Source organism: Podarcis melisellensis, assembly GCF_964234715.1.
Source record: "Podarcis melisellensis genome assembly, chromosome: 13".
NCBI lineage: Eukaryota > Metazoa > Chordata > Lepidosauria > Squamata > Lacertidae > Podarcis > Podarcis melisellensis.
The window spans coordinates 15,575,518-15,636,465 of record NC_138545.1 but is presented as its reverse complement, the minus strand read 5'-3'; the positions used below and the strand labels follow the sequence as shown (position 1 = coordinate 15,636,465).

At 47.1% G+C, this 60,948-nt stretch overlaps 1 protein-coding gene and 1 long non-coding RNA gene across 2 annotated transcripts; one reads left to right on the top strand and one right to left on the bottom strand.

Annotated features, from left to right (window-relative positions):
- Positions 1–543: 543 nt before the first annotated feature.
- HSD3B7 (hydroxy-delta-5-steroid dehydrogenase, 3 beta- and steroid delta-isomerase 7) lies at positions 544–50,497 on the bottom strand. Its single transcript, XM_081883661.1, has 7 exons — positions 50,341–50,497; positions 20,224–20,388; positions 10,733–10,876; positions 5,578–5,686; positions 3,391–3,490; positions 1,913–2,075; positions 544–1,186 (listed from the first exon to the last, which is right to left on the bottom strand). Exons 2-7 carry the CDS (start codon positions 20,381–20,383, stop codon positions 762–764), a joined length of 1,101 nt encoding a protein of 366 aa, XP_081739787.1. The 5' UTR covers positions 20,384–20,388; positions 50,341–50,497; the 3' UTR covers positions 544–761.
- Positions 14,309–15,038, top strand: LOC309354031. Its single transcript, XR_014162158.1, has 2 exons — positions 14,309–14,378; positions 14,623–15,038. It is a non-coding gene; the product is annotated as an uncharacterized lncRNA (long non-coding RNA).
- Positions 50,498–60,948: the final 10,451 nt, after the last annotated feature.

Here is a 60,948-nt window from a genome sequence, read left to right as displayed (position 1 = left end):
GAATGTGCAACGCAGCCCAAGCAAGATCTGGATCGTAGAAGTCATTCTAAGACTGAGATTGGAGGCTCTGCTGCAAGAGAACACCAGGGAGGCAGGTTCATTAGGGCAAAAGGGAAGCCCTGCCCCACCAACTTGCCTTCTTTTAACCAGCCCAGAAGGTGGCACTGAGCTGGCAGCGTCCTCTTTCTCCTTAGTCTCAGGGCTGCCCTTGTAAAATTCACCAGGTAGGAAGATAAGGACCAATCTAGCATTCCTTAGCTCTGCCTGCCATTGCCTCTGGCGCCCTCTAATGTTAGCCTCCTGCTTAACCCCCTACCGGCCTTGACGGATGACAGCCACTAGTGGAGCACACAGCTCTCACTGGAGACCCTGAAGTAAAACTATATGCTTAACCAACATTCAAAACAGATTTTGGTAGAATTGGCACACTGAAAGTGGTTGCTGCCAAATCCTGGAGTAGGTTCCCCACAGATCAGTTCCTCTTTCTACCCTCTCCCGGTCATCCTTTTAAGTGCTTTGCGAGTGACGAATAAATAATAGTAATTACAAGGATTAAACCAATAGTGTAATCCAGAGTCTACCGAGATGAAATTACTCTTGACGGGTATCATAAACACAGCTTCGGCAAGAGTGTGAGAAAATGTACTCGGATACTCCAGTGGAAGCAAAACCCAGGGCTAGGCTGCTTTTGGGGAGCAAGGGGGGAGTCCCTCTCTATCCTGGCCCCCCTGTCCCTCTCCCCCGCACACACGACCCGTGTCTCATTTCCCAGCATCCCTCTGGGCATCGATCTCCTGGAGCCATTTCACAGTGCGGGCCCGGCTCTCCTCCCAGCTGTAGAGGGGCTGGTAGCCAAAGTGCTCCTTGGCCTTGCTGGTCTGCACTGTGAAGGTGGTCCTTACGACAGTCAGAGTGTAGGGGTTGAGGATGGGCGCATAGTTGCACAGGGGCTTCAGCAGCCACTGCAGGAAGGCGTTGAACAGCGCCATGAACCGCAGGAGGAAGGAAGGCAGCAGCGGCCGGGAGCCCAGCATGCGGAAGCCGCAGGAGCCCAGAAACTCCATGTTGAAGTCCTCGTAGCTCTTGTAAGGCGAGTCGTCGTAGCAGAAATAAACCTGGCCTGAAACGGTCGAGGGAGACTCCTGGATCTTCCGGGCCACCAGCAGATGCATCCAAGACACGTTGCCTGCAAAAGGGTTGGCAGGGGGAGGAAGAGAGGAGAATCACTTGGGAAAGAGAAATAGGATCGCTAAAGCAGCCTATGCAATGGGCGAGAGAGAGAGATCCTACAGATAGGAATATAAACAATAAGAGAGGTGAATGTCATCAGGTCACTGACTCAGAGTGCTTTGGTCTGACTGAGCGTCCAGTCCGTAAGCACGCATGTCTTTGCTTGTGCATTTGCTAAGGGCTTAGCTCAGCCTTCCTTGTAAGGAGGAAATAAAAATAAATTCATAATTTAAGTTACAGGAGATCAAAGGGATCTTCTTCCAAGAAAACCACTTTTTTAAACACATTTTCTCCTTGTGAGCCAATCGCCCTCTAGCAGAGGTTAGCAAACTAATAAAAAGCAGGCCCAGGAATGGCCACGTTGCTCTCCAAATGCTTACACAAATTAATTTACAAATCCCCATTGTGGTTTATCTGTTGCTCTTGGAAAAAGAATTCAAGCGGTCCGACTGCTAAACGTTAATACACAGGCTCTGGTGTTCTTGCTTTGCTTTAGTCATGGGTAAAGAAGCAAAGCATTCCAGGAGGGAAAAATGATTTGTTTTGATAAAAAGCAGCAACACCATCTTGCTTCTCTGGGGCTTTGGCTATAAAGGACCAGAGGGAGTGCGTGCAAAGGCATCTGAAGTTCGTGGTGACATTGCAGTTCAAGAATGGCACACAGCGTGCATGCGAGACTTACCGACATAGACCCTGCCGTGCTCAGTGGAGGCTGGGACGGCTCGGATAAGACACTTTTTGGTGCTCAGCCCTTTCTCGTAAAACTGTTTCATCAGTGGGTGGTGCTCCCCATAGATGCCAGTCGGCCGGAGAGCGCAAGTGACCAGCTGCTTCCCTCCTTCCATCTGGCGGCACAGAAGAGGAGGTGGAGAAAACCTGTTAGCTTCCCCTGCCACCAAGGACCTGGCTCCCTTCCCACTCCCTCACTGTGACGCATGTGGGGTAGAGGAGCCTCTGGGTGGTCAAGCATTTTGCTAGAGGGATTCAAGTTGAGGTATGGGGATCAAAGGGCTCTGTCTCCCCTAGCTGCAACAAACCCACTCTGGGAAAAAGAAACTTGACTTTTTAAGCAGTTTGGAAGGTGCAGAGTGAGCAAATGACTAGGTAAAGGGACCCCTGACCATTAGGTCCAGTCATGACCGACTCTGGGGTTGCGGCGCTCATCTCGCTTTATTGGCCGAGGGAGCCGGTGTACAGCTTCCGGGTCATGTGGCCAGCATGACTAAGCCGCTTCTGGCAAATCAGAGCAGCACACAGAAATGCCGTTTACCTTCCTGACGGAGCGGTGCCTATTTATCTACTTGCACTTTCACGTGCTCTCAAACTGCTAGGTTGGCAGGAGCAGGGACCAAGCAACAGGAGCTCACCCCGTCGCGGGGATTCGAACCGCTGACCTTCTGATCGGCAAGTCCTAGGCTCAGTGGTTTAACTCACAGTGCCACCCACGTCCCAAGCAAATGACTAACAAGAAGTAAACACCCTGCAAGTGAACCAGGGTGAATGCAGCAGGAATGGTCACCGTCGTATACAAATCAAAACGAGAATGACTAAATAACGCTACCACAGAGGATTATCAGAAAGATAAGGAAATGCTATGTGCACTCAAGCTCATTAGAGGGTAGAGAGAAAGGGTGGGTTTTAAGAGTGTCGTAAATACACTGCAGAGGGGACATCTTGCTGCACTTTTAAGAGGCCACAAAACTCTTGTAAGAGACTAATTGAGTTATTGGGGCACATAAACTTCCATTGACAGCAGCCTACATCATTACAGTGGTACCTCGGTTTACGAACAGTCCTGTTTATGAACTCCACAAAACCGGAAGTAGTGTTCCAGTTTGTGAACTTTACCTTGGTCTACGAACGGAAGCCAAACAGTGGAAGGGCACCGGCAGTGGGAGGCCTCATTAGGGAAAGCACGCCTCGGTTTAAGTATGGATTTGGTTTAAGAACGGACTTCAGGAACGGATTAAGTACGTAAACTGAGGTACTACTGTATATGCATAAATTGTTCTTAGTTGGCCAACAGAGGCGAAGGGTTCATGCCACGGATCTGGGGAAGTCGGTTTTGACTCTTGAACATTTATGTCCTAAAAAATCTGTTAGTCCTTTTAAGGTTCTTTGTTCCATTTGAAACCTGGACTGAAGCGGAGCCTGACTCACTGCTCGTCCATTGGCTTCGATGACCAACCGCTCAGCCTTGGCTTTGCTAACCGGGTAAGGCTCGGTGTGAAGAACCTCATATTTGGTGTCTTCGTTTCCCCTGCAAAGAAGAGGAACATGCCACAGGGAATCAGAACCCAATACTTCAACATAGATAAAGAGAGCCCAGAAGCCCCACCTGCCAGACTCATCCTTTTCTGTCTCTGCTACAAAATAATGTACCTCAATATACTTCAGTTTTGTTCAATTAACTCCAATGCACTGTGCTATGATGGTACAGAGGCCACTGTCAAGTGCAGGGCAAGGTGCCTGCATCTTAAAAGAGACAGGTAGAAGGAAGAGTATTGTTTCTCCCAGCATTGCAAAAGCACAGTGGGAAACGCTGCAACTTTAATGTGCATTTATTTATACCTTTTAATAAATGTGCATTAAAGCTGCAGCATTTCCCAGTTCCTATTGCAAGCTGAAACTTATTACTTGATTATTCCCTCACTTCCTCAACAACAGCAAAATCCCACCCCTTACAAAGACCACCCACCCCAGAATTCCATCATATCATTCCAGGGAAGCATCTTTTTATTGCAGCGCATGGACATCACAAGCTTCCTTTTGACTGGCAGGGGTGGGAGAATCCAAGGGAGGGGCTACTGTGTAACCTGGGGGTCCCCCAAATTGGTCCCTCTGCTCTGCAGGGGGTTGAACTCATCTAGTTCTCTATGGTCCCTTCCAACTCTATGATTCCTCCCTAGTTAATGTTGTTTTTTAAAACAAGTTTGGCTTTTAGGAATTGCTCAGTTGCAGGCGTTTCCTGCTTTTCTGTCTGTGTGTGTTGTGTTTTGGTGGGTGGGTGTGTTTTCTCTGTTTGTTTTGTAGGGGCAGGGGCAGTTTCAGGCATTGCCAGTTTTTCCTCTGTAAAGCCAGCATTCTCTGGTGCCTACAGATACATTTTAAGATTTGCAAACGGGCCTCTAAAGGTTGGGATCTTGGAATCCATGTATGTTTTCAGCACTCTTCGAGAAGGATGGATTATGGGTGCTTAATGTCCCATTCCTTACACACACACACATACCAGACAGCTGTCTGAGTTTCTCCATTTTCTTTCCTTGCCCCGGGCCAAAATATTCAGCACCGAGACGTTTTGTGTTTACAGACAAAGGAGGCGATTTAATGTTTGCAGACAAGAAACTGCCAATCTCCTGCTTTAGTGGAAGTGGCAATTTAGGCTGCATCCATACACCGTACATTTAAAGCACATTCAAGGAACTGCGCAAGGCTTAAGAATGGAAGGACAGCCCTGCTGGGTCACTCCAGCATCCTCCTCCCACCATGGCCAGCCTATGGGAAGCCCGAAAGCAGCACCCAAGCACAACACCACGCTCTCCCCCTCTTGCGAGTCCCTGAAACTAGCATTCGGAGGCGAACTTCCTCCAGCAGTGGAGGCAGGACATAGCCATTGAGAGCCACTGAGTCTGATCCTCTCTTAAAGCCATCCAAGCTTCTTTCAAAGAATCCTGGGAACTGTGGTTTTCCCTTCACAGAGCTACAATCCCCTGCACCATTAACAGACTACAGTTCCCAGGATCCTTCGGCAGGGGAAGTTTTTTTAAATGCATGGTGCATGCACAGTGTTAGAAACAGGAACAGAATATTGCCATGGAGGGAGCGCTGTTATATATAATACATCTCCATTGCCCATCTCCAGGGTTACCGTTGCTGTGTACATGTGTTGTTGTGATGTTGCTAGAGAGGGCACGGGGGAAGCCCTTGCACTGGGGGGGGAACCACTGCTGGCCTGGACCGGAGCCAGAGGGAACTCCCTGCTGTGGATATCAGGGCTCTGGGTGTGTATGTGTGTGAGAGAGAACACAAGCGCTTTAGGCACATCGCTTTTTCGAAAGTGCCTCCCAGCGATAGGATGGCTGCAGTTCCCACTGGCTCAGCCTAGCCTACCTCACAGGGGTGTTGCAAGGTTAAAAAGGGGCAGGGGGAGAGAACCACCTATAGTTCTGAAAGATGGGTGGGCTTTCTAAAGGCAAAATGAAGTTAGAGGAAGAACTCGCCTGCCCTTAATCACAGACTGAGAAGGAGACAGGTCTGTGCTGTGGAAGGGGAAGGAAGCCCAGCAATACACGCTGGAGCACAGGCAGCCGGGGCAGAGATGCCGGAAGCCCCAGGTGAGGCACGTACCTGAAGAAGGGGTCGCCCCTCGCGTTGGGCCCCACCACTTCCATGCTGCTGGTGTAAATCAGGTACTGAGTTCCTTGTGTCACACATGCTTCAATGACGTTCTGAGTTCCTGTGCCAAAATGATAGAAAACAGAAGGGGAGAAAGGAGAAGGAGAGAGAGAGAGAGAGAGAGAAGACACATAAGCCACACCTCTCGGCCAGCCCAAGAACCCCATGGTGCCCACATAACCGAGGGGCAGAGATCATGGTCCCTTCCAGTTCCCATCTTCCCTGACCACTAGAACATGGGTAGGCAACCTAAGGCCCGGGGGCTGGATCCGGCCCAATCACCTTCTAAATCCAGCCCATGGACGTTCCGGGAATCAGCGTGTTTTTACATGAGTAGAATGTGTCCTTTTATTTAAAATGCATCTCTGGGTTATTTGTGGGGCATAGGAATTCGTTCATTTTTTATTTTATTTTTCAAAATATAGTCCGGCCCCCCCACAAGGTCTGAGGGACAGTGGACCAGCCCCTTGCAGAAAAGGTTTGCTGATCCCTGCTCTAGACCATGCTGGAAACCCTGACAACCGAAAGCACGCCTTGGTTTAAGAACGGACTTCCGGAGCGGATTAAGTTCGTAAACCAAGGCACCACTGTACTAGAAACTTGTTTTTAAAAATAAAAAAGCAAGCTAAGGTTTTCAACTTTTATCGATTCCATGCCTGTACGATGTCAACTACAGATGTACGGAGTGGGTTTATCAGTGGCAGCAGTATACTTCTGAGTACAAAATGCTGGACAACGGCAAGGGGAGAGGACCCTTGCCTTCCTGTCCCAAGGTGGGGGGGGGGCTTCCTGGAAGCATCCGACTGGCCACTGTGGGAGATGGTACTCTGCAGCTCTTTAGAGAGATCTGGCAAGGCTCTTCCAATGTCCTAACTGCATCCCCTGAGACAGCGACTGACTGCAGACAGCAAGGGGAGGGCATTTTGGTCGCTCCTGCTGGAAGGCAATCAGAGAGTAGGGGGACTGTGGGTGGAAATATCAGAGGGCTTTTGGAACCAGGATTCAGTGGCTTGGGGCAGGTTGGGAGTTGGGGGTCCTGGGGGAAGAGAGAGACACAATGGTGTGTCCCAGGTCCCTATAACTCAACCACTGTCCTAGGAAGGACTGTTGGTGCATCAGACGGTTGGTGCAACTAGTTCAGGAATGCCCACAATGACTGGCAGTGGCTTCCCAGGGTTTTCAGAGACTGCCACAACCACAGAGCTTCTCAGTGAGGTCCCTTGAGAGCTGGTGTTGGGAGGGGAAGGGATGCTGGGATGTGGAACTCTGGGCCCTCTTCTGTTAAGAGCCAACATGGTGTCACGGTGAGAAGGTCAGGCTAGAACAAGGTCAGGCTAGAAAACCCAGCTGTGAAACCCCATTAGCCGGTCTCGAGCCAGTCAGCGACTTGGTAAACCAGGAGCAAACCTTGGTGACAAGCTTGTGGTTTGATGGTAGCAAGACAAACCACAACCCTGTCTTTCCACAGAACATGGTGCCAAACCGTGGCTCGGCTCCGGGTAGCACACAGGACGCAGAACCAGGGGAGGAGCAAAGCAGCTGCGGTTTTCTTTTCAAGCACAGTGGTACCTCGGTTTACGAACTTAATCCGTTCCGGAGGTCTGTTCTTAAACCGAAACCATTCTTAAATCCAGGCGAGTGTTTGTAGACTGAGGTAAAGTTTGCAAACCAGAACGCTACTTCCGGTTTTGCGGAGTTCGTAAACTGAATACAGTGGTATCTCTGGTTATGTACTTAATTCGTTCTGGAGGTCCGTTCTTAACCTGAAACTGTTCTTAACCTGAAGCACCACTTTAGCTAATGGGGCCTCCCGCTGCTGCCACACCGCCGGAGCACGATTTCTGTTCTCATCCTGAAGCAAAGTTCTTAACCCGAGTCTGTAACCTGAAGCGTATGTAACCCGAGGTACCACTGTAGTTTGTAAACAGGACTGTTCGTAAACCGAGGTAGCACTGTACCTTAACACTAGCTTATTCTCGGTAAGCCACAGTTTGGCTTGGCCTTCTGTGTGGAATGAAGCTAGCCTGTCTCAGTCCGACTTACCTCAGAGGGTTATTGTGCAGATAAAAGAAGGCGGCGGGGGAGAGAAATACAACAAATCATGTGGAAAACAAGACCAACCCTGCCCCAACCCTGGTTCTCAACCCATCCTCTTCCAGAATTCCTGACAGTTGTGTAAGGGGATCAACCCACTTTCTGTTGTGCAATAAAAAGCACCTGTTTTAGCCTGTGTGAGAAAATGTTGAAATATATAGAGACTTGGCCTTTGCATCTCATGTAGTGGCAGGAATTTCATCCCAAACTTCACAGGCCCTCCCTGCCGGCCTCTTTACTCCCTGGCAAATGCGGCGGACGTTCATAAATTAAAAGGAATGCCCACACATGGACGTTATTATCCTTGCTCCTGACTCATCTCTGCCTTGGTTGGTTTTACATCCGTAACCGACAGAGGGTTTTTCCCAAAAACCTCAAAGCCCTTTCCCAAAGAAAAACAAACAAACAAACACTCCACCCCAAATGGAGCCACTTTTGGGCCATGGAGTCAGAACCGGCTATTAAAGTTTGGTGGAATAGGAAGGTCTGACAGGACAGGACACAGCTTTTCCTCTTAGGCTGCCAGAAGGAAAGGATGAGTGATAGTGCTTAAAAAACGTGGCAATCCATTCCTGTTGTTTCCTTTCCAGATGCCCTCAGCCAGGAGCATCTGATATAAAGCCAAAGGGAGGGGAGGGAATCGAAGGAGCATCTCAGCTCAGGGGCTGACTTGCTCATGTACCACCCAGTTGCCGCAGAGATGAGAGAGAAGGACATTGGATTCTGCCTTATATCAAGTCAGGCCAAGCTGGGGTGGTGGTGGAGGGGAACCTTGGTTTTAGCAGGGATTTCCATGTGAACCCCTTCCTCAATCCAGGATTTAACGCCTGCTGAGGAGCTGATGGGTGAGGATTAAATCTTGCTCCCAGAAGGATTTAACCCCCCTGACAAGCAGGGAGTATAATCCTGCTGCCTTGGCTATGTGCCCATGTTCTCTGTTGGAAATGGGTGTGCATAGTCAACACAGGATTTAAACCCACCCCCCTCTCCATGACCTCCTGAGTGGGGGAAATGGGCTGGAGGTTCCCCACTCCTGCACAGGCTGGCAGGAGCTCTCCAATATTTCAGGTAAGAGTAAAAGTCTCTCCCAGCACCTCCTAGAAATGCTATGAATCAGACTGAGACCTCCCGCATGCAACCTGTGTAGTCCGCACTACTGAGCTGTGGCCTCACAGGCCGTGCTTCCCAACTAGGCTTGATCCCCTGCCTGTGGCGCCAGGGCTCAGCCTCTGAAAAAAAGATGAAGCTACAATAATGGTAAGAGGGTATCTGAGCATACACAGAGGGAAAGTGCCTCTCCCCTTAAGTAACCAGAGTCTGTTCTTCAGCCTCCGGGATGTGGGGCAGGAGACCCACATGAGATAGTGGCTTCCTGAACCTGGAAACACTCTTCTTTGACCACTGGTCCTGCTAGCTAGGGATGATGGGAGTTGTAGTCCAACAATAGCCGAAGAACCACATTTGGGAAACCCTGCTTTAGGGCAAGGCTGGGGAACCTGCAAGCCTGGCATGTGTTGCTGGACTACAACTACCAGCATCCCTGTCCACTGGCCAGGCTAGCTGAGGCTGATGGGAGTTGGAGTCCAGCGACTGCTGGAGAGCCACAGGGTCTCCCAAGCCTACTTTAGAGGAATTAGCCAGCTAGTTCTTGGAAAGGCTTAACAGCACTGTTTCAGAGAAATCCTTCTGTTTTCCTTCTGTATACAGCAAGGCTAATTTCCCAGTTGTAATATTTTCCTTTCCATTGCAATTTTATTTAGCAATTCTTATTACGTTTTTCACAGAACAGTCTTCAACCACCCCCGCCAGCCTCCTGAAAAACAGATTCATTAACTTGGCAAAAGCTGGCGTTGCTCTCTTCAAAATATTTGGCTATCAACTTCTAGAAAGACAGGCTGAAATATTAGCACTTCCCATCAAGCGATTCTTTAAAATCCAGACCTTTCCTTGGTAACGTAAGAGGGTAAGAAGAGCCCTGCCGTGTCAGGGCAAGGTTGGATGACAATACATTGTGGTATGCTTGGCCCCAGAACCTCTTGGTTTGGAGATGAAGGCCTTCCTCTGGAACGTGACCTGGTTGCTGGACCACACGGAGCACTTGCCGGATCCAGCAGGGCTTCTCTTGTGTTTTTGTGTTCTTTTAAACAAATGTCCAGATGGCTGGACATCAATGCGTCCGGCCATTTGACAGTTTGTTGTCCCCCACCCTACAGCTCAGACGCCATCAGCCTGGACACCTTCCCGAACTTTGGGGAAAGGGCAGAGGGTAATGAGGTCAGCGGACAGCCGCACTTCTTCCCAAAATCCCAGGAGGAGCCGGCGCCATTTGGTGACATTTGTGCAGCAAATTGAAATTTCAGGTTTCTCCGAGTGCATTTGTAATCAGCAGCTGCATCCCTTCTGGCATCCAGGGGTAACTTATCACCCAGACAGCAGCAATCTGGGCTTTCACAACCATATTGAATTTCTGTGCCGCGTTCTTGAAGGTTATATATTAATTCCTGATCAATACCAAAAGTCGCAGCCTTCCCGCCCCCCCCCCCGCTCCCCAGCCAAGTAGCTTTGCCCATCTTGCTTGCCTCATAACACTAAATCGTGGTTTATGAGACTGTTTATTACAGCATGGCTTATATTATGTGCAAACCCTGCCAGAAGCTTACCTATGGTTTCCTTGCTGCCAACAAACCACAATCTGAAACCATGGCTTGTTTTGCTATAACTACAGCCTAGCGTTATATGGAAACCCAGCACCATTCCCTTAGCCATGGTTTGTTGAAGTCACCCTGGACACTCACTAAACTCCACAAGACAAGAACAAAACAAATGTTGGAGAAACAAGCCATGGTTTGTTTGACAAACTCGCGGTTAACTCATGGTTTGTGAAACAAACCATGGCTTAGCATTATGTGTGAACCAGGCCGTTGTGGTGCTCTCCTTGGTCCTGTAATGGGCAGGGTGACTTCCTCTGGACCATGGGGGAAAGAGGCTGACTGGGTAGTCTTTCAATTCCTACCTTGAACATTGACCGCAGTGATCTTTTCAGGTGAGACTCTGCCCCAAACATCCACCAGGCTGGCAGTGTGGATGACCAGGTGGGCTCCTTTCACGGCTGCCTTCACATCCTCCAGGTTGCTGATGTCACCCTGGATCAGAGTCACTTCGATTTTGAGAAGGAGGAGGAGAGAGAGAGAGAGAGAGAGAGAGAGAGAGAGAGAGAGAGAGAGAGAGAGAGGGATGAGTTGGGACTTTCGGTTGCTACCTGGGTCAGAGAGAAAAAGCGGTAGCAGGGAACCGGGAACAAATCCATCAACCCAAAAAACCCATGTAATCAAGTCTACCTTGGTTTCTTAATTAGAAATAACACACTAAACACAAACAGGTCCATGTCTCTCCCCTTCTCAGCATCCTCCCTGCCCCCAACAGAGGAAGGAGAAGCAAGGTGGCATCAGGGACCCTGCAGGACATTGTGCTCCTAGCCCTGCCCATATGAACGATTGGAAAATCATTGAGAGCCGCAGCTGTCCTTATGCACGCCCTAGATAGAAACATCGGGGGCTGCCTGGAGGCTACAGGGACCAAACCTGGATCTTCTACACATGCAAAGCATATCGTTGGATGCAAAACCGGAGCTTGGAAACAGTGATGTGTTTCAGCAATTTGCCTCTGGGCAAATTTCTATTTTGATTTGCATCATTGAATTTAGGAGGGGATTCAGTTGTGTGCTGAAAGCAAACCTTCCCACTTCTGCCCTGTGGCAATACAGAGGCATTCCTGCATACTGAATGAGTGAGACAGCTTAGGAGAATCCTCCTTATGAGTGATAAGCACCGCAAGTGGCAGGCTGTTGAGAAAGAATAAAGCCAAATACCTGGTTATGTAATTAAATGCCTCATCCCAGAAAGAGGGTTGGGCTGATGAGTTAATTTCTGTTTCTCTTTCTCATTTTCCACATCTTGGTGCTTAGCTCTCCACATTCCCACATTGGTTTGTGGACATGTTTATTATTTAAGTCCTCATGAAAACTAAACAGTTTTTTTATTGCTATCTTCTCAGTTCCCAAGACACACTCCTCCACTGTCTCCCAAGACAGACAACTAAAGCCTCCTAATATACCCCTTTGATATGGAATAATATACACATCTTTATAAAGCAACTTCCCCTAACATAATGCATTTTGCATGTCATTCTGATTAATATATGTGTACCTTAACATCTACATATTTGTACACATTACTTGGCTGGAAAACTGCACTGCAAAATTTGGAGATGTGTGAATTTCAAGCGGTGGCTGTGCTTCGGTTTGCCCATTGTTTTAGAAAGTGTGAATTAAGCAGTTTTGCCTTTAAATGCAAACTGAATCTAATTTCTCCCCACCCCTTCCTAGAAATAGCACTGTCTTTTGTCCAGGCAAAGCTGGGGGGGGGGGGGAGGTAGAAACCACACCGTCACCACTGTCACCACTTGGCACCATTCTCTGCTGCCCCACGTTTCCTAGAGAGAATAACACGGAGAAGAGAAAATGCAAGAAATTGCAGACCCACTCTCAGCTGAAAAGGTCTTCTCTTCACTTGGACACCCAGAAGGATAAACTTCCTAGAAACAACACTCCCCACAAGGCCCATATTTAGCTGCCCCATAATATGGGACGTACTCCTTTACTTACTGTGCCCACCTATTGAGTGAAGAACATATTCAACATTTCAGCAGGAAGTCAAAGTCAGGCATGGCATAAGATTGACTTCTTGCTGGCTTTACAATTTGCATCAAAGTCATGCCTTCTTAAGGAGCCAAAAGTTAAGTTAGCCACCAAACTAACTTCCTTGCACACCTCAGGCATTCTTTACTTTTGCTTTCACACACAAAAAGTATCACATAATATGTGCAGCCTGTCCCGCCTTATACATTTAAAATAAAAAGAAGGGAGGTTTTAAATATATATATATAGGGGGAGGAGAGGTGTTCTTGATGTCACAGGTGTTAGCCAATCGGCCCCACAATTGGATTAGCACTAAGATAATAAGGTATTGTTCGAAACACTTCTGTCTCTCCCTTTGTTTCAGCACAGCAAGGTCATCGTATAAGCAAACGTGACAAAAGATTACAAAAACATCCTGGGCTTAATGTTGTTTTGTCAAGTTTTCCTTGGAACAAGAAACTGTGTTGTTTGAGCCATCGGCCCCTCTCACAACCGCTTTTGTTTTGTTTAGTTTGAGGAGCAGTTTTTAAAAATGCCACAAGGACAGTCTTGGTCACACTGAAGGGACATGTGGACGGGGCTTGTCACAGAAAGCTTAGAGGACATACCAGACAAGAATTCTATTTGGAAAATTGACAGACCACCAAACATTAGCAAATATCCTAGCGGTGTAGAACAATTTAAAAAATAAATGAATATAAGAAGACAGATGAGAACAGTTTCACAAAGAAATCTGATGCTGTACATGAGCCAACTCATCCTTCTGGAAAAGCTGTTTCCAGTTAGAGGGCAGCCACCGTTCTCTTGCAAGAAAAAAATGGGATGTCCTGGTTTTGCCAAGACACTTGTGGTGTATGCCATGTGCGGTGACATTATATCTTAAATGCAACAGCTATTATGGCTATTGTCACCTTCAAGACCCACTTGCTTCTCAGGCTAACCACCACGGGATGGAAAGCGAACTTTGGTGTTCTTTCCTGGGCAGCTGGTTTTATCTGTGGTAATTTTTGAAGCCTCACAACAGGTCTGAGAGACGTGGCAGGCAGGGAGAACAGGAAGGAACGGGATCTAATGGGTTACACCAAGTTCACCAAGTGCCTCCCTCTCTTTCTCTCCTGCATTTCATAGGCAGGAAACCCTCTCAGGAAATCCTGCCATGATGGCATCTGCTGCGAAACACCTGCCAGGAATGAACGGCCAGGGCACCCGTCGCCCTTCCTGCCCCCATCAACCTGCTTGCCCACTCACCCAGGGACCTTGGGGCCTTGCAGTTCACTCCTGTCTGCCTCCTTTTACGTCACGCGAGGCCTTGACAGGAGGCAGTTCCCCTCTTTTCCGCTTCTTCCTGCCCAGATGCTTTCTGGCCGCCTGTCACTTAGCTGGCTGTCAAAATCATTTTCCCTTCTAAATGTGGTGCTGGAAATTCAATTCTCTGGAACTTGAAAGAGCCATTACCAAGGAGAGGTCACCAGGAGGCATCCGGGAAGGGACCAGAGTCATATTCTCACCCTTCCCAGTTATTTATTTATACCCAACTCTTTTTATTCTTATTTTATTTTTATTTTTAGGAGGAGAAAGCACTCCGAGTGGCTTCAGCTGAGCTCCTAAGCTGTCGCCCATCCTGGCAACCACCAGGCCAAAGCCTGCTTTGCATTAGCAGCATCAAAGCCGCTTCTCAGGGTATTTCCTGGCCCCCAGGATGTTGGGCATTGGCTCCTCATGTGACGAAACGTCGCCTATATACCAAGACAATTCCACACACGGTGAAGGGTTTGTTTCATTGCAGGAACAAATATCCACGTTCCACACTGGCTTCCTGAGCAAAGTTGTGGCACTGGTTCACTCCCTCCTCACTCAGTCCTGGTCACAAAGACTGGAGTGAGGAGTAGTACCTGGAAGAAGGCCAGATTTGGCCCAAGGATTCCCAGTTGCTAATCCACAGCATATATCATAGAATCATAGAGTTGGAAGAGACCACAAGGGCCATCGAGTCCAGCCCCCTGCCAAGCAGGAAACACCATCAGAGCACTCCTGACATATGGTTGTCAAGCCTCTGCTTAAAGACCTCCAAAGAAGGAGACTCCACCACACTCCTTGGCAGCAAATTCCACTGTTGAACAGCTCTTACTGTCAGGAAGTTCTTCCTAATGTTTAGGTGGAATCTTCTTTCTTATAGTTTCTTGTAGTTTATATATCATACACCCTAGCTTTTTTCTTTCCTGATAAAGAGAAAAATGTGGCCCGTGAAGCATCTCTTAGGCCCCAGCTGCACTACACATTCAAGGTAGCATCATGACACTGTAAATAGTCATGGCTTCCCAACAAAGAACCCTGGGAACTGTAGTGCTGAGAGTTGTAGTTTGTTAAGGGTGCCGAAAAGTTCCCCTCAGAGAGTGACAATTCCCAGAGCGGCTTAACAATTAACCCCTTTTGTCAAGGAATTCAAAAGAACTGTAACTGTGGGCCTCCAAACAACTATCAGCCCCCTTAACAAACTACAGTTCCCAAGATTGTTTGGGGGAAGCCACAACTGTTTAAAGTGGGATGACACTGCTTTGAAATGAATAGTGCAAATGGGGCCTTAGCGGGAAAGGGAAATAAACACTTGCACATGTTCACAGAAGTCTCCTCTTTATTCCTATCACTTTCACGTACCATAAACGACCCCTAGCTTTGTTGACATCCACGGAAATTCACATTTTCTCCCTGCAGAGGCCTTGCGAATGGCCTTAGACGATTCCGCCCCCCCCCCATCCCCTTCACATTAGCAAGCCCACTTTTTACAGGTATAATAAGCAGCAATCTGCTTGGAAGAAGGCAGATGGGGCTCACCACCAGGGAGATGTTGGGACTCCCTGCCACAATGAGCCTGCCAAAGCAGAGAAGCAAGACCATGCAACTTCACCAACTTTTGGTACTGACTCCCATTGCCCACACCTCATCAGGAGGGACGTTTTGCTTGTATTACCGTATTTTTCGCTCTATAGGACGCACTTTTTCCCCTCCAAAAGTTAAGGGGAAATGTGTGTGCGTCCTATGGAGCGAATGCAGGGTCCTTGGCTTCAGCGATAGCAACGTGAAGCCTCCGAAGTGCAGAGGAAGCGCTCCCTCCATGCTTCGGAGGCTACGCATTGCTTTCGCTGAAGCCTGGAGAGCGAGAGGGGTCGGTGCGCACCAACCCCTTCTTGCTCTCCAGGATTCAGGGATAGCCGCCTGAAGCCTTTGGAGCGCAGCGGGAACTCACACTGCATTGCGGAGGCTTCGGGTTCCTTTTGTTGAAGCCGGGAGAGCAAGACTCTCCTGGCTTCAGCAGAGAGGGAGAGCTGCGGAGCGCCCCTTCAGCCAAGCGGGAGGAGAAATGGAAGGGGCTCCATTTCTCCTGCCGCTTCGCTGAAGGGGCGCTGAGCAGAGAGGGGGAGATTATTTTTTTCTTGTTCTCCCCCTCTAAAACAAGGTGCATCCTATAGAGCAAAAAATACAGTAACTATTGGCAAAACATGCCCTTGGCTCTGCAGTTAGCCTCTTTTCTTCTCCCCAAAACACCTCCTTCCCTTGGTCAAACTGCATCCTTGCCGTTAGAAACCAGTGAAACTTCATTGTCTCGTTGCTTCCTCAAATCAAATCAGATGTGCTTTCAAGGTCAGGCCTTGTTTACGCTGGACTGAAACCAACACAGAAGAGACCTTGGACACAGAAGGATATGAGGCCAAGGTTGCTACCGGGCTTCTGTCAGGGAGAAATCCCCAGGCAAGCCCTTCCTTCCCTCCACCTCACCCCACCCCCTCTCCCGCTTCTCAATTCTTGTTTCTCAGATTCCTGTTTTTGCCCTGCTGCTTGCTACTGAGTGCTATTTGCAAAGAGATTTTGGCAGCGCACACGAGCTCCGCCAAAGGACACGGGCCAGGCACGAGGCAAAGAGAGTGAATTGCAACCAGCTGGAGTAGACGGCGTTTGGATCATCTGCTCCTCCACAGCCAAGGCTGGCTCTGTACCATTCGCTGCACAGCCCAATAACGGGACTGGGAGCACGCTCTCGCATGGAGGTCCATGCTCGGAAAAAACACTTCCATGTGTGGGTGTGGTCTTCTTGAACCCTGCCAACAAAACCCCTCATTTTTGGGGGGTTGGGAGGGTGGCTTTCCTGGGAATAAACCATCGCCACCACACCCTCTGCATCTTGCAAGGAACAGCTTTGAAGGTCAACAGCGAGCTGCGCACCACACATGAGGAAAATGGGCCTGTACCAGTTGAATCAACGTGAGGGAACAGAGTGTTATGCTGGCCCTATCTTGCCCTCCAAAGCTTCCTCCCCGAGAATCGCACAGGCACATTTTCTCACCACATGTTGGCTGGCTTCCTGGCCGGTTGTTCCAGGGAGAGAACTACTCACGGGCTGGATGCTGTTACCCGCAAGTTGTAGCATCTCAGAGCATCACCTCCATTTTGCTCTCAGGAACTTTCCCTTCCTTACGTGACAATTGCTTGCACCCACAAAAGGATTTCCAGAGGGGTACAAAAGATGCAGCTTCCTGACTCAGGACCTTTCTTTATTTCCAAACTGGTTGCTTTAACTTGTAATAGCAGGGAAAAGTTAGCCCTCTTCGTGTCGTTGGGGACTCCCAACTCCCAGCAGGCTGAGCCAGCATGCCCAATGGTCGGGGAAGATGGGAGCTGCAGTTCAGCACCATGAGGAGAGTCAAGGGTCCCTATTTTAGGGAGCGATACACCAACCCTTTAAAAGGGTGGAATTTATACTTTTTAGTTGGTTTTCATGCATAGTATTTCACTTTCCTGATGCTTAGAGGATATTTTGTTTAGTCGTCCTGCTATGTTTTCAATGAATTTTCCTTGTGTTTTCGCATGTAATGTTTGATACTAAAAAAAAAGATGCTCTGTTTAGTTGTTGATTGTGTTTTATGGAATGTATAAATTTCTGGCATTTTATCTAGTTGCATTTAGCCTAAGTTGTAAAAGGCTTTGTTTTAAAGTTGTAAAGAGTTTTTGTTTTGAATCTAAACAATGTATACAAATCAATCAATACCTTCATTCAGATTCCCAGGATAGTTTAAATTGAGGCTGCTTTATGTTTAGCTCTATCTTACAAAGGCTATTTGTTTTTAACCAAAGCTGCTTCTTTTTTTCCTTGACTTTCCTTTTCTTTCCTTTTCTTTTCTTTTCTTTTTTGTAAGCTAACTTTTAAACTTTTAAATTTGAAAGGTGGGACATTTTTTTTTTTAATCGAGTAAAGATGAGCAATTCTTCTTCTCTCTCCTCTGCCCCCGCCCCCGCCATCTATGTTTGTGTTCTGCAGCCTCCCAAACTCAGCTGCAGTTAACCCAGTACTGTAACACCAAGGTGTAAAAACATTCACAGATGGAGCTGCAACCTTTTAGAACCTTTTAGAACACACTTGCTTGGGTGGAGAGATGCAAAAGCAGATGTTAACAGCTGTGTAAAACAACAACAACAATTAAAGGTGCATTGGTCCCATGTTTCACCAGGCCATCCTTACTCATGAGTAAGGCTCATTGAACACTAGGATTTGATTGCCAAGCAACCAAACATAAGACTGTTCTGCAACATGTGAATTAGATGCCAAGGACTGGGGAAAAAAGAGACAGACTTATTGTGCTATTGGCTGCCATCCACATTCCTAGGGTTTCTAGCTGCTAAGTTCCAACATTCTTGTGGAGACTACTCATTTTTTACTTGGAGGGGAAAATGTGTTTTTAAAGGTCACACACCTTCAGACCTTGAAACATATGAGTCCTTTTAGACACCGGGGCGGGGGGGAGGGTTACCGTCCAAGAAAAATGAATAAAACTTAGCGCTACATGGGCTGATTTCTGTGAAACTCTCTCAGGTGGACAAAGGTTGCCAAGATGGAAAATATTTCAGCCTCCTGTTTATATAACCAGGGAAATAAATGTTACACTGGGGCTCAACTGGGAAACCTGCCTTAGAAACCAAGGACTTCTAAAGAAGATAACTGTGGCCAGTTTCAAAACTCCACCGATTTTCAGAAACACAGTTGGGCTTTTTAGAAAGTTAGCTTTTTAGTCCCTGCCACACGCTAGCAGATGTGGAGAACCTTTGGTGCTCCAGATGTTGATGAACTACAAATCCCATCAGCCCCAGCAAGCACAGGAGGGGCATGGGATGGTGCCAGTTTCAGTTCACACCAGCTCTAACACGTCATGGGTCCCTTTCATACCTCACCTTTAGGGCACCTTCAGAGGACTTTATTCCAGCATTCATTTATATTTAATTGCACAGAGCTTATACAGCAGGTGCTGTCATTGTTAACCGACCTTCACCATAATCTACCAGGGCAAGTTACAGGAATTTTAAAATTCAACACTGAAAACAGTTCTAAACAAGTTGCAGCCACAGGTATATGGCGGGACCATATATATCTCAAGTATCCAAGTCCAGTCTTTACTGAGCTTTTGTTCTGATTTGTTTGTGGGGAGGTTATATGACAGTCAGATTTTATCCTAATTTCTTTGTGCGGTGGTTACAAGCCTTCCCACTAACCAATAATTTATCCCACGCTTCTTAGCGACTTTCCCCATCGCTTTCTTAACGCTTTCTTAATTAAATATTTTTAATTGTAAAAAAGTGGACTTGTTGCACCAGGGCTCTTTAATCCACTTTAATTCTGCGAATGTAAATTTCCTAGAAATACTGGCAGTGGTGGTGAACTTATTACCTCCCACCAGCAGTAATGCAAGTGGGGTAAGCAAAGAAAACACAAGAGGCAGCTATGCTGATATCATAATGATATTATTGCAGGCCATACCAGGGGCAGTGGAACCTGGGGGTTCTCCAGCATTTGGGAGCAGTGAGCGTTTAGGGATGCCAAGATATGGATGACCTCACTGGCAGACCCTCCAAGCGTCCCTGTTTTCCAGGGACAGTCCGGGATTTACAGAACCCAGCCTGGTTTCTGATTTGATCCCGTTTTTCCTTAGGCTGTCCCTATTTTCATCGGAGAAATGTTGGAAGGTGTGGCATTAGGCAACCACCCCCCCCCAAGCCAAGGAGATAAGTAACTATACAACCTTTAGAAGTCATCTGAAGGCAGTCCTGCATAGAGAAGTTTTTTTAGTGTTTTTATATAATTTGGAAACCACCCAGAGTGACTGGGGCAACCCAATCAGATGGGCATGGTATAAATAACGTTGTTGTTGTTGTTGTTGTTGTTGTTGTTGTTGTTGTTATGGAATAGGTAAAGGGACCCCTGACATTTAAGTACAGTAGTGAATGACTCTGGGGTTGCGGCGCTCATCTCGCTTTACAGGCCGAGAGAGCCGGCGTTTGTCCGCTTCCGCAGACAGTTTTCCAGGTCAAGTGGCCAGCATGACTAAGCCAGAGCAACACACGGAAACACCGTTTACCTTCCCGCCGGAGTGGTACCTATTTATCTACTTGCACTTGATGTGCTTTTGAACTGCTAGGTTGGCAGGAGCTGGTACCGAGCAATGGAAGCTCACCCCGTCACGGGGATTTGAACCGCCGGCCTTCTGATCGGCAAGCCCAAGAGGCTCAGTGGTTTAGATCACAGCACCACCCACTTCCCTTTCTGTTATGGAATAGGATGCCCCTATTTTCATGTTGGGGGGTACGCCCCGACATCCTCCCCTATAGCCTTTAAAGCGGCCAGTTGGGCATTTCTCTGGAGAGATTTTTAGAGACTCTCTCAAAATGTATTTGCCCATTCTGTGCAAGACCTTCAAGGAAGTGGAATCCACACCCACACCTCTGCAGGAACAGGAAAGAGTGACCCAGGGGAATGGGCATCTTACCTCTATCCAGGTGTCGCATGCTTTCATCAAGGTGCAAGTCTAAGACGCGCACTTTTGCAAGGCCAGGCTCCTCCTTCAGAAGCATCTGGACCAGATTTTTCCCCAGAAAACCGCAGCCACCTGTCACAAGGTATATCTGGTTTTTGCTTGATGACCCCATTTGTCCTGTGAGTAGGGAGTAAAGGATAAAATGTGCTTTCAGTCTTGAGGAACAAAAGAACAAAAGAGTTCTGGAAGGGACGAGCGAACAGAAGCTGCAAGCTAAGATTCCCCAGCAATGGTTCAGATACTACTATTTCTAGAATGCTTAATAGGACTAGGTACTTCACACAGGGACGTCAAAGAATTTCATCGCAAATGGAAAGGGAAGAAGAAATTGCTGCTGCCCACGTTTTCGTCCCAGGTCTGGAGCGGAAATCAATCCGACTGACACAATCAGTATTTGCTCACATTGTTTTTTTAAAGTCCGCAGCCAATATGCAATTAAATACTGGGGGGGGGGGCACAATTATTGTTTTGACATTTTGTTTACACTGAAATGAGCGGCGTGGAAATAACTGCACCATTAATTGCTTCAGATTCGTAACTCACATAATTACCTAAGTTACAGTAAACAGAGAGGCAGCAAGATGAAGGATGCAGGATTTGCCAGAAACCAAACTTCGGCAGGATGGAAAAAGTGAGGTTGTGACAAAGACAAGTTGGGATGGAAGCCGCTGCCTTCTGACATCCCTGGCTTCACACAGAAAGCAAAAAAAGAGACAGGCCCCACTGCCCTCAGGCTTACGGTCAGTCAAGTGAGTCTTACATGCAGGAGAGAAGGAAAGAAGAGACAGCACACAAAAATAAAAGCGACAGAGGAGACATTGGTAGGCACAGGATCCTTAGAAGGAAGGCAGACGTTTGCAGAGCAGTTTTTAGGGACTGCCTCCAAGTGGCTAAACAGAATAGAAGCACCTTTCCAAATGCACTGAGGCACCTGCAGGAGACTGAAGAACAGAGGGGCACGAGACCATCGGCCACAGTGGCACACACAAAAAACTGTCCAGAGGCCCCAAGCAGAACAGTCTTTCCTATTGGGCTTACTGGCATGTTGCGCCAGGGCGCTGGCCTCTCAGGGGCACCTCAGCGAGTGGGGGAGCTGCGCAGCTTTGCCGGCGGCCTCCCCTTTCCCTAAATGCCCACCAGCTGCGCCCCGCCAACCATATGGCTGGCGGGCGTGCAGCTTGCATCCCAAGCCTCCGCAGGAGGAGAGCGATCCCCCCAGAGGCTTGGGAAAAGGTCGACGACTCTGGGAAAGGGGGCGTGGTGTTGGAGGGATCTTTGAACCACGGCACCGGATATGCTTAAGACGGCCCTGGCCCCAAGACAGGGTGGAGAACCTCAATGCGGCCCTCAGCACCTCACTTTCTGGCCCTCGGGACTCTCCAGAGGCCATACTCCCTCCCTGGCCTGCTCTGCAACATCCTTGAGGGTTTTCACCTGCCTGCCTCCCTGAACTCTGACAATGACTCTTGCTTCTCTTGATGGAGGATGGGGGGGGGGGCAAGAGGGAGTGAGGAAATTAGGTAAAAGGGTAAAGTTTGCTTTCCTCTGGCCCTGCCGGCCACCAGATGTGGCCCTTGGAAGGCCGTCTAGAAGGAAGAATGCAGCCCTCAGTTGGAAAAAGGTTCCCTGTCCCTAATCCAGGGTATTTACAGCTGCATCCCCACTTCTTGCCATCACCTTTACGGTTCTGCTTTAGCAAGTCTCAACTTCAGCTTGAACTGTGAAGCAGGCCAGTTGTTTCCGCTTTACTGCAAGATGCACAATTATCGGTCTGGAAAACGGTTGCCCCGGTGATCTATCACAGATAAGCAAGAGGAGGGTTCTGCAAAACGCCAAAGGGAAGCGGTTTACGGAATCTCTCACACGAGGAATGCTGGAGGGGAAGGGAAGAAATAAGCACAAGCTCTCTCCATTTTTGGGGGGGGGGTCTTCCCCCTCCTCCGTAAGACAGTGATCAGCTGCAGGGCTTCCTGAGTTTCTACAGATGTCCCCTATTAATCTCAGCACCTGTCAAATGGACCATTTGGAAAGGTGTCCTGTTTCTGTTTCAACATGCCTGAGAGACACCCCCGAAGCAGCCAGTCACACCTGGTTTGATGCCTTCTAAATCAAGTTTCTCAGAGCACTTTAACAAGCAATCCCTCTTCCCCCGGGGAACTCTGGAATTTAGCTGTGAGAGGGGAATAGGGATCTGCTAACTAGCCACTCTCAGCTCCCTTAACAAACTCCAGCTTCCATAACTCTTTGGCCACAGCTGTTTAAAGTAGCATGATACAGCTTTAAATGTATAGTGTATGTGCAAACTAATATTCCAATATTAAATTCCCAGCACGAGGCCATAACCCGCACAGTACATTTTAAAGTCCTTCTTATAACGCTTTAACAGTCACGGCTTCCCCCTGAAAGAATCTTGGGAACTGAAGTTTTTAAGGGTGCTGGGAATTGTAGGGGAGATTAAGTTCCCAGGATTCTTGGGGAGGAGGGAGCCATGACTGCTATAAGTAAAGGTAAAGGGACCCCTGACCATTAGGTCCAGTCGTGACAGACTCTGGGGTTGTGGCGCTCATTCTCGCTTTATTGGCTGAGGGAGCAAGCGTACAGCTTCCAGGTCATGTGGCCAGTATGACTAAGCCACTTCTGGCGAACCAGAGCAGCACACAGAAACGCCGTTTACCTTCCCACCGGAGCGGTACCTATTTATCTACTTGCTCTTTGATGTGCTTTCGAACTGCTAGGTTGGCAGGAGCAGGGACCGAGCAACGGGTGTTTTAAAAGTACTGTGTGGATGGGGTCTCAGTTAATAGCTGCATAAAGGCCCAAAAAACCAAAACCAAACCAAATAAAATAAAAAAAATGCAATCATGATTTTTTGTGGGTGGGGCGGACAGAACCTGGCATTCAGCATTCCTGGGATCTAGTCACGTTCCTAATGAGTGGTGATAAGAGCAGACAATGTCATGGAGTGAGACAGAACTTGCTTTGGCTGTGGGAAGTGCAAGATAGAGAGAGAGATCAGCTCAAAGCCGCCACACTTGCGTAGCCAGATTAAGCTTCTCACAAGCCCAAACAGCAAATTACTAGGAAATCTGTGATAAGAGGACATTGCTGCATTAGCCTCCTTTCAAAGTCTGCTTCCAGCAGATAAGTAAATGCTTTAGAATAAAACCTGCTTGTCGTTTCTAACCACTCTCTCAAAGAGAAAGATCAGTTGGATTTATAATGGGCTAGGTTCAGACTCCCACCCACAGACGTAACAGCCTGTTCCCTCGTCTCCCCCTGCCCCGCCACCCCACACCTCCCCACAATCTCCTCCAGAGAGTCCCTCAACCTTCCAGAGGAGATTTTGGGGCGCACAGGGGGAGAAGGGAATAAGTCCCGTTTGCACAATCAAAAGTCTGTTTCATGTGTGGGATGTTGCAATTGTAATACAGCCTGTCAGGAGAAACAGGGGTCTAAACAAAAGCCATTACCTTACCCCCCCCACACACACACCCCAATGGAAAATGTAGCAATTCCCCATTTGCTACTTATTCCAGATTTTAATGTGTGCATGGGGGGGGCAGAGAGAGGAAAGGGGTGTGCAGCATGGAAGGAGAATCACAAAGTTTAGAGGCCTGCGCTTGGCACTGCCTTTAAAAGCAGCATATTTTAAAAGCCTTTCAATTTGCTGCCTTTTATACACTCAGACTTTATATAGAAACACCGCCAGACAAGTCAAAGAGTCACTCTCCTTTTTTAAGCCCTGGGACACGGGCCTTTGGTCTGCATGCCAAGCCCCTTTTAATTGTTTAAAACCGTCTCTTGCTGTCATACATACTAGTGAATATAGGAACCTGTATGAGTCACATTCTTATATGCAGGTTGGGGGAAAGCCTAGACACACCCGCTGCCCTCTCCAGAAGGCATCCCTCAAAATGAACAGAGGCTTAGTCAGTCCGACAAGCCAAAGATGCAGAAATCAAGACTGCTGCAAGTTTCCCCCTAGGAAACAAGGCCAAATCCATTCAGAAAAGCGGCACAAAAGCAGAGCATTGTTGCAGGTTTGCTGTCCAAGAACCAGCTCTATCACACAGTGGCTCTCCTTTAAAAAGAGAAGGCAGATCAAAGTCTGAGATCTCACAAAAGAACATTGATAGGGTGGGTGGGTGGTGTTTTTTTTAATGGCCCACGATGACCCTTCACTGCTTCTTTGTTGAGGCCAATTACGGGAAGGCTAGTTTCGATTCACAGATTTCTCAGAAATGTTAGGGTGGGAAAGGTGAAACATCCCACTTTCCTCCAGTAAAAGCATTTGGCAGGCTTGGAAAAGGAGCACCTTCCTCCTTGAGGATCTAATGTGGGGTAGTGGATCCGCTCCCTAGTAGGAGTGTCTCTTGCTCGTCTCTGCTAATGGGTCGTTTGTGTGCATGCATACACAAAACACAAACACGTATACAGATTCATCTATACAGTGGTAGCTTGGAAGCCGAACGGAATCCGTTCTGGAAGTCAGTTCAACTTCCAAAATGTTCGGAAACCAAGGCGTGGCTTCCGATTGGCTGCAGGAAGCTTCTGCAGCCAATCGGAAGCCGCGTCAGACGTTTGGGTTCCAAAGAACGTCCACAAACTGGAACACTCACCTCCAGGTTAGTGGCATTCGGGAGCCAAAACATTTGACTTGCAAGGCGTTTGCCAACCAAGATATGGCTGTACTGAGTATTGCAAGATGACATTAAGTCTTCATTGATATTTTTCTTACAAAGAAACACAAAACCCAAGTAAGCTCGTTCCTTACAAATTACCACTGCTCAGGGAGTTGGGGTGGGCATACAACCATTCTGCACAGCTCAACTGAAATATGCTCAATGTGACAGTTTCTATAGCAAGGGATACAGGGGTTTCAAGACTGCTCATCACACCCGTGGTAAAGGCAGGTCCAAGACTTTTGCTGCCTGAGGCAAATTCAAAATTTGCTCTTATTTATTCAGCATCATCCAGATTTTGAGTCACATGGCTTCCCCCAAAGAATTCTGTGAGTTGCAGTTTGTTAAGGGTGCTGGGAACTGTAGCTCTTATAACAACTCTCCACACCCTTAAAGACTACAGCTCCCAAGAACCTTTGGAGGAGGCCACAACTGCTAGACGTGGTATATGCTTTGACAGCTAGATTGTGCCCAATCTTTATAAAGCATTCGCTGCAATCTCTTTGCAGGAAAATTGCACAGAGGGCATTCATCTTGATTTGCCTACATGATGTTTAATACGTCTTCCCTTCATTTACAGTGGTACCTCGGGTTACAGACGCTTCAGGTTACAGACTCCGCTAACCCAGAAATAGTACCTCGGGTTAAGAACTTTGCTTCAGGATGAGAACAGAAATCGTGCGGCGGCAGCAGGAGGCCCAATTAGCTAAAGTGGTACCTCAGGTTAAGAACAGTTTCAAGTTAAGAACGGACCTCCAGAACGAATTAAGTTCTTAACCAGAGGTACCACTGTATTCAATGAATTTCCCTGACACTTTCCTAACTGATAAAAGTCTGTTTCCTTTTTAAAATGCGGGTTTTTGCTGTCCTTGGACGTCACAGTGCTTCAATCCACTTTTATTACTAACCCTAAATCTCCAGGAATGCACTGTAAACCCTCTCACCAAAAAACAAAAAAACCCACACCAACAGTCTACAGACACCCTAGATGCCGAACAAAATAGCAATGGCCATTCTCAAAATACTGAAAGACCAGGGAATTTTAGAAGTCATTCCCAACGTACCTTTGCAAAAGCCCAGCACCTGCCCCTCTCTCTGCCAAGCCGTGGTAAGAGTGCATGGGATCTCAGGCACCAACACAGGATCTGTGTCCCTTTTGAGAATAGAAGACACGGTGGAGTCCGCCGTGCTTTAAGAAATAGGGTTTATTCGCCTGTTTAGGGAAGCTTTTAATGTTTAATAGGTTATTGTATTTTAGTGTTTTATTAGAAGCCACCCAGAGTGGCTGGGGAAACCCAGCCAGATGGGTGGGGTATAAATAAATAATAATTATTATTATAATTAAATTATTATTATTATTATTTACACCCTCGGTCTGCTTGGAGGGGGGTCCAGATCTTACAGCATGGCCCAGAGCATCGCAGGCAGTCCTTCCTTCACCCTCCCCAAGATGGATCTCTCCCTTTCTTCTTCCCAGAAGCCTCTTGCCCTCCTTCAGAGCAGTTACCCTGGCAACCTCCCAAATCTCCAGTCTCTGGTCCTACCTGGGACAAGGAGTTGTTGACTACCTACCCTCAATTTCTCTCTATTGTAACGCTTGCTTTTCCCTCAAGCCAGCAAGACTGGTTTGCATAAGGCAGCCCAGGAATCCTCACTTGTAGTATGTATTCTCCCTGCATATCACAAAGAACCCAGAATCCTAGCATTTATTAATTTCTAGGGTTTAGCCCAAAATCTCTAACAGTACTTTGCGTTGTCCTCATTAGGGGAATCTACAGAACATGCCAACACCACTTCTTAGCAATTTATTTTAAAAACTGTAAAGCTATTTGTGCTCATACATTACTGATATTATGTGCTCCTGCTGCAAATGTATTTAGAAAAGATTAATCAAGAGTCAATGCAGCCCATATTCCCCAACCAAATTCAAAACAATTAGCCGAAAGAGTTAAGGAACTGGCCAATACAAATGCATTTCTAGAGCAATAAATTATCACAAAACTGCACGACGTAATTAAAATCCATTAAAATAAATAAATAACTCTGCGGTTTGCAGAATGCTTTGAAGGCAATTATTAGTGTGAGCATCAAACCTGTTGAAAGACCATACCTGGGCGAAATCAAAAGACGCAAATACCAGGAGGAAACCCTTTGTAGCAAAATCAAACGAAAGAAGACAGTCGCCTGCTTATTCATTCAGCAGCTGGCATGCTGCAAACTTGAATCGCCTTCTGATCTACCATATGTAGAAGAGCAATTATCCTCAGATTTGACGTGTGATGGTAAGCGCTAATGGAGTCCCTTATAAATGGCAGCCAAAAGGAAAGGAGAAGGAAAGGAAACAAATGTCATGTTGCCGTCAGAAAAATACCACTCATTTCCTGCAATGTCAGGCTTTTCACGCCATGACCGAATATGCCTGGAAGCAGATGGTCAGCACACAGCCGTCAGAGGGGCAGGTGCGGGGGACACAGTCCTGCTGCCCCCCTTCCACACGTCCGGTCTACAATTCCAAATACAGTGGTACCTCGGATTACATACGCTTCAGGTTACAGACTCCACTAACCCGGAAGTAGTACCTCGTGTTGAGTTGTGGGTGAACATATCAGACGACACAGCGATTCTTCAAACAGCTCTTGTTTATTCACAGGCCAGGACAGAACTGAACTGAAGGGTTCAGTCAGCCTGCTTATATAGAGCTCCAGTACAACGTAACTGTAACAATTTTCTAAAACTATCCAATCACTGAATGTCACTTTCGATGCCTTATTTGCATAATTATCTACAGTATCCCGCTGCTGGCCCAGGGTGAGAACTTCAGTACATAACACCTCGGGTTAAGAATTTTGTTCAGGATGAGAACAGGCGCGGCAGCAGCAGGAGGCCCCATTAGCTAAAGTGGTACCTCAGGTTAAGAACAGTTTAAGGTTAAGACCAGACCTCCAGAACGAATTAAGTTCTTAACCCAAGGTACCACTGTATGTATAAAGAGCAAGATCAAAGGAAGCTAAAGCTAAACTCCAGATGTAGTTAGACTACTAGCTCCAGCCAATGTGGCCTATGGTCAAGGAATGATGGGCGTTGTCCTCCAAAAACATCTGGAAGATGCTAAGCTGGCTACCCCTGAGCTGGTGAGGTAGCCTTTGAGCAAGAGAGAAGCGGTTAACTAGAGAAGCAGCGGGGAATCTCAGGCCTGCTTGGTTGTTGGTGCTGGCAAAGCACCGCACGGGGCTTCCCAGGGGCATCTGCAAACTCCCTTTTGGCCCTGCATCCAACATCATATATTTAACAAAATTTATATAGCGCTAGATTGTAGTAAAAACCACCTTTTAAGTGTCTTACAATAAATATATCAAAATTATCACTAAATAACAGTTTAAAACATTTAAAAATAAATGAAAGCATGTGTTTGTACATATGCTTATGTTATCTATCATCTATCTATCTATCTATATCATCTATCTATCTATCTATCTATCTATCTATCTATCATCTATCTATCTATCTATCTATATCAGTAAAGGAGATCAAACACATCAGCACATACGCATTTGAATAGGCTGGCTTAAACAAAAATGCTATAAGCACACATCCGAAAGAGTACAGTTAAGACGCCTGTCTGAAATCAAGAGGCAGGGAGTTCCTCAGATGCTGCCTGTAGCAGTGATAGATAGGGCAACAGATAAAGGGCAAGTGAGTGTGGCTTAGACAAATGGCCTTCCGGGACACATGGGGAGGAGGTCTGGCAGGGATAAACAGGGGAGCAATATGTCAGCCTTCCCTAGCCTGGTGCCACTGCCCCAATGGTTTCAACCACAGTTCCCATCATCCCTGACTCATTGGCTCTTCTGGAGCACAACTCAAGGATACAGGAAGCCATCTTACACTCAGATAGACCATCTATACTGACAAGAAGGGGCTCTACAGCATTTGAGCCAGGAAATGTCTCCCAGTCCTACGTGGGGATGTCGTAAATTGAACCCAGGACCTTCTGGGCACAAAAGCAAATGCTCAACCACTAAGCTACAGCCCTTCCCCCAGGTGGGAAGAAGCTGCAAGATGTGGTCATTTCAGTTGTATTTCTACAGTGATACGATGAGAGCTTTTGCACCTTGTGGCGTGCCATGTTTTAAATTTCGAATTTTGCAATTTGTGTTTTTTAAAGCACCATTCTTCATTGAGGTTGCTGGAGAAGCCTATAAGCCTTCTGAATAAAGTTAACTGGAAACCAATGACGTCGGGAACAATACTGGAGCGAGTTCTTCTTTCCTCTCAGCGAGCCACACTTATGAGGCCAACAGCTGCATTTCAAAACACCTGAAAATTTCCAAACACTCTTGGAAAGGCAGGCCCACGTAGAGTGTGCTGCAGCCATCCATTTAATTTCTGGCGGGGATGAAACATATATCATTTGATTAAAGCGGCCTGTGGTGAAATTCATATTGGCTACGGTCCACAGGATTTGCAAATACCTTTTAGTTAAACCTTCAGAAACTGCGAAAACTCTGTTGGGTCTCCACTTAGGCAGCTCTTGCAATAATTTTTACCAAGGCATTTCTATGTAGTAACTAAACTTTTACATTTTTAATTCTCGTGAGAAGCAACTACAGGCCTGATATCGCACACTGGTGTATTGTCTAATAGATGCTAAGTCCTAAACAAGGCCTCCTTTCAGAAGCCAATATTGATACAATGGTCATAACGCAAACAGTCCTCTTGGTTCTTGGGTTGGTTTTTACTCCTGAAGAGACAGTTGCGTCTTTATTTTGCTCATTTTGAAAGGTTTATACACTGCTTAGTCACAATGCTCTCTAGGCCAATGGCCTATGTGGACCAGCAGCCTGTTCTTTCGGGGATGTCTGTGGTAAATCACCAAGCAGGACATGAACCAAGGGACCCTTTCCTCTCCTGTTGTTTCCAGAAACTGGCATTCGGGCGCATTACTCAGAGCTCTGTAGAGTTGTCTCAATAATCAATTCAAAGAGACAATATAATCTCTCCTCCTCACACCCAGGTGGAAAACAAATCACCCGTGCATCACCACTATTTAATAATAGATTTTCAGCAGAAAGCCTATGTTCCCTTACGCACATGTTGTGCCTTCTTGTGAACTGCAGAACAATGGGACATTTCTGTCAACAAGCAATTCACGGAAACACTTATTTGTTTAATTTCTGTTAAGTCGGCTGTTACATCATTTTGCTCCACCTTAGTCATTAGTACGCAAGCCCTACCCCTGTATCCATGGGCAATGCTACCAATGGTTTATAATATTTATCCCCCCAAAAAATGCACGTTAGAGGAGGGGAAAGCAGATCAATTCAACCTGTATCTATCCATCTTCCACCTCTAGATTTTTGGTGACTCCCTAGTTTGCCGCTGCAGCTGGGCTCAGCCACATTTTTTCGTGTGCTCTAAACATCTTCTGCCCCTAAGCCAAATCTGTGGGATGGCAGCAGCTGACTTATTTGGGATATGCCGCTCTTTATCAAAAGACCACAGCGCAGTTTACAACATAGTTAATGCAGCAACGATATAATGAATGTAATAGCACACAAGAGATTAATAGGCTTCATCTGCCTACTCACGTTCCAAGAAAGTGAGCGGCTTACTTCAGTCGCAGGAGCCCACGTAAACTGGTAACCCATTGAGCAAACACGTTCTGCCCTTGTTCTAGCTGTACAGGTTTTGTCACGGATCCCTTTGGAGACTCTTAATTGCTCTTCAAATACTTAACTGCCCATGTTTTGAGCTAAACTTTGAACATGGGGGGTCGGCGGGTACAGAACAGAACAGACAGCGCTTCGGGGCCTGTGGGCACATCTGCAACCTGGAGAAACTGTCCTGGGTGCCACAGAAGCACAGCAATGTAAGAAGAGCCAAAGGTCCAGCCTGTGATATTTCAGCACCTGAGGCAAACCAAAAAAAGGCTTTTGGTCGTCCTCAGGCCAAGGGGGGCAGTGAAGATCTACATCAGGAACAAAGAGACAGTGAAGATCTACACCAGGAACTTTACCTGAAGGTTCACATAGGAATCAAAGACCATTGAATTAGATAAATTAACAGGAAGGATTCGAAACCTGCAGGATCAGGTGAACTATTTGAAAAGTAATTGTGATGAACAGATTACGCTAGTAGGACTGTAAGAAGTTTTGTAAGGTGGATTCTTTGAAATATTGCAAGAATACGAAGAGAATTATTAGTTAATGTAATACAGAAATTAAGAAATGAAGAATAAGTGATAAAGAACGGGAAATCGTCAGAGGTGTTGACGGAAGTCTAAAATATTGCATAAGATGAGAAGTTGTGTTGTAAGACTGTTGGAACTGATATGTAAAAAATAAAATAAAAATGTATATTAAAAAAAAACAGGAATCAAAGACCAATGTGGAGAAAGGATCAGGGCCAGCTCTGAATTATGCCAGGCAGGTGCAGAGCCCAGGGGACCCCCGAGGGCAGCCCCTATTCACCAAGCAGCTGCACCAGAGGTAGCATTGGGATGGAGGCTGCCAAAGAAGTGGCAGCCACGGGCAATGCATTTCTCGTGGGCTGGATCTGCTGCCCCTGTGGAGCTTGCCACCTGAGGCAGCCGCCTCACCTTGCCTCATGGGTGGGCTGGCCCTGCCTAGTCCAGCATCCTGTTTTCACCCAGGCCAGCCTGATGCCTGTGAGAGGCTTGGCAGGGGGGACCTGAGAGCAACAGCCCCCTCTCCCCACTTGTGATTCCCAAGCAGCTGACACCCAGAGGCATCCTGGCTCCAGCCAGAGGAGGTCGAATGTCAGTGGCTGCCTCTTCCCTCATGCCGTCCCCCGCTTGGTCAAACATTCTCAGTGCCTCAGCAGGGAGAGCCAGAGTTACCAATTAACAGAAAGACAATGGACATTTGGGCACCTCGTTGCCATAGAGCTTTGAGGCCTTGTCTGTACATTTACCAGAATGGACTGTGCCGCTTCCAAACTCAGGTGGAGATGCCATTTTAAAAAAATGTGGGGAGAGGGTGGGAAATCGTAGAAGAAAAACTAGCAAATATAGGGAATAGGGCTGGACTCCCTCTCAGGAGCTTATAGTTACTTGATTTTTTATTTTTCCCACTAGCAGGGAGACTTTCAAAAGCAAATCCACCACCTGTAGCCTGAATGTTTGCCTCCCGTTCCTCATCCACCTCAGAAATTGTGACGTCTCTGGTTCCTCAATCTTGGAAGCATTTTGGATGGGTCTCTTTGCCAGCCTTTGCCACCCTGCTATGTCTCCACTATAAGAGATCACTTTGCACGGAATAGCACATCTTTCTGAAGTTTTTAAAATCATATTTATATAGGGTAACAGATGACTCTATTTCCTTAAACATAGAATCATAAAATTGTAGGACTAGATGAAATTTAAGTACAGTATTGGTATTTCAAAAGATACTGATGTTCTGGTGAAGTTGTCCACTTCAGTAATGTACAAACTGAATCCTTTCCCACTATCACTCCCCAAATTCCTTAGAAGCCCCCTCCCCCCACAGCCCCACCTTCCAGAAACCTGCATAAATTGCACCATTTGCACTATAGGATCCCGGAATCTTTTCGGCTACCCTTCTATTTACGAGAATCCTCTGCCGCTGTTAGGGAGTTTCTCAATTCTTGCCATGACAAATGGACAACAGCTTAGTGACACTTCTTTGGCCCAAGTCTCAAATCATAAATTGTATGTACACCAACACATTGCACATCAGCTACCAAATGATGATAAATGAAGAAAACGGTGGAATGAAGGATGCATCTGAACAAACAGATTATCTCACACCAGTTGCGTCCAGCTTTGGATCAGAAACTAGGGGCGTTCACACCACTTAGGCCTGCAAACAAGGAAGGGTGGAGACCCCAGGGGTCACCAGCTGTGGCTTCCACCCTGACCCTCTCCCTCCCTTTTTAGCTTTAAATTTTGGCAATAATTATAAAATTTGAGCACTCCACCCATCATATTCATTTTTATAAAATGCCACTATGTTTAATTTGTGTTAGAGCATCATTAAGAAGGATAAACTACTGTACAGTAATGTATTATGTCTATTCCATTTTTTTAAAAAAAAAATATAAACAGTATTCTATCCTCCAATCCCACCCCACCCCTAATTGCTATAAACCACTCCAAACATACCAGAAAAAGAATGACTCTTTTGCAGAACACCTGGATCCCCCCCACCTTTCTCAGTTCTTTCAAATCATGCTCAAAACAAGGGAGACATGGCCCTCAAACACCACACCCTCGCTTTCCCTGTTAACACACCTCTTCTTCAGTTACGGCACATTGCAAAGGGGACCAGGCTAGCAGTCTGATACTAGTAAGGTAAAGGAGATCAGGAATTTACAAACATCACAACTGTACAACTCTGTGCACATCTCAGGAAGAAGCAGTGGGCCCACTATAGCCACACAAAAAGGAGAAGAGGGAACGCATAGCAAAGACTAAAGGGGAAAGATATTTGCAACATTTCCTATGCTCATTTGTGTGCACAGATGCAGATTATGATTTTTTAAATTGCTGGGGGAAGTAATCCCACTTCCACCTAAGACATAACCGAAGGTGTTGGGCTAGAGGCCTTTGCGTTTATCCATCTGATGCTTTGCCCATCTCTGTGCTGGTCCTTTGCAGTCAGAAAAAAATAATAATGGGAGACTCCAGCAGTTGCATTAATGCTTATTATACCTGTGCTCTGTTCCCACTAGGATACATTCATTAGTCCAGCAGTATGTACCGGTAATTGCCATAGTCAAGGCCGGATTTAGGTTTGATGAGGCCCTAAGCTACTGAAGGTAATGGGGCCCTTTATATGTCCAACTGTCCTTTGTCAACAACAAATACCATATTTTTCGCTCCATAAGACACACTTTTTCCCTCCTAAAAAGTAAGGGGTGTGTGCCTCTTATGGAGCGAATGCAGGCAGGAGGCAGGAGGGAAAAGCCCCCAAGAACTGCACACACGCTCCACAAGGGAGCCCGGCTCTTCCTGGCTTTTGCGGGAGGTGGGGGAAGGGACAGAGGGCAGCCCCTTCTACTTCCTCGGGGAAAAGCCCCCAAGAGCCACAAACACGCTCCACGTGGCTCGTGAAAGGGAGCACTGAGCAGAGACTGGGATGCATACAGGCTCTGCTCAGCACTCCCTTTAAAGAATTTTTTTTTCTTGCATTCCCCCTCTAAAAACTAGGTGCGTCTTATGGAGCGAAAAATACAGTAGTCTCTGTTTTTTGTGTTGAATATATGCTATATGGCAGGCATCCCCAAACTCGGCCCTCCAGATGTTTTGGGACTGCAACTCCCTTCATCCCTAGCTAACAGGACCAGTGGTCAGGGATGATGGGAATTGTAGTCCCAAAACATCTGGAGGGCCGAGTTTGGGGATGCCTGCTATATGGTAATTTATGGACTTAATAGGTATCTAAAGCCATTTGCACATGTTGCCATTCTCTGCATCAGCCTCCACACTCTCATCCCCTGCGAGTAATGCAATGCTGTGTACACAGACTTTGAGAGTAGATCCCATTGAACAGAGATTCTTATTTCCATGTAAATACACACAGGATTGCAGGTTCACATATAAATACTTAAGAGGATTTCCTCCCCTACTTTGCTTGATTATCTTTAAACCTCTTATCTCTTTCTCCAATCCACGCTCTGCATGGCCCACATTTGCTCCAGGGCAGACACCTGTCTTTCTGGCTTTCTGCTATCTCTATAAAGCACCCGAACAAAGCTGTCACTAAGTACAGAAATAAAAATGACAGATAACCCTTCTCTATAGGAAAAAAACAAACCACATAATCATGACCAATCCTCATCTGCTGCTCAAATAAATTCTCTTTTCTTCTCCTTCTAACCTTCCACATGCCTGACATATTTAGAAGTCTATACAGTACTGGAAACGGGAAAAAGAAAACAGGGAACTGTTTCTTCCTCTAAAAGTTACAGCATTTTCTGAAGGAGCTCAAAAAGGCTCAGAAAGCGAAGGAAATTTGTGATGGACTTGGATTCTTGTGGCATTTATTATTATTATTATTATTATTATTATTATTATTATTATTAGTTCCCTGCCCATCTGTCTGAGTTGCCCCAGCCACTCCGGGTGGCTTCCAACAGATATAAAAACATAATAAAACATCAGACATAAAAACTATGCAGCACTCAAGTTAGTCCTGCTAATTCTCAGGTAATCTCAGAAATGCATCGCCACTGCAACCTTGAAACTGCTGTCCCAATTCACTGATCAAGCAATTCAAAACAGATGGCATATAAAGATCTCTCAATTGAACAGTGAACAGATTAGCTTTTATGTTGATGTATGGAGCGCTTAAGACAAGCATGTGGCCAGGTGCTGTTGAACTACAGTTCCCATCTTCCTTGACTACTGGGACTGCTGGCTGGGACTGATGGGAGTTGGAAGTCCAACAACTTCTGGAAGACCAGACCACAGACGGGTTCTCACCTTCCAACTTCTGCAAACTGCAAATAGCAATATTCCGTCAGAAAAAAAACATTTCTCTCTCTCTCTCTCTCTCTCTCTCTCTCTCTCTCTCTCTCTGTGTGTGTGTGTGTGTGAGAGAGAGAGAGAGAGAGAGAGAGAGAGAGAGAGAGAGAGAGAGAGAGAGAGAGAGAACTGGGAATACCGTTTCTGAGATTATGCCTCTCTGTGCACCGCCTTACAAAATGCAAATGGGTGTATCCAAAGTTGTTCGACTCAGAACAGACGCATTGAAATAGATACGCATAACTAACATATGCCCATTTATTCCAGTAGGTTACTCATGAATGGCACTTAGCTGAATACAACCCAAAGTATGCTTCCCCCAAGCCGCTTCTTTAGAATAATTGCTTTGTTCTATTACGCAAATTCACACGGTATTTTTGAAAACGGCTACAACTCGTGCAGTTCACTAAGATATATTTAAAGTGGAGACCATCCCAATTAAATTTCAGTGCATTTTGTTGTTCAGTAACCTGCCCATTAAAAAAAAGCTGTGGTTTTCAAAGCATGTCTTGGAGAAAACTCTTGGGCTTTTTCAGAAGCTTATCAGGGATTATCAGAGAAGTGGCAAATATGGCCAAAAGTAAAGGGAGGCAGTCACGTGCCACAGGTATTCTGTGTGTGCCTTAGAACGGCCAGGAATTCTGTGGCAGAGGTGAAGGCTAATAGAGAAAGGCTTTCTCCGAAGGCATTCAAAGTTTGAACGCCCACGGCATCAAAACAATGGCAAAGGCCATCCATCTGAGCAAGTCGTCCTTCACAGGCGGAAGATTCTGGGTTCAATTCCCAGCATCTTCAGGGAGACCACTGACAAGTCAGGTAATAATGAGCCCTAGAAACAGAGTTTTTATTTACAAAATGTATACACTGCTTGGTTGTAAGAAAACGTTTAAATGGTTTGCAAAACTATGAAACATTCAAACCCTCATTTTTTAAAAAAAAGAGTTAAAAATTAAGACATTCTAAAGAATGTCAACAGCAGCTTTTTGTACAAGCGTGCTTAAACAAAAACGTTTTAAGCAGGTTCCACAGCAGAGAGTACAGCAAAGGGACCTGCTTGATGTCAGGAGCTGCCACACTAAAAGACTGATTTCTAACAGATGCAGAACGAGTATTATGAAGCATCAGCTGCAACACTGCCAGTTCTGCAAAGGGAAAAGGTCAAATGGACACATTATGGGGTAAGGTAGGCCTGGAGGCAAACTGGTCTCAAGGTGTAAAGGCAGTGGTTTTCAACCCGTGTGCTGTGGCACCCTGGGGTGCCTTGAATGATGGTGCCGCAGGCAACACTGGCCTCTGATGCCCTCTCATGTCTCTGCCTCCCAAAGACTTGCACAGTTGTTTATTGCAGTAGCCCTGGCTACAAGCTCCACAGGCGAATTGTGCCTCTGTGGCTGGCCAGGGGGTGCTTCCCAGGCCCCTGTGGGGCAGTGTGAGGAAGCACCAATCTTTGGGGCAGGTGGGCAGGGCTCAGAAACCAGCTGCCTAGAGGACTCCCAAGGAGAGGGGAGAGGAGACTGAGGAAACACTCCACAAGGAAGGGTGTTTGAAAAAGGGTGAGAGGCTTGCTGGCAAGGGGTAAAAAGTAAAGGACCCCTGGACGGTTAAGTCCAGTCAAAGGCAACTATGGGGTGTGGTGCTCATCTCGCTTTAAGGCTGAGGGAGCCGGCATTTGTCCACAGACAGCTTTTCAGGTCATGTGGCCAGCATAACTAAACCACTTCTGGCACAACGGGACACCGTGACAAAAACGAGAGCACACGGAAACACTGTTTACCTTCCCACCACAACGGTGCCTATTTATCTACTTGCACTGGTATGCTTTTGAACTGCTAGGTTGGCAGGAGCTGGGACAGAGCAACGGGAGCTCACTCCGTCACAGGGATTCAAACTGCCGACCTTCCGACTGGCAAGCCCAAGAGGCTCGGTGGTTTAGACCATATAATTGACATAACTGGGCTCCTGGGCCCCACAGGGGTGCCGCAAAAAGAATGTAGTTGGTCAAGGGAGCTGTGGACTCAAAAAGGTTGAAAACCTCTGTGTTAAGGGCATTATAAACAAATGATAACTCCTTGAACTTCGCCCATTAGCCAATGGGCAACTAGTGTCGATTTCTACACAAAGGAGTCATACAGCTGACTGAGTCCCACTCCTGCCAGTGACCGTGTCTCTCTCAGCATTCTTCCATAACTGCAGCTTCCTTATCAAGCACAAGGGTAGCTGCACATAGAGTGCATTGCTGTAACCCAGTCCAGTTCCATTAAGCAATTAAGAGCCCTGAAAGAGCAGACAACCTGCGCAGAATAGATTCTTATCTCCTTTCCTTTCGTGTTTCTACACAGCTGTTCATTCATAAGTGCCCCCTCCTCTCATAACAGCTGAGCATTCTTCTTTTTTTTTCCTGGAGGGCCGAGCTGAGTTCCCCCCCCCAAAAAAAAATAATAATGACACCATTGACCCAGAGACATGCAGGTGTGCACAAGGAAGGAGGAGGGGGTTAGCAGTCTCTTGATAGGAGATAAGGGAACGGATAGATTTTTGGCATAGTTTGGAAAGATAATGGTGGATGGGAAAGAGATACGATATAAAGTGGAGGAAGAGGAGGAGGCGGCAACAGAAGGGCTGGGGCTGAGGGACATCACAAAAGGATTGCCCCACTGGTCGCAGGACACCATCACCTGCTTGTGGCACAGACTGGCTGATAAGATGGGACCTCAGCAACAAGCCGGCAGGTCACAGAGCAACAAGGCACAGAATGTACACAGTCCAGATCTGCTGAGCAAATGAAATATTGTCAGCTTGGCTGGCCAACAGCAAAACCTTGAACCAGCAGCTCAGAGAGCAACGAGGCACGGAATGCACGCGGTCCAGTTTTGCCAAAGGAAGAGGCTAACGTGAGTTTGGCTGGGATGAGAAACTTCCGCAGACCTGCAGCACAAAGAGTGGCTGGGTGAGAAAAGGGCCAAGGTGGAAGCCAAGCAGGACAACTGAAGGAAGCTGATGGAACAGGCAACAATAACTATTGAGTAAGGGAACTGTTAAATAATGAGAAAGCCCAAACATAGCCCGCCCCCCTCCCTCATGCTGAGAAAAGCTTTATCCATGTCAGACTCTGGGAAAGGTGGCAGCGCCACAATCCACAGGTAGTGGGTGTGCTGCCAAGACCACCCAAAATGCTTACTGGCACTTGGAAAGATCCATCTCTGCCCAGACGCTCTTATCCCTGCCATAACCATCATCAGATGGACTTAGCCCTACATTCTGCTGTCATGTTTCCCACATTTCTAACTGCTCACAGAGGCGCTTCTTTCATAATTGAAACCAGAGGGACGCTTGGCGCCTACGCTTGACAAAAGTCCGTCTTGAGAGCATCCAAGAGTAACTTGCCCTTTGAGAAGACTGCCTTTAATGTATCTATGATTCTGTATCCTAGAGGATGTTACAGCTTGTGAAGAGCAGCAAACCCTGGCCGTTTTTTAAGGAGATCTTGAACCTGTGGCCTTCTGATGCAAAGCCTCTGCTCTACCCCTGAGCTATCGTTGGCCGGCTGGAAGGATCCGTGGCCAGACAACAGAGTTGCACCAGGAAAAAATGCAAGAGGAGTCCTACTGGAGAAGACTCAAGGCCTGTCTAGGCCAGGGCTCTGTTCTTACAGTGGCCAATCAGATGCCTACGGGCAGCCCACAAGCAGAGCCTGAGGCAGGCAGGCCCAGCCATGAGGCAAGGTGAGGTGTCTGCCTTGGGCGGCAGGATCCACCAGGGTCAGCAAATCCAGGCTCCGAGGAATGCATCACCTGCTGCCGCCACCGACACAATGGCAGCAACATCTGCAGCAAGCTCCTTGGAGGCCAGACCTGCCACCTCTTTGGCATCCCCCACGCCACCCTTTACAGAGGCCTCTGGGTGAATAGAAGGTGCTGCTTGTCTCCTCCCACCCTTGTCCCTGATGCAGATCTTTAGCCCCCTCTTGTAGACCTTCACTCATCCCTTCTTCCCTGACCAATAGGGGATGGGCAGCATTTCGTGGTTCACCTCAGGTGCCAAAATGTCTTGTGCCGGCCCTGGTCTGAGGGCAGTGTCCCCCAAAGTGGTTCTGTTCGCACACTGACTTTTGGCTGTGCAACAGAACTTCCCTTCCTTCTCCCCATGCGCTGCCTAAATCTGTTCTGGGTCTTCCCCCGACCCTCCAGAGCGGATTCGGAGGCTGCATGGAGAGAGAGAGAGAGAGAGAGAGAGAGAGAGGAAGTTCTGCTGTGCAAGTTCTCTTGCACAAATGGAAATCCGTGCACTAGCAGAACTGTTTCATTATATACAGCCCTGAGTACTTCCAGCACTCTTTCTGCCCTTGTGATTCACAACAGCTGGTTTTCAGAAGAATACTGCCTCAAGAGGCCGGAGGAACAACCTAGCCATCATCGCTAGAAGCCATTCATAGCCTCAGCCTCTATGAATCTGTTATTATTATTAAAAAAATAAAATATATTTAAAAGGGGGGTTAATTAAAGGATGTTTATAGTTAAGGGTACATAAAACATCTCTGTTTTCAATTCACAGAGTCCTTTCTACAGGTGTGAGATACTGAGACATTGTGAGGTTGTGGGGGATAGAATCAGGGAGATTGTCCATTCTTTCACTTAGTATATGAGCAGAGTTTTTATGTCAGCATTATTTTTCCTTTGTCTGTTTGTTGTGTGTTGTTTGTTTATTATTATTATTATTATTATTATTATTATTATTATTATTATTATTATTATTATTTTATACCCCAGCCACTCTAGGCAGCTCCCAACAGAATATTAAAAACATGATAAAACATCAAACGCTAAAAACTTCCCTAAACAGGGCTGCCTTCAGATGTCTTCTAAAAGTCAATATAGTTGTTTATTTCCTTGACATCTGATGGGAGGGTGTTCCACAGGGCGGGCGCCCCTACCGAGAAGGCCCTCTGCCTGGTTCCCTGTAACTTCGCTTCTCACAGTGAGGGAACCTCCAGAAGGCCGTCGGCGCTGGACCTCAGTGTCCGGGCTGAACGATGGGGGTGGAGATACTTCTTCAGATATACTGGGCCGAGGCCGTTTAGGGCTTCAAAGGTCAGCACCAACACTTTGAATTGTGTAAACCCCTCAGCAGGATACAAATTAATATGGCTAGTCCAATCCTCTTTTGAAGCCATCCAATTTGGAGGCCGCTACACTACCTCCAACAGGACTGGGCTCTTTGGGCTCACAGCACCCTTTAATTAGTCACGAAAGTCAACTTACTTTGGCTGCGATACACAGAGCCGTTCAAAGGCAGCAGAAGACTGCAGGCAAAACAATGAAAGGCAGAAAATAGACTTCTAAAAAGAAATACATCACACACACCGGGTGATTCATGGCCTATAATTAGACAGCGGCTTCCAAGAGTTTCAGCAAGGCTATTTGTATTGTGGGCAAACACACCAGCAACACAAGTTTGGCAACGTAACCCCATCAAATCTTGCCTCCGCTTGTTCAAGTCAGGTGTACGAAGCTTGGCTGTGAAAAGGCGTCGCTATTACTTACGCAGTCAGCAGACTAAGAATACGCAAGCGTTGATTCAGCTCAATGCCTTTTCTGCACCAGACAGTGTTTTGGCAGCTGGAGACCCAGACCCCCAGTTCCTATAAGCTCTGGATGGGAATTCAGAAGAAAGATTCCTAGGAGGAAATGAGGCTTTTGCAGTTTAAAAGAGAGTAAGGAGAAGCTTCAGGGTTGTCTGAACTTGCTTAGAGAGAGGAAGGGTGCTGCCTGATTTTCTGTGGTTTAGTTCTAGGTCTGAGCTCTGGAGCATATTTTTTAAAAAATGCTGTGTTCCAGGAGGAGGCAGAGAATGGCATTCAGCATCCTACTGAATTTCCAACTGACACAGGGCAAGAGGGAGAGAGACCTGCAAGGGGAAAGAACAAGATTCTGAACCTGGGTCAAAAATGCTGCCAGTGCAAAGGGCTCAGCCAGTGGCAGGGATGCCAAGAGTCAAAAGTCCTGCTTAGCAAATAAACAAACGACTTTGCAGGCCACCAATAAAGCAGTCAGAAGAGGAGGAGGAGGAGGAGGTTGCCCTTCCGAGGCTTTTGCTCCAGGTAAAAAGATCAAGGCTGCAAATTATGGCTTTATGGCTTTGTTCAGCCTTGAACTGGTGCCACCTCAGCAGGAGGGTGTTCAAGGTTGCAAGAGCTTGGGGAGAGTGATCAGCATGTTCTGTTCGAGGGCAGAGGAGGAGGGCAAGCGGTGGAGGAGGCACAGAAGCCACTACAGAATCCCAGCAGGTTGGATAAAAGGGAGAATTTCCAGGAAGATACTGTTCCTGCCACATACCAGTGCTGCAGAAGTGAGAAAAGCAGGAGGCCCGTCAATCCTCATTTCAGGCAAAGCTTTTAGAAGTTACAGGGAAAAGCCACAGTGCTCTGTTCTACCTTGTTACTATTTGTGAGCTGTAGATGCAACCCTTTTGCTGCACGGGGACCTTTCCCAGCCCTGTTTCATAAGGGGAGGGGGCCGCCCTGCGGGACATCTTTGATAGCCTTTTCTTCTAAGGAGCAAATCCTACACAAATCCAGAGTGGTGTTCCTAAGATGGTTGGATGGCACCTTGTACGTCTCCTTTGCGCCAACTGCTGCAGCCATGCTGGACCACATCAACAAGGCCGAGAACGGGTTTTTTGTTACCTGAGGCAGACCCTGGGAAGCCTAGGTCCCCCATACACACTGCCCAAGCCTGTGCCCTGGGGAGGTCACTTCTGTAAATAATAATAATAATAATAATAATAATAATAATAATAATAATAACAACAACAACTTTTATTTATACCCCGCCCTCCCCAGCCAGAGCTGGGCTCAGGGCGGCTAACACCAGTAAAATCACAGTAAAAAACATAATAGGGGGAAAAGAAAAAGAAGAAAAAGAAAACAACAATTTAAAATACAGGTTAAAATGCAATTTAAAATACAGCCTCATTTTAAAAGCAGCTAGTAAATCAAGGCCATAAGGGAACGGAAACATAAGGGTCAGACTGAGTCCAAACCAAAGGCCAGGCAGAACAGCTCTGTCTTGCAGGCCCTGCGGAAAGATGTCAAGTCCCGCAGGGCCCTAGTCTCTTGTGACAGAGCGTTCCACCAAGTCGGGGCCAGTACTGAAAAGGCCCTACTACTAATGCAGCAGTTTGACTTCACCCCTGGAGGCGCACTCCATTGTGTCTCGAGATAGACGGATGTCAACAACAGGCAGGCAGATTTTATTCTGACTGTCTGTTGGTAGACAGAGCCGGAGTCAAAAGTGGGTGGAGCAACAAAGATGGATTTTACCTTTGCAGGGCTGTGACCTGGAAGTGAGCAGTGTTGCTGGGGGGGGGGCAGTGGCCTGCATGAGAACTGGAGAGAGCCCCCCAGGCCAGATACAGAAGCCTGGAGGTCCACACAGGCCTCAGGCTCCTCCACCTCTGCTTTACTGCACAGATATGGAGGGAAGGGAAAGCAAAACCCTTCAGTTCCTCAGCTACCCTAGATTTTTGGTTTCTTTTTAAAGGAATTTGGGCAACCCCAGCAGACAGCACTGAGCTAAGGGAGGTTCATAGCCTGATCCCACATCAAGGCATCTTCCAATGCTTTGTGCCACTTTTTAAGTGACGCAGAGCCCTTTTTCGGATGCAGATGTTCAAAGTGTCAACAAACAGGAAAGAGAAGTGTCACACATCCCCCAGCCAACGTTCATCCAGGAAGGCTACACAGTCCCTGGAAACAAAAGGGGTGGGAGGCTGATTTAAAACAGAAGCTACATTAGCCGAATTACATCCTTCACGGACTTCTCCATGCCGCAGGAAGGATGAACCAGTCATACAACCCGTGAGAAAGAAAGCAGAAATTGGGGTGGGGGGGGACAGGTGTTTATTGTGGGATCAGCACGGCCTCACGTGTGCAGCTTTCCTGTGGCATCTGTGCCAACCATCGGCATCCTATATTTTGGGTTGCCAGCTCACCTTTGTCTCCCATTACATCCAGATTTACCTCCTTGCTTTGCATGAGAGGAAGTCACGTATCTTGGATGCTAGGCCCAGGTCAGCACATCCTTGCTGAGATGATAAGTGGCTTCCTTCCTGTTATGCAAAAGAGGATGAACCAGCCTCTAAGAGAAGAACCAGCTGCAGTTGCTAGATTCTTTTGGGCAGGGGTCAGCAACCCGCGGCTCCGGAGCCGCATGTGGCTCTTTTACACCTTTGCCGCGGCTCCGGGGCGGATACTAGCGAGGGGAGGAGGCGCATTATGCACCCCGACACTCCCCACTGTGGTGGGCGCTGTACTGGCTGTGATGTCGCATGGGGGCAGTGCATGCGTTAGTCACGCACCGTCCCAACGTCACCTTCCTGCCTCCTGCCCGCTACATTGTAAGGGGCATGTACGCTGGTCACTGTTTTGAAGGGGAGTGAAGAACACACAAACACAAAAAGGTAACTTGTTAATTTAACTTGTTTAATTTATTTCTATGAGGAGGAGTAATTCTGAGGGGTCAAACAAAGAAATAATAAAAAAGTGACAAAAAGTTATTTTTATAATGACGAGTTTTGCGGCTCCCAGTTTTTTTTTCTTCAGAAACGGGTCCAAGTGGCTCTTTTTGTCTTAAAGGTTGCAGACCCCTGCTTTTGGGGAAGGGACTGGCTGGCAGTGAGGTTGCAAAAGAGGCTCTTGCCATCCCCAGGGGGCCTGCAGCAATTTCTGTGACCCTGGAAATATCACACACCTTCCTTCGTAGCTGGCCTGGCCCCCACCTCCCATAAAGGAGCAGGTTGAGTATAGAGTCCCTCCCTGCGTGTTAACTGTGTGAGCTGCAATAGGTGCCTTGGAGGAAAAAGCAGGATATAAACGAAAGAAAGAAAGAAAGAAAGAAAGAAAGAAAGAAGACATTTTGATTCGATATCCCGCTTTATCACTTCCCGAAGGAGTCTCAAAGCGGCTAACAATCTCCTTTCCCTTCCTCCCCCACAACAAACCCTCTGTGAGGTGAGTGGGGCTGAGAGACTTCAAAGAAGTATGACTGGCCCACGGTCACCCAGCAGCTGCATGTGGAGGAGCGGAGATGTGAACCCGGTTCCCCAGATTACAATACTACCGCTCTTAACCACTACACCAAACTGGCAGAAAGAAAGAAAGAAAGAAAGAAAGAAAGAAAGAAAGAAAGAAAGAAAGAAAGAAAGAAAGAAAGAAAGAAAGAAAGAAAGAAAGAAAGAAAGAAAGAAAGAAAGAAAGAAAGAAAGAAAGAAAGAAAGAAAGAAAGAAAGAAAGAAAGAAAGTTGTGTACGGAGCCTATGGACAGCCAACGTGGCACTCTCTGTGTGATGTGGGACTACAACTCCCATCAACCCTGATCATTGGTCATGCTGGCTAACGCAGATGGGAGTTGTAGTCCAATAATATCGGGGAGGCCACCAGCGTTGGCTACCCCAGTCGAGACTAATACAGCTAGTTTACAGAGCGTAGTTCAAAGAGATAAACATCAACACAGCTGGTGGAGTCTTACAGGGATTGTCTTCTCCACAGACAAGGGATGAAGGAATAGGACAGGCACTACCAACAGGTAGATCGTGATCTACCGGTAGATCACCGGACGTCTGAGGTAGATCACTGGTAGATCACCGCCTCCCCCCAAAGAAACTCAACAACTTTGGCTCCCCCCAAAAAAGCTCAAGTTTGCCCTGAACACCCCCAAAACAGGGCATGAGAAAAGCTCAACAACTTTGACCTGAACCCCCCAAAAGGGGGTAGATCACTGCCACTTTTTAACTCTGTGAGTAGATCCCAGTCTCTTGGGAGCTGGCCACCCCTGGAATAGGAGAAAGAAAAGGAGACAAGGATCAGCTCCCTCTCCTTCTCTGTGCTACTAGGCTAGGCATCTAGCAGACTGGCTGAGAATTATGATAAGAACGGAAAAGGAAGGGGAAATTGCTGCAGTCTGTATGTTCGCCTGTGGTCAGGAATGGAAATCAGTCAAGTGGATGCAATTGTTTTTAAGCCTGTAAACTGCATGTAAGTAGTGACTTTTAATAAAACATTGTTTTTGGCATTTCCTTCACCTGGAAATGAACTTTAAGCTGCATAAGTCACATAAATATTTACATAAGTGGTGATAAATAAGAGACCGCGAGGCAAACTTGTTTTTAATCAGATTTCTGCAGTAATCTAAATTTGTGCTAATGCATATAACAATTTAATTTAAAAAACTAAAAACAAGAAAAACCAGTTTATATGACTACAGAAACAAGTAAAACAATTGCACCAGCATTAAGGACAGAGTGTGAGGAACTATTATTTCTGACTAGAACCCAACCAGAAATCCTTGGTGACCCAATAACAAAACCACCCAAAGATTTACGAAAGAGATCCTGATGTATCTTCTGCCCACTGCATTACGCTGCATATGCACTATGAATTTAAAGCACCTTTTCTGCCTCCAATGTATCCTGGGAATTTTAGTTTACCCTTCCCAGAGCTATAATTCCCAGCAGATTTAAAGCACATTCCCTCCCTTTAAAAAAAAAACACCATGGGAACTGATGTTTACCTCTCAGAAAACTACAATTCCCAGCACCTTTAAACTATAGTTCCCAGGAGTCATGGCGGGGACATGCTTTCAGTGTGTGGTCTGCTTGCAGCTTGAAACACAATTCAGAGTCTGTGGCAGCACTGGGCACCAGCTGAAGCTCTCTCAACTCCACAATTCCCACCCTGGGGCCTTGGCAGGAAGGAAATCCACACACACAAAGCCCTTGACCCCACCAAGCGATAGGAAGAGCAGCTGGCTGCGAAATCCTCTCCAGATCAAAGAAGATCTCCGTTCTTGAAGAACTGGCACGCCAGAAGCAAGCAAAGCTGAACTTAAACTGGCAACAGCAGAGCCCTAAAGGGTTATTGCTGCATTTGCGGGCACACGCGCTAAACCCTGTCTGTGGTGCCTACCCCTTTACCCCAAATGATGAAACAAGAGGCCAGAGTACAGTGGTACCTCAGGTTAAGTACTTAATTCGTTCCGGAGGTCCGTTCTTAACCTGAAACTGTTCTTAACCTGAAGCACCACTTTAGCTAATGGGGCCTCCTGCTGCCGCCGGACCACGATTTCTGTTCTCATCCTGAAGCAAAGTCCTTAACCCGAAGTACTATTTCTGGGTTAGCGGAGTCTGTAACCTGAAGCGTCTGTAACCTGAAGCGTATGTAACCTGAGGTACCACTGTATGGGTTCAAATTGGCCACAACTTTATTGAGCTTCAGAAGTGGGGAACTTGGCACAGGCCTTGGCAGGTAACCCTCTCAGCCCGCCTGGCTGAGGATATGCGAGAAGATCAAACCTCTCCATTCTTAAGGAAATCAGCCCTGAGTGCTCACTGGAAGGACAGATCCTGAAGCTGAGGCTCCAGTACTTTGGCCACCTCAGGAGAAGAGAAGAGTCCCCGGAAAAGACCCTGATGTTGAGAGGGGACTGTAAAGCGCAAACTTACACAGCATGCCCTTCCACCGACCTCGTCCCGGGAATTTGACCTACATGGGTCAGGGACTCCCGGTTTTTGCCCTTTAATGGGCCCTGCAAGCGCCGCCGCATGGGGAGGGAGCATGAATGCATCCCCCCCCCAACTTGATGTTAGACTAAAGGATACCTTGCCAAGGCCGAAAACCACCAAAGTTGTGACAAAATGCTACAGGGAAGGTGAAACCTGCCAGTGCAGGGGAAATTCCTTCCTGGTTCTGAATACAGCAACCATCTTACGGCCGCAGCTGCACCCACTGACCTGGAACGCAAAATATTAGCCTGTAAGGAAAAGAATCATTAACTTGAAGACCGCTGACCTAGGATGAAATTATGGAGGCAATAAATTTGAGGGAGGGTGGGTGATCCTGGAAGGAAGATCAGCAAAAGAGGCTTCAACAACAGAGTCAGCCTGTTTTCTTTTGGCCTTAGGCCCACCCCCGACCAGCCCGGCCATTGTCCTCCCTGGCTGAGGGGGGTCAAAGGCCGGCCCAAGCAGGTGGGTGGCACCTGCCCAGGTGAGCCCTGCTCAGCCGCAAACTCTGCCCATCTGTGGGGAAGGGAGGGTAGAAATTGCTTAGACTTCAGCCCAAGGAATCAGCAGAAAACGGGGCCCATCTGTGAGAGTTGTTTACAAGAAAAAACAGTTTGCACAGAGTAACCTCTAGGCATGGGTAAGAAATTAGATCCAGTTCACATTTAAACTCACACTTTCCGAAACAATATACCAACCAAAACACACGCAGCCTTCAAAATTTGCCCTTTGCAATGAGGTTCTCCAGTCGAGTAATGTGCACAAAAGGCAGGTACTAAACGGTTTTTTTTTTTAAAAAAATGCATATTTCAGTGAAAACAGCACTCACAAATGCACGACATTAGGGGAAACGTGCTTTGCAAAAATGTTTCTATTTGGGAGTAATTCAATGTGTATATTAGGAGGGATTCAAACCAAAGCGCCGATCAACTTTCATGAGGGAACTGTTTCTTCATGAGGTAGAGAGCTGGATGTAAGATTGGGAAAGTGAGACACAGGGAGAGAAACCAAAACCGACAGATCTGCCCGGCCCTAATAACCACATTTGACCACAAGTGCTGCTTGGGAAGCCAGTAACACCCATGGGAAAAAGGGCAGCAATGAAAAGGCGGCTATTTAGCCCTGGGCCCTAGTTTCAACATGACACGGAGTTCACACACACCTGGTTGCACGCCAGATATATATATATATGCATTTGGGGGGCCCAGGCATGAAATTTAAAGCGTGAGAGGCTACAGTCCACAAGGGTCAGATTGCAGTAATCTTTTAGGATGTGTAAAGTTGCCAGCTTTTGTCTCGTGGTAAAATTCCTGTGCTTTTTTATTTTATTTAAAACCCCCTGCAAAACAGGCAGAAACCCAACAGGTGCGGTTTCCCCTCTCACTGCAACTGGGACACTGTGAAAAAAGAAACCCCACTTCTCCTCCTGGATTCATCCCATTGCTCCAAAGCAGGGAACTGTTCACAGAACAGAGTGGCTCCAGGAAGATGAGGCATTTTACTCCAGACTTCACAATATCATCCTGCAGTTCTTTCTCTGGCTTACTGGCTCCAACACAGCAACCAATAAAAGTGACAGCCTGAAATTCAAGGAGTGCCTCTCATTCCCTCCAAGGGAATCCTCCCCAAACTAGGAATGGCATTTCCCTTACCCTGCACTGCCAACCATTCCACCCACAGAAAACCACACAACTGGAAGGGAGTTGCCATCCCCAAAACATATTTTCCACTTTACGAGCTCAGTAAAATAATAATAATAATAATAATAATAATCTTGCTATGAAACCAACCTGAATGTTTGGGAGCCACGCCTGCAACCTAAAGGTGCTCTGATTGGAGTGGGGGGGGGGGTTTAGAGACAGCAACCACAGAGAACCCAGGTGTCCTGGCTGTTCCAATACATCATACCTTCTGTCCTTGACAGGAGAACACAGAATTAAGTCTGCCTTTGCTGCTGTTGAACCACAATCCCCTTTCAGGAGAAACCAGGCACACTGATCTCCCGCCTCAAGGGCTCAGTGCGCAGAACATGTGAAGAGATGGAACTGATTGAGCATTTTTTGTAGAGCGATTCACGTCAAGCCGCCAAGTGGTCAGTCGCAGAGCTTTCTGGGGCTCACGTGCAAGGCAGCCCACAATACTTAAGTGATCACAATACTTAAAGCCTATTTCCATCCTAAGCAGCCCCAAACACACCTGAGAGGAAGGCGCACGTTTCCAGCAAGCTCCGCTTTGCAAAGGGACCTCTTCTTCCAGGTGTCCTTTATATCACGCATTCACGATGATTTGGGTTCAGGATGCTGCCCGGGCAGCCGTACGCAATGCCGCTTTCAGTGCTCAGTTGCACCTGCAAATGTTTGGAGGCGGCCCTGTTGCTTCGCTACCAAGCGGTCCGTATTTTGCAACATCCTGAAGACACCCCATAGCTTTTCGTACCGCAAACGCCCAGCTATATCTCTCCCATCGTTGCGCTGTATGCCCTGCGGGCAGTGCCAGTGCATTAGCAGAACAACTACCGTAATTGCAGAACAACTAATAAAGCAAATCTACAACCAACGGGATTCACATCAAGCTGTCAAGGAAGCTCAGGTCAGTTACCGCCGCTCAGCCTAGCCTACCTCACAGGGTTGTTGTGGAATTTTATTTTATTTTTAATTTTTTTAAGAGAGCCCTGCATTCGACCTTGAGCTCCTGGGAGGTGTGATATAAAGGCACGAGGGAGGGAGCAAAGCCACACCTTTTGAGCTTCGGCCTGTCGGGCTTGTCGCGCTTAAAGAGTCACCGAGAGCAGGGTGCCAACTCTGTAGAAAGGTCCCGACGACGTAAGCCCGGTTTGCAGCGGGCACGAAGCTCACATGCCCTCCGCAGAGTTATGCTGAGCTGGCAGAATAACAACCGGCTGACTTGGCACCTTCCGGGGGTGATGCGGAGATATCGATCTGCCAGGGGAGCAGGAACGTGCGGAGGAGATACGAAGGAGCCGGGCTAGGGATGAAGGGACCAAAATCCTCTCTTTTAAGACTCCCCGAGAAAAAGAGATAGAGACAGACAGACAAGGACTCTAGTTTGGAAGGAGCAGCTCGTCAAAAAAGAAAGCCCCGCTCCCACTAGCTATGGCCGCTGAAGAGCGACGGCAAATGCACTCTGCATGTGCTCAGGGGCACCCTCGTCTCCTTTTCCCCACCTGCACCCGAACTTAGTTTCAACGGGCTCCTTCCTCTCTCTCCTGCCCTTTGCAAGTTGCGCACAAAGCCCGGACGGCGGTGGGGCGTGGGGGGGGTGTTGGGGAAGGCGCCCCCCACGCTTCTCCCCGGGGGTCCTCACCTGGTGCCAGAGACTCCCCCGCAGCCGCTTCCCGGTCCCTTTCTCTGCCTTCGGAGCCCCATCGCGGCCGCTGCCTTTGTAGCTGCGGCGCCTCGCGGCTCCCCGCCCCCGGGAAGGCGGATCCCCGCAGGTCCTAGCAGGGGTTGGATCCCGTCGGCGCCTGCCTGTGGTAGTCCGGAGACCCGGCGCTCGCTCAGGCTCACTCACTTCCACGGGTCTCCTCCGAGTAGAGCTAGGTTGGCATTGCGCTTTCGTTTAAGCGAACGAGAAAGAGCGCTCTTAACCAGCTTCAGCGGCGGGTGACTACTTGGCAAAGCCCCCCCCCCCCCATCTCACAAATGTTGTTTAGTCGTGTCTGACTCTTTGTGACCCCATGGACCAGAGCACGCCAGGCCCTCCTGTCTTCCACTGCCTCCCGCAGTTTGGTCAGACTCATGTTTGTAGCTTCGAGAACACCGTCCAACCATCTCGTCCTCTGTCGTCCCCTTCTCCTTGTGCCCTCCATCTTTCCCAACATCAGGGTCTTTTCCAGGGAGTCTTCTCTTCTCGTGAGGTGGCCAAAGTCTTGGAGTCTCAGCTTCAGGATCTGTCCTTCCAGTGAGCACTCAGGGCTTATTTCCTTAAGAATGGATCGGTTTGATCTTCTCGCAGTCCATGGGACTCTCAAGAGTCTCCTCCAGCACCGTAACTCAAAAGCATCATTTCTTCAGCGATCAGCCTTCTTGATGGTCCAGCTCTCACTTCCATACATCACTACTGGGAAAACCATAGCTTTAACTATACGGACCTTTGTTGGCAAGGTGATGTCTCTGTTTTTTAAGATGCTGTCTAGGTTGGTCATTGCCTCCCACAAATAGATACGTATTTATTAGTAGTCGGGGTGTATCGGTTTATAGAGCCAACTCCCTTCGTCCTCCCCCATAGGTGCCAACTCCCTGGGACCCTGGGTGATCGAGCACCCACAAAATTCCCCATGAAGGGGCCGGACACCCACAAATTTCAGTGGCAGGGCCATGCACGCTGCATGGCACCCACGGCCCCAGGCACCCATGGTGGCAGCGCCAAACTGGCACTCCTGCACCCTCATAAAATATTTGAGGGGGGCACTCCCCCAAGCATTGCCATTCAAATGGGAGGGTGCTTTGTCTTGTGATCAATTACGCAGGGTGGGGCTTACCTGCTCTCCCCTCCCCTGATTTGTTTGGCTTTTATTGTATTTTATGTCACGGCTTGGAATAAAAAATTGATTAAGGAACCAAAACAAATTGCAGTTGCAAGAGAATAGGGTGGGTCCAAAAGCCATCAGTCGCATCAAAGGCCAGGATAATGAGGTGCCAAACTCCCCTCTTTGGAGATGTCATTTCACGCTTAGACGAGGCTGCTGGAGAAAATGCCCTCATCCAGCCACACACGCCCCTGAGCTCACCAAGAGGGCACCCTGTTCCTATCTTAAGACCTGAGAGAGCCTGTAGGGAAGGAGGCATTCTCTCACATCACCAGATAGTTGAGGCCTAAGTCTTTTAATTTAAAAAAAACAACGACCAATTTTAAAAATTGTTTTTTAAACAAATACAAATAATGTGAGCACTTTGAATTGGGCCCGGAAATGAACTGGCAGCCAGCACAGCTGTTTTAATGTGTCCAAAACCCCAGCCGGTAATCTGGGCAGTGCATTTAGACCAGCTGAAGCTTCTGAGCTGTCTTCAAGGGCAGACCCACGCAGAAGGCATTGCGGTAATCCAGCCGGTGCGAGGGATACTGTGGCCAAACCATGTGTGTCCAAAAGGGACTGTAAGCTGGCAAACCTGATGTAGCTGGAAATAGACAGTCCTCACCACCAAGGCTGCCAGTCAGAGATAATGTACCCAAGCTGCAGGCTTGCTCCCTCCAGGGCAGCAGAAGGTCGTCCCGAAAAAGCCGTCTTCCCATCTCCCGGACTCTATAACTAGCATGTCAACTGCCTCTCCCAATTCACTTTTTAAAATAATAATAATAATAATAATTTATTTATATCCCGCCCTCCCCAGCTGAAGCCAGGCTCAGAGCGGCTAACAACAATAAAATATTAAATATTTTAAAAATATTTTTATTAAACAATTTCAGCATAACAAATTATCAATCCAAATAATCAATCATATTATTTCCCCCCCGTTCCCCCCACCCCTCCCACTCCCCCCCACCAGGGACTTCCCTCAGCTCCCCTCTCTGATTCCTTTGCACATATTGTTCTCTGCATGTTATAAAATTGTACATATCCTTGCCTTATCTATCATGTGTTCGACTAATAAATTTCCGGATCTTTATTCAAAACCTGCCAAGGAGTCCAGATCATTTTGTTGTCTTTTTAGGTAATTGGTAAAAAGTTCCCATTCTTCCTTGAAGTCACGGTTGTCCTTGTCACGCAGCTTATATGTCCATTTAGCCAGTTCCGCATAGCTCATCAGTTTTTCTTGCCACTGTTCTTTCACTGGGGTTTCCTCATTCTTCCATCCTTGTGCTAACAAGACTCTTGCCGCTCCCAATTCAGATGGAACAGAGAGAGATAGAGCTGGGTGTCGGTGGCCCTTCGCTCCAAATCTCCCGACGACAGTTCCCCGTGGCTTCAGAGAGCGGTTAAGCATCATGAGGGACATGATGGAACCCTGTTGAACTCCACAAGGAAGCTCTCATGGTGATGAACGGGACCTGGAGATAGGAGCAGAACCACTGAAGTACTGTGGACCCCAACCCCTACCTCCCAGGGCCTCTCCAGGAGGATAACTGTGGCCAAAAGTACAGGAAGTTTCTGAGAAGGCGCACAGTCTTATTTTTCTCAACAAATGTCATCAGCCAGGGCTACCAAGGTGGGAGCCTGCACTGACTTGGCGGCAAAGAACTCAGAGGTGCAGTCGTGGTAGCAATGCCACTTTTATGCATTCAAAACAGATTTGAAGGCTGGTCCATCCTTGACATCACCTGGGAAGACAGGCGAACTAATATCAGTGTACTGGAAGAAGCAAAGATCACCAGTGTCGAAGCAATGATTCTTCAACATCAACTTTGTTGGACTGGTTAGGTTGTATGGATGCCTGATTATCATCTTCCAAAGCAAGTACAGTGGTACCTTGGGTTAAGAACGCAATTCGTTCTGGAGGTCTGTTCTTAACCTGAAACTGTTCTTAACCTGAAGCACCACTTTAGCTAATGGGGCCTCCTGCTGCCGCCATGCCGCCACCACACGATTTCTGTTCTCATCCTGAAGCAAAGTTCTTAACCTGAGGTACTATTTCTGGGTTAGCAGAGTCTTTAACCTGAAGCGTATGTAACCTGAAGCGTATGTAACCCGAGGTACAACTGTACTCTATTCCAAACTTAAAAATGGAAAGCGTAATGCTGGTGGTCAATAAAAGAGGTTCAAATACTCTCAAGGCAAATCTAAAAAAAATGTAGTATAAACACCGACAACTGGGAAACACTGGCCTGAGAACGCTCCAACTGGAGAACAGCCTTGATGAAAGGGAGAAACGTGCTAAGAGGAAGGCACGTTTGGCAAACCCTCACCATGATCAACTCCCATCCAGAAACCTATGTCCCCACTGTGGAAGGACGTGTGGATCCAGAATTGGCCTCCACAGTCACTTACGGGCTCACTGTTAAGACTGTGTTCATGGAAGACTATCTTACTCGGCTATGAGTGATCGCCAAAGAGAAAGAGCAGCTTAAATGAAGGCTTCAAGTGGCTAGACGGAACGCAGCAGAAAGAGCTTGCTGAACCAGCCAGCCAATTCCTTGGTGCAAACAGAGTCTAGGTGCTTGCAGGAGAAATTTGACCTTCTGCCCAGGATCTCAGGCAGCCAAGCGAGCACTCAGTTAACCCTGTAGAGGTAGCTTCATAAGAGCATGGAGGCAACAGAGCTGAAATTAACCACCAGGCTTTATTAAGGGATGGGGAACCTGTGATCCCTCCAGTTGCTGCAAGGTTACAAATCCCTTCAGTCCTGGATGGCACAGCCAATGGTCGGGGGTGATGGGAGTTGGAGCCCTGTTCATACAGTGGTACCTCGGCTTCAGGATACAGACTCCGCTAACCCAGAAATAGTGCTTCAGGTTAAGAACTTTGCTTCAGGACGAGAACAGAAATCATGCTTCATTGATTAGCTAAAGTGGTGCTTCAGGTTAAGAACAGTTTCAGGTTAAGAACGGACCTCCGGAATGAATTAAGTACTTAACCCGAGGTACCACTGTACTGGTTTCCCATACCTCATTCTGGGGAAGGGCCTAGGCTCAGTGACAGAGCATCACTTTGCAAGCAGGTGCTTCCTTCTTCTTTTTAAAATAATTTTATTGTTTATTTAACATAATTGTTACAAAATATAAGCAAAACATTGCAAATACATACATATATATTTCAAATAAGCACATATACATGAAAAAGGAACAAAGGAGAAGAAAACAAGAAAAGAAAAAAGAAGGAAAAGAAGAAGAAAAGTTGGAAGAATTTCTCCCAAGTTTATTCTACAAATATCTCAATATGAAAATAATAACATTTCATTGACTGACTTCCATCACTTACACTGCACTTCCTATATACATTTTAAGCAAGATTGTATCAGTTATTCCGTATTGTTCTCATGCAATCTCACACAGTATTCTAATCAATAGGTTTTCTAAATCTCTCATAAATCTATTCTAAACACAACCAATACCTTATATTTAATCCTTGTCTACATAAATACTCATTTAAGCATTTCCATTGTTTCTGGATTATATTTTTTTGTTGACTTTGCTAATTCCAGGTGCTTCCTGGTTCAACGCCAAGCATCTCCAGGGAGGGCCAAGTGGGAAAGACCCCTGTCCGAAACCCCAGAGAGCGACAGCAAGTCAGCCCAGAGTCTGCACAGAGCTCAACAGACCAATGCTCTGACTCAGTATAAAGCAGTTTCCTGCATTCCTAGGCACCGGCTCCGAGATGACAACCATGACATTACCAAATAAAGGCAACCCATGGTGACATAATATAGTTTCATATTACTAAGCCACTGTTCTGAACGAAAGAGAAACAAACTCCCTGCAATTGAATGGCGAGGAAGATTAAAATCTACCCTGCAGGATTTTCTCTTTTTCTAAGTGTCACATTTGGGTCCATTCATTCTCTGGCGTAGAGACTGTCCAGGAAGATTGTATCCTGTACACAGAATCATAGAGTCATTGGTGACTCTGAGGATCATCTAAATCCAACCCTCTGCAATGCAGGAATATACAGCTATCCCATACAGGGATTGGACCTGCAACCCTGGCCTTATCAGCAACTAACCAACTGAGCAGGGACGCGGGTGGCGCTGTGGTCTAAACCACAGAGCCTAGGGCTTGCCAATCAGAAGGTCAGCGGTTCAAATCCCCGCAACGGGGTGAGCTCCCGTTGCTCGGTCCCTGCTCCTGCCAACCTAGCAGTTCGAAAGCACATCAAAGTGCAAGTAGATAAATAGGTACCACTCCGGCGGGAAGGTAAATGGCGTATCCATGCGCTGCTCTGGTTCGCCAGAAGCAGCTTAGTCATGCTGGCCACATGACCCGGAAGCTGTACGCCGGCTCTCTTGGCCAATAAAGCGAGACGAGCGCCGCAACCCCAAAGTCATTCACGACTGGACCTAATGGTCAGGGTCCCTTTACCTTTAACCAACTGAGCTATCCAGGCATGCATGTTCATTTGCAGGTCTTAAAGTGACCACCCTAAAAGCAGGTTTTCAATACGTACAGGGCAAATCAGGAAACCACTGAGATATCACCATAAGCACTGGCTCACCCCCCTATCCCCCCCCCCAGGTTTGGCTCAGAGTTTCTCCTGCCCTCCTGGGAAAATTGGAAAGTCTCCACCCATCTGCTTCTACCTCCACATCATCAAAGGTGTTCTTAAAGGCACAGGAGCCAACAGAAGGATTGGCTATCCTAAGCCAAGAGCAAGATTGAAATAAAAATAAAGAGGCACTTTGCTGAGTGTACACACAGAGAGAGACATGCAAGAGCAAAGGGGCCTTCTCCTTTCTCTCTTTATCCTAGCATCACTGGAGGATGTGCTCAGAGACACTTTCTCTTCTCTTTCTAGGAATATAGGCGAGCACAATCAGGCAACATTGCATGACAACTTGGCCACAATCTCTCTCTCTCTCTCGTAGGGTCAGATTCCACAATACAGACCCCACTTCCCAATTCCCAGCAGGAGGTGGGGCTGCTTCTTTCCCCTAGACAGAAAATGTGACAACAGCAGCTAAGAGGTTAGACCTCACGTCACCCACAAACTGGCCAGCTGGACTTGGGCAAGACACAGTTCTCTAAGGCTCTGGATACATTGCAAGCTGATAACGCAACACTGTTTTCCTCAATTCGGATCAAAGCTGGTTTGGGGGGGAACAAATGCATAAAAATGCAGTATTTCATAAGGACATAGTTGTCCAGTCCTGCTGCAAAGGCTACTTGCATTGATGGCTGCTATTTGCATCCTGCCATCCCTGATATGGAACGAGACCTTAAGCGATTGGTCCCGGATTGTAGCTAGTGCAAATTTAGCTTCTCCTCAAATAATTTGTGCTCCCCACTTTTCCTCCTGCGCAAATAGTCAGAAAAAGGATGCATCATTGCCGCACCTCTTTTGATCCTGCTGAAATTAAAGTTAATGCAGTGCGCATCCTAGTGGCCAGCGAACATCATTACTTCCCCAAAGCCTTCATACTTAAACCATTTTCCCCTCCCTTCTACGTGCTAAATTAGACTTAATATACAGCAATAATATACAGTTGGAACCTGGGAATCTTGCACCTTGCTCCAGATATCTAATTTCACAGAGTCCCAGCCTTCGTCTCCTTCCATCATCCCCCAAATCACTCTGAATTCCACTGTCTGCTCAGAACCAAGTTTCCCTCTACCATCTTCCAGAGTTACCTACACAGTCTGCGTTACTACACTTATAATGTTCTAACTAAACTCTGTGGAAATTGAATTCCACTCCTCAAACCAGAAAACAGAATTCCATATTTCTGCATGTCCTGTCCTTAGGAACAAAGAGATTTCTGCCAAAGCCTTGGAGCGCAGCTAGTAAGAACTTGTCCCTGAAACACTGAGGATGTAAACTGAATAGAGATATAATTTCAGGATGAGTGTGTGTGTGTGTGTGTGAGAGAGAGAGAGAGAGAGAGAGGGAGAGAGAGAGAGAGAGAGACAGACAGACAGACAGACAGACAGACAGACAGACAGACAGACTTCAGTATCTAATAATCCCTCAGGAATACCTAGATTCCAGGCCACTGCCTGGTTCAAGTGAATCATTAATGCTTTAATGCTTTAATTAAATAGGCCTGTGGAATTGGGATGCCCCCAGGCTGTCTGTAACTTGGAGGAGGCATTCCAGCTCACACCAGAAATTTAGGATTTGCATAATTAAACTGGATTAAAGTGCTCCAATACCTCTCTTTGGGGCAAGTGGGGGGCAGCTCAGAGACCATCTGCAGTGGCGGCTGCCCAGAGGACTCCCCAAGAGAGGGGAGAGGGGAGAGGAGGCTAAGGAAACACTCCACAAGGGAGGGTGTTCGAAAAAGGGTGCGAGGCTGCCCGCTCTGCGGGCAAGGGGTGACACAACTGGGCTCCTGAGCCTCACAGGGGTGCCGCAGAAAGAATGCAATGGGTCAAGGGAGCTGTGGACTCCAAAAGGTTGAAAACTTCTGCTCTGAACAAACACACAAACAAAACCAGGAAGAAGTCACAGACTGAACCTGCGAATGGTGCCATACAATGATTTGACCTGCGTTCATGACAGCATTGTAGGTACGGCAGCGCAACCAATAGTCTCAGCATATTTTGCTCTTCTACCATTCAATCTTCCTTCAGTGTTTCTCAGAGCGTGACTTCGAACCTTACCACTGTTGCAGGAACCCCTCCCCCCCAATCATTCTGTTTGTACAAACACGACACACACTCACACACAACATATGCGAAGTTTCTGCTATAAATTCATAGTAAATCAACTGTACATCGGATTTACACCAGGCCACTTTTATTTTGCTCCATGAAGGAAGGACTATCAAAGGGGGATGGTTTGATACAGGACGGCCATAATCCCTTAATCGTGCCCTGCCCAGTTGGCATGACAACCTTGATGGTCCCAGACAGAAGACCATCAAGGACACAACGGACATGCATATGGGAGTGGATTCAACACGGACTGGAACAAAGGACAATGAACAGATCTTCCCTCTGGGGGAGGAAACTGCCAACTCCCCATTGTCCTCTAGAAATGACTCATGGGGAGGGGGAAAGGAGGAACCAGCCAGGTGACAAGATACTCAGGTTACTTCCACAACCCCTCCCTCAACTCCTCCTTTTTGTGATGTGTCAATGATGTAGTTGTGATGTAGTTCTAGGGGTGTAGCTTGGGGGATTAGTAGCTAATAAAAGTTGGGGTCTTCTTTTGTTCGGGACTTACATCTTGCTTCATCTTGTTGTGGGTGGGAGTCCTGTTGCGACAGTTTTCAATAAAGGCCAAGCCTACAGGTTGTTGTTTTGCTCCAAACTGTCCTGGTTGGTGTCTTTGTCTTTTTGTGCAAGGGAGCTCTCAGATTCCTCCGTTAACACCATGGATCTTCCTCCTACCTTGGCTGTTCAGGCACCGTGTCAACCTGGGCTTGAATTCCAAGCGAGGCTCCAGCCACACGAATCAGACAGCCTTATGAAGGGCACACTGAATTTCCATAGATTGACTTTGTCCATAGCCCTGCCCAGCCACACGACTTTGAGATGATTAACTTGCGAATCAACAGCAACCCAGTTCTCGGGCTTTGAGAAATACCTCTTTTACCTGAGCGCTATAGGCTTGTTTGCTAAACGTTCTGTTACATAAGACTCAGCTGGCCTTGGCCTTCCTCATTCTTATGAGTCACCCACAAAAAGAAGCCACTTATTGCCTCTGATGCAGCGTGTGCAGCTGAAAGTGAAATCCATTTTCTCCCTATAACTCCCATAATCTTACCCAGGATATTTTTTTTTAAGCTCAGGGTTAGCTACAGATAAGATTTCATGCAAACACCTTCTCTGGGTGTCGTAACTGGTTCGCCACTTCCTTTTCTCACCCTGTCTGATCATCACTGCTTTGACCACAGCTGAGCCAGTGATCAGATTAAGGGCAAGATGGTAACTCCAATGGCGAGACCAAAGGTCATCCTGGCCATACACAGTGGTTAGAGCACCCCTTCAGCTGGATTTCCCAGAGAGCTGAAGGTGCTTTCGAAGAGGGCTTGCCATTTCTGGCGCAAATGCGCCTCCATTCCACTTCCTCTTTGGGCCAACAGGGCTTGGTATTCTTTCAAAACCAGTCCGTTTACAGGCAAGAGCGGAACAAATTTCTGTTATGTGATGGGAAGTGAAATGAGACTCTCAGAAACAATTGTGATACGGTACACTTCATAGCTGAGCCTAAGCTTTCAGATACAGCAGGAAGTTATTCATAAAAGGCATTAGGGTCTAACCAAACATATTCCACATCAGGATTCTACTGATGCATGTTGGAGACAAGATAGTCCAGTTTTATCATGGGAAGGGTGGTAATAATAATAATAATAATAATAATAATTTTATTATTATTATTTATACCCCGCCCATCTGGCTGGGTTTCCCCAGCCACTCTGGGTGGCTTCCAGCAAAATATTAAAATACAATAATTCATCAAATATTAAAAGCTTCCCTAAACTCCCTTCAGATGTCTTCTAAAAGTCAGACAGTTGTTTATTTCTTTGACATCTGGTGGGAGGGCGTTCCACAGAGCGGGCGCCACTACCGAGAAGGCCCTCTGCCTGGTTCCCTGCAACTTCAGTGTCCGGGCAGAACGATGGGGGTGGTAGGTGGGGAAATGTATTACTCTAGTTCTAGGAATATGTGCCGAAATGGCCTTTTCTTTCAAAGTTTTGATAATTATGCTAATTTCCTGGTATTTGGAGCATTAAGAATGACTGAGCAGAGCAGCGGTGGTTTCTAAAGGAGGCAGGTGAAAGGTGAATGGGAAGATAAAACCTACTGACATATCCAGGTTGCCAAGGAAGTAAACCGTAACTTTACTGCTACAGTCAATGACCAGCACTGATATTTGCAGTACTGTACAAAGGATTTACAGTATGTGGCTCAAAAGGCATTTCTGTTTCCTTCTCTTTCTCTCTTCACTGTCTTCTCCGATTCTTCCTTCAAGGATTTTGTGCTTCTTGGACTATCCGTTTGCGTTGTAGAGGGAGAGCTCTGTTTCAGAAATCCCATTTCTATTTATTTAAAAGCATTTATAAACCACGGAACGTTTTAAAAAATATGTCAGCTGTGTAGAATAAAAAACAAAAACAGCAACCGACACAGTACCAACTGAAGTCATTAAAACAAAGAACAAAACCACAACCTATAGCCAATAAAACAGCAATACATACCCACATAAAAACATTTGAACAAAAGCAAACATATAAAACGGCCTCGTCTTAGGGGTCATGGAAAGCCGGGGCAAAAAAAAAAAAAATTACGGTAAGTCTTTGCAAGATGTCTAGTGTAACTGATGGTTGCTGCTCCTGCATATGACAGAAGGACGGGCAATTCATGGAACAGGAGCAG

What these genes read in the sequence shown, in the direction of transcription:
- HSD3B7 (XM_081883661.1), bottom strand. Translation starts at nt 20,383, where the DNA reads ATGGGGTCATCAAGCAAAAACCAGATATACCTTGTGACAGGTGGCTGC. An exon ending in CACTGCGGTCAATGTTCAAG is followed by an intron (nt 5,687 to 10,732) that starts GTAGGAATTGAA and finishes ATTTTGGCACAG; the next exon opens with GAACTCAGAACGTCATTGAA. An exon ending in AGGGGCGACCCCTTCTTCAG is followed by an intron (nt 3,491 to 5,577) that starts GTACGTGCCTCA and finishes TCTTCTTTGCAG; the next exon opens with GGGAAACGAAGACACCAAAT.